We start from the raw sequence: 72089 nt of genomic DNA, 5'->3' as shown, positions 1-72089 counted from the left end.
CTCGCAACGCATGATAGCCTCCGGCTCCCCTGTTTTATTATGGACACTGTGTGCATTGCTGTACAGACAGTTTAACTTATTTTTAATAGGATTTCCTCTCACTTTATGTTTAACCATCTTTTTAGACTCCTGTTCTATAACTCTATTTATTCCCTTGCCATCAATGTCCTCCCTTACTTTATTCTTTCCTATGCTCTCTTTTCCTGTTTTGTTTCTATTTAGGCTGGTTACGTTTCTTGTAGATCCCTCTCCCCATCTTACTAGTTTAAAGCCTTTGCCCCCTCCCTATTTCCACTTTCCGCTAGGACACGGGTCCCATCCTGGTTCAGGTGGAGCCCGTCCCATCGGTACAGCTCCTTCCTGTCCCAGAACTGGTGCCAGTGTCCCATGAAAAGGAACCCCTCTTTCCCACACCAGCCCTTTAGCCACGTGTTAATTCTCCTGATCTGTCTGCTTCATTGCCAATTTGCATGTGGCTCGGGGCAATAATCCAGAGATTATTACCCTTGATATCCTGCTTTTTAATTTAGATCCTAACTCCTGATACTCTTTCAGCAGGACCTCCTCCCTGTTCCTACCTAAGTCATTTGTTCCAACATGGACCATGACAACTGGATTTACCCCTTCCCTTTCCAAGATCCTCTCCAGCCGCCGTGAGATATCCCTTACCCTGGCACTGGGTAGGCAACATACCCTTCGGGACTCTCGTTCTTGGCTGCGGAGGACGCTATCTATCCCCCTAATTATAGAGTCCCCTATCACTATCACATTTCTATTCTGCTCTTCCCCCCCCCCCCCCCTTGGACAGCCTTCTGAGCCACGGTGCCTTGGTCTGCATTGTGGCTGTCCTCCCTGCAGTCTTTCTCCTTGTCCTCACAGGTAGCAAGTACTTTGTACCTGTTGGACAGGACCAGTGTCTGCAGGACCTCCTTCTCAACCTCTCCTAAATCCCCGCACCCGGCTCCCTAACAATCACACCGTCCCTTTCCTGAACCTATGCTTTCCTCTGGGGTGTGACTGTATTCTGGATAAAACTGTCCAGAAATTCCTCCCCCTCCCTTATGTGTCGGAGTGTCTCCAACTCGCACTCCAGCTCAATGACTCTGAGCCGGAGAGATTCGAGACGGAGACATCTCGCAGACGTGTTCGCTTGGGACAGTCTCGCTGTCCACAACCTCCCACATTTGATCTACATCAACACTTCGAATTTTGTCACCAATTTCAACAAAATATCTCTTGGTTCCAGTATTCCTACATCCCACTTGTGTGAACTCGACTTGCCAGGGGGACTGAGAACACGAACACAGTCGTTTTGTCTGAAACTGCGCTCTTTCTGATTGCTGTCATAATAACGTTTCTGACTCAGCTGTTTCTGTTCAACTCTTGAGGCCAAATTCGGCTGGACAAGACTCAATCGTGTTCTCAATCTCCCCTTCATCAAGAGTTCTGCTGGGGTATGTCCAGTTGTAGTGTGCGGCGTAGTTCTGTACGTCAGCAAGAAACGTTGCTTCATGCTGAGTCCCGAACAACCCGGCAACACTTGCTTTTTGAGAACTTCTTTCACTATCCTGACTGACCTTTCGGCTGCTCCGTTTGAATCTGGTGATATGGTGGAACGAGAGTGTGTTTGATACCGTTCCATTTCATGAGCTCTTGGAATAGATCAGAATGGAACTGAGGGCCATTGTCAGAAACAAGCTCTTCAGGTGAGCCATGACATGCGCAGATATGGTATGTTCAGTTGTAAGATTTGAACCCATGTGTTTCACTTCAATCCACTGTGAGTGACTATCTACAAGTACCAGGAAACAATCATTGCTTTCTCACAGAAGTCTACATGTACTCTCTGAAAAGGTCTACTTGGCCATGACCAGGGTTGTAGTGGAGGTTTGGGTGGTTTGTTTCTGCAATTTTGGCAAACGCTGCATTTGCTGACAAGTGATTCAAGATCACTGTCCAATCCAGGCCAGTAAACAAAGCTTCTTGCAATTGATTTCATACTGGCGATCCCTGGATATTCAGTATGAAGTTAGACCAGAATTCTATCTCTCAAAGAAGTAGGTACCACCACTCTGTTTCCTCACTTGATACAACCTTGCTCATAAGACAATTCAGTTCGACGGTTATGGTTTCAACTTTGTGTCCAGACACTGATCAGTCCATCCATTCAAGGTGTTTTCATACACTCTTTTCAGTACTGAGTCCTTTTGAGTCTCATCTGCAATCTTAGTTGCATTCACGGGAAAGTCTTTGTCAACTGCACCTAGCGTGAAAATCTCACCTTCACTCCCAACACACGAGTCTTCATGTGGCAACCTGGACAAGGCGTCTGTGATTGCGTTTTGCTTTGAAGTGCGATATTCAACCGTGTAGTCATATTGTGACAACAACACAGCCCAACGTTGCATTCTTGATGTGGCCATTGCAGGGATGGCAGATTTGGGTCCTAATATTGCTAGGAGCGGTTTGTGATCGGTTATCAGGGTAAACTTTCTGCCGATCAGGAACTGTTGAAATTTCTTGATTGCAAACACTATGGCGAGTGCTTCCTTTTCAATTTGCACGTAGTTTCTTTCACTCTTTGTGAGGGTTCGTGATGCGAACGCAATTGATTTCTCTTGGCTGTCATCCATTACGTGGCTTATGACAGCTCCCACACCGTAACTGGGAGCATCACACGCTAACTTAAGCTCATGCTCTGTGTTGTAGTACACAAGTAGAGCATCACTAGAGAGACTTCTCTTACAAGCGTCGTAAGCTTCCTGTTGCACTTTAGTCCACTTCCACTAGACATCCTTCTTGAGGAGCTCGTGCAATGGAGCTAACATGTTCGCTAACTCAGGTAAGAAATGTGTGTAGTACTGGACCATTCCAAGGAAAGACCTTAACTCAGACATGTTCTGTAGCATTGATAACAGCATCAACCTTTTCCTTAACTGGTCACAAGCCATTTGCATCAACTTTCAGACCAAGGTACACAACCTCGAGCTGCACAAAAGCACATTTGCACCTTTTCAATTTGGCATTATGGGCATTCAGCCTTTCAAGCACTATATCTAACACTTCTAGATTTTTTCCCTTACTGCTTGTTGCGATCAGCACATCGTTTTGATTGCTTAAGCAATTTGGAACTCCTTGCAAAACCTTATCCCTCTTAGCCTGGAAGATTTTGGAGGAGGACTTTACACCATACGGCAGCTCGGTGTATGAGTACAGTCCCCAATTGTGTGTGTTGATAGTGAGATGCTGTTGACTCTCTTTGTCAACATTCAGCTGAGCGTAAGCGTGCGACTGTCAGGGTTGCTGTCACGGGGCCGTGTAGACACGGGGCCGTGCTGTCCGGGCGAGGCTGGTTCTGGACCCAAGTGCAGACAGACGAGGTGAGAAGCAGATATGCAGTCTTAAATAACAGTACTTTACTAGAATCACACAGGTAAACAGTTACAAAACATAAGAGCTCAAGACAAGCTACCACACAGGCAAACGGCTAGTCAAGATAGGAACTCAAGACAAGCTACCATGAGGCAACCGACTTGTCAAAACTGAGCTCAAGACAAGCTACCACAGGGCAACCGGCTTGTCAAAACTGAGCACCTTATCAAGACTGAGCAACTTGTCAGCACCTTGTCAAGACCGAGAACAAAGGGAAGAACAACAGAACTTAAATACAAGCAAAAACACAACACAGATAAACAGTTATAGACATAGGAGCTCAAGACAAGCAACCACTAAGGCAAATGGCTTATCAAGACTTTGCCCAAGACAAGCTACCCCTAGGCAACCAGCTTGTCAAGGCAAGCTACCACAGGGCAACCGGCTTGTCCAGACTGAGCTCAAGACAAGCTACCACTGGCAACTGGCTTGTCAAAACTGAGCACTTAGTCAAGACAGAGCACCTTGTCAAGACTGACTCCCTTGTCAGGACTGAGCCCAGAGGGAAGAAACCACAGAACTTAAATACAAGCAAAAACAGGTGAAACCAATAAATCAGATAAAAGGCAGTTAAATAATGAACACAGAAGAAACTAATAACAATTAACAAAGGGAAACCAACCAGTGAAGGTGCCATCTAGGGGTTACTGAAGGAACTGACCGGCACCCTCACAGCGACAGGTCAAGCTTAGAGAAAACCTTTGACCCCGAGAGTGCTGCATACAAATCTTGCGATGTCGGTAACGGGTACTGCTCATCGTCAACTGCTTGGTTGATAGTAACTTTGTAGTCACCGCACAAGCGGACAGTTTTGTCTGCTTTGGGCACTACCACAATCGGGGTAGCCCATTCACTTTTGTCAGTTTTTACTTGCACTCCGTTCTCTCTGAGCTTCGCTAGCTTTCCCTCCACCTGACTTTTCAACGCATAGGGGACCGGCCTTGCCTTACAATAGACAGGCTTCATATTGGACTTGATGCGGATATGCGCGTCATACCCAGTGATGCTCTCATAACTGTCTGAGAACATGTTTTCATACTTGTTCAGCATTGTGTCGAGTTGCCTCTTTGAAGTATCTACACTGAAGATATTTTTCCAGTCTAGTTTCAACTTTTTCAACCAGTCTTTGCCCATGAGGGTTGTCCTGTTGTTGTAGATCGCTACAATAATAGTCAGCTTTACTGACTGGCCATTGTGCTGAACTATACATTCCATTTGTCCACACGTCTCTAGGATTTCTCCGGAGTAGGTTTTTAACTCTACGGTACTTGATTAAACTTACTCTCATGTGTCCTACTCATGATAGAGCAGTCCGCCGCTGTGTCGATACACATATCAATATATTGCTTGTTGATCAAAAGTTTTGTACAGAAGTCTTTCTCACGACTGCTAGCATTGCCACTAATGGCATAGATACTGTAGATGCCTAGGTCTTCAACATCAAGTGTGTTCCCTTTTGTTGTTGCTGTTTTGCATTGCCACTAGAATGGTTCTTACTCCCTGCTTTCGATCAAGCTCTGCAAGCTGTTGAAATATGGCCTTGCTTTTGGCAGTGAAAACAGTTTGCATTTCTGTATTGGCAGGACTGTGGTGAGAGATTTCCATTGCAGCGATAACAATTCACTAAACTGCTCTCTTCTGTGGTGTTACTTGCTATGATTGCATTAGGATGAAGGTGAGTGTGAGATTTGGTTAGTCAGCTGGGGATGAGAGTATGTACATAGCGAGAGGGATGGGTGGACGTGCAATGTATGTTGGTGTGAGGAATGATGTGCAGGAGTAGGCTTGGGAAGGCAGAGTGATGGGGATGTGTTGACAGGCACAGCAGGATGAAGGATGTGGCATTACACTCACCTTTCCTGACCTCATGAGATCAGTGAGGCGTTTCCTGCACTGTATCCAGGTCCTCCTCACCACATCCCTGCTGCTGACCTCCTCAGCTATATCCAGCCAGCCTCTCTCTGTTTCTTGTGGAAGTCTCCTTTGCCTATCAGCAGGGAGAGGACCTCCCTGCATGCTCTGACTGCCTCCACAAGAGCATGCAGTGATGAATCTGAGAAGGGTTGGGTAATATAATAACGTGGATAGAGGATTGGTTAACGGACAGAAAACAGAGAGTAGGGATAAACGGATCTTTTTCAGGTTGGCAGGCTGTAACTAGTGGGGTGCCGCAAGGATCAGTGTTGGGGCCTCAGCTATTTACAATCTATATTAATGACCTAGATGAAGGGACCGAGTGTAATGTATCCAAGTTTGCTGATGATACAAAGCTAGGTGGGACAGTAAGCTGTGAGGAGAACACAGAGTCTGCAAAGGGATATAGACAGACTGAGTGAGTGGGCAGTAAGGTGGCAGATGGAGTATAATGTAGGGAAATGTGAGGTTATTCACTTTGGTAGGAAGAATAGTAAAACAGAATATTTTTTAAATAGTGAGAAACTTTTAAATGTTGGTGTTCAGAGAGATTTGGGTGTCCTCGTGCAAGAAACACAGAAAGCTAGCATGCAGGTACAGCAAGCAATAAGGAAGGCAAATGGCATGTTGGCCTTTATTGCAAGGGGGTTGGAGTATAAGAGTGAGGAAGTCTTGCTACAATTGTACAGGGCCTTGGTGAGACCACACCTGGAGTACTGTGCACAGTTTTGATCTCCTTATCGAAGGAAGGATATACTTGCCTTGGAGGCGGTGCAACAAAGGTTCGCTACATTGATTCCTCGGATGAGAGGGCTGTCCTATGAGGAGAGATTGTGTAGAATGGGCCGATACTCTCTGGAGTTTAGAAGAATGAGAGGTGATCTCATTGAAACATATAAGATTCTGAAGGTGATTGACAGGGTAGATGCTGAGAGATTGTTTCCCCTGGCTGGAGTGTCTAGAACTAGGGGGCACAGTCTCAGGATAAGGGGTCGGCCATTTAAGACTGAGATGAGGAGGAATTTCTTCACTCAGAGGGTTGTGAATCTTTGGATTCTCTACCCCAAAGGGCTGTGGAGGCTGAGTTGTTGAGTATATTCAAGGCTGAGATCGATAGATTTTTGGACTCTAGGGGGAATCAAGGGATATGGAGATTGGGCGGGAGAGTGGAGTGGAGGTTGATGATCAGCCATGATCTTATTGAATGGCGGAGCAGGCTCGAGGGGCCGAATGGCCGACTCCTGCTCCTAATTCTTATATTCTTATGTTCTTATGTTGTAAGCGTGGATCTGAAATTGTTGAACTCAATGTGGTCTCCTCTACATTGGGGAGACCAAACGCAGATTGGGTGACCGCTTTGCGGAACACCTCCGCTCAGTCCGTAAGGGGGACCCCGAGCTTCCGGTCGCCTGTCACTTTAATTCACCGCCCCATTCCCACTCAGACCTCACTGTACTCGGGTTCTTGCATTGTTCCACGGAAGCTCAAAGTAAACTCGAGGAACAGCACCTCATCTTCCGATTAGGCACTTTGCAGCCTTCCGGACTCAATATCGAGTTCAACAATTTCAGATCATAACCTCGGCCCCCATTACATTTTTGCTTATATTTTATCCACATCTTTGTTTTGGCCCTTTCTCCCCCCCACCCCGCCTCTTCTTTTTTCCTCTCCCACATGGCAGCTGTCTCCCGTGCTGCCCGCGCATTTCACACCTAATCTAGAGCTGTCTTTTGTCTCCACTAGTCCTATCACCATCTCGTCTGGTTTTGAATACCTCTTAATATCTCTTCTTCTTTTGTTCTCTCCCAGCCCTGCCTTTCGATCTATTTCATTTCCTTTCCAGTTTTGAAAAGGGTTTTGACCCGAAACGTTGACTCTATTTTCTCTCCACGGATGTTGCCTGGCCTGCTGAGTTTTTCCAGCATTTTCTGTTGTTATATAAAGACATTTGTTTGGTGTATCTAATACCACAAGGTCATGCTCTGTACCCTGAACAATTGGCAATACAAGAACATTAGGAACAGGAGGAGGCCTTTCAGCCCTCGAGCCATTCAGTTAGATCGCCTCAATTTTCCCACCTTTGCTCCACATCACTCAATACCCTTACCCAACAAAAATCTATCGATCTCGGTCTTCAAATCTCCAGTTGACCCCCAGCACTCACAGCCTTTTGGGGGAGAGAGTTCCAGATTTCCACTACCCTTTGTGTGAAAAAGTGCTTCCCGACATCACCCCTGAATGGCTGAGCTCTAATTTTAAAATGATGTCCGCTCGCTATTGATTTCCCCACCAGAGGAAATAGAGAATCTCTATTTACCCTATTCGAATCCTTTTAACATTTTAAACTCTTCGATTAGATCACCCTTCAATCTTCTAAACTCAGTGGAATACAAGCCAAGTTAATGCAACATAATTTAACCCTCTCAGCCCCGGTAATGTTCTGGTGAATCTGCGCTGCACCGCCTGCAAGGCCAGGATATCCTCCTGAGGTGTGGTGCCCAGAACTGACTGCAGTTACTCCAGCTGGGGGTCTGACCAAGGCCCTGTACAAGTGAAGTCATTGGTAGTTTATTTCAACACTGACTTCACAGCTTTACACAAACTAATTGAACCCTTTACAAGTAAACGCAATGCTAACTAGCTCCTTCTTAATTTGTGCACATCTTGCCTCTGTTTGAGTCAATCAGTGTGAGGTTTGAGTGAAGCGTTGCCACTGACAACTGTAGGTTTGCAGCAGCAAAGCTGCTAATCGTGTTTGTGATGCATTAGCGGAAAATCATATTTGCCTTTCAGAACTAGCTCTTTAATCGTTTCTTCCTGTTTATGATTTCAGCTCCTTTTCAAAGCCTGATTTTACTTTTAGGATTCACTACTTCTGTTTGTGGAGGATTTACAGCACAATTGGCTGTTCCTTCCTAGTGTTGGTCTCTTTCAGTGCAGTGCTGAGGGAGTGCCGCACTGTCGGAGGTGCCGTCTTTTGGGTGAGACGTTAAACCGAGGCCCCCGTCTGCTCCCCCAGGTGGATGTGAAAGATCCCGTGGCCACTATTTCGAAGAAGAGCAGGGGAGTTATCCCTGGTGTTCTGGCTAATATTTATCCCTCAATCAACATCACTAAAAAAACAGATTATTTAGCTCATTGCTGTTTGTGGGAGCTTGCTGTGCACAGATTGGCTGCTGCGTTTCCTACATTACAACAGTGACTTCAAAAAGCACTCAATTGGCTGCAAAGCCCTTTGGGATGTCCTGAGGCCATAAAAGGCGCTATATAAATGCAAATCTTTCTTTCTTGCAGACATGAGCTGTGCTCTGTCACTGAGACTTTTATATTCTCAGGCTTAATGCCTTCACTAGTGATGATATCATCAACAAATATAAGCAGAGTGACTCCACATACACCGCTCTCTTTATTAAGTTTCAGTTTGACTCGAGCAGTCTGATGTCATTTTCCTTTTCAGGCAAAGCTCAAACTATTAAAGTCATCCTTCAATGTCTCAACAGCATTGTTGTGGCCGATTTCCATCGCTCCACCATTGGCGGCCGTGCCTTCAGCTGCCTAGGCCCTAAGCTCTGGAATTCCCTCCCTAAACCTCTCTACCTCTCTACCCCTCTCTCTCTACTTTAAGATGTTCCTTAGGGATGGGCAATAAATGCTGGCCTTGCCAGCGATGCCCACACCCCAGGAACGAATAAAAAAAAACTACCACTTTGACCAAGCTTTTGGCCACTTGTCCTAATTTCTCTTTATGTGGTTCGGTGTCAAATTTTGATTGATAATCGCTCCTGTGAAGCGTCTTGGGATGTTTTACTATGTTAAAGGTGCTATATAAATACAAGTTGTTGTTGTGGAACTGTGGGGTGTTCCTGGACGGATGAGCCAACCTTCCCCACCTGAATCTATCCTGTGATAGGTTGGCTTCGAGAAAGAGCGAGAAAAATGAGTTGTTATTCATGGTGGGTGTAAAAGATCCCCTGGCACAATCGAAGAAGAGCAGGGGAGTTCTCCCCGGTGTCCTGGGGCCAATATTGATCCCTCAAACAACATCACTAAAACAGATTATCTGGCCATTATCACATTGCTGGTTGTGGGAGCTTGCTGTGCGCAAATTGGCTGCCGCGTTTCCTACATCCTCATGGGATTGGGGGTAATATACTAGCATGGATTGAGGATTGGTTAACGGACATAAAACAGAGTAGGGATTAACAGGTCATTTTCTGGTTGGCAGGCTGTAACTAGTGGGGTGCCGCAAGGATCAGTGTTGGGGCCTCAGCTATTTACAATCTATATTAATGACCTAGATGAAGGGACCAAGTGTAATGTATCCCAGTTTGCTGATGATACAAAGCTGGGTGGGACAGTAAGCTGTGAGGAGAATACAAAGAGTCTGCAAGGGGATATAGACCGGTTAAGTGAGTGGGCAAGAAGGTGGCAGATGGAGTATAATGTGGGGAAATGTGAGGTTATCCACTTTGGTAGGAGCAATAGAAAAACAGAATATTTTTTAAAAGGTGAGAGATTGGGAAATGTTGGTGTTCAGAGGGACTTGGGTGTTCTTGTACACGAATCACTGAAAGTTAACATGCAGGTACAGCAAGCAGTTAGGAAAGCAAATGGTATGTTGGCCTTTACTGAAAGGGGATTGGAGTATAAGAGTAAAGAAGTCTTACTGCAATTATATAGGTGATGTGCCTCAATGAATCCGAGACTCGACGTTAACGGAGCAAAGCAAGGCTTTTATTAACTCAGAAAGTAATACACATTGGAGAAGTGTCTCTCATCCCGAGATCTGCTGTACTGCTGTGAGACACGCTGGGGCTTGCTTAAGTAGGGGCCAGGTATGGGCGGAGCCCTACACACAATACAATACAGGTAAGGAAATGAAACTGAAACTAAACTAAACACAGGGAATACAGTGCCTGATGAATGGCATATTTCATCACAATAGGGCCCTGGTGAGACCACACCTGGAGTAGTGTGTACAGTTTTGGTCTCCTTACCTAAGGAAGGATATACTTGCCATAGAGGGAGTGCAACGAAGGTTCACCAGACTGGTTCCTGGGATGGGGGGATTGTCCTATGAGAGATTTTGTACAATGGGCCTATACTCTCTGGAGTTTAGAAGAATGTGAGGTGATCTCGTTGAAACGTATAAAATTCTTAGAGGGATTGACAGGGTAGATGCTGAGAGGTTGTTTCCCCCTGGCTGGAGAGTCTAGAACCAGGGGTCACAGTCTCAGGATAAGGGGTCGGCCATTTAAGACTGAGATGAGGAAGAATTTCTTCACTCAGAGGGTTGTGAATCTTTGGAATTCTCTACCCAAAGGGCTGTGAATGCTGAGTCTTTGAGTATGTTCAAGGCTGAGATCGATAGATTTTTGAACTCTAGGGGAATCAAGGGCTATGTGGCGATTGGGCGGGAATGTGGAGTTGAGGTAGAAGATCTTATTGAATGGAGGAGCAGGCTCGAGGGGCCCTATGGCCGACTCTTGCTCTTATTACAGCAGTGACTACACTTCAAAAAAAGCACTTCACTGACTGTGAAGCACTTTGGGATGTCCTGAGGTTGTGAAAGGTGCTATAGAAATGCAAGTTATTTTTTGGAGTCTGAATTCAATTGAACAGCTTGTCATGGTGTGATCTGAACCCATGATCTCTGGGCTGCTCATCCCATACCACAACCACCAGGTTATCGTAATTTACATTTAATTGGGACTGCAACAACGCAGCAATCACCGTCGTTTTTACACAGCTGCCTTTGTGGGTTGAATGCGTCTCACAGTGCACGGGCTCCCTGTAGATTTTTCCTAATTGAATTGCTTCTTTCTAGATCCACCCATGTGTTTGTCTCCACTTCAAGAGAGCATTCAGTTTAGACTGGTTAATGTACACTCCGTAAGACTGCAATGCTAAAGAGGTACAGTGCTCTCTCACTTCTATCCGGTGCGCTGCACATTTATTTATTCTTGTGTTGAAGTGCGCTGGTGACTGCATCTGTTTTATAATGCATGAAGTCAATGTAAATGATTTAAAAGCAGGAGCATAAACTGCAGTGTCTCTCAACAACTGTATTAGAGCCCTTCTCACGAATACCATTCATCATCGTTCCTTAAACAACAAATATCAGTGAAAGGAATAATATCTCAGACGTTTCCTTAAGTGCTGGGCAGGATTGAAAGGACAGTGAATTGGTGTTGAACCGGGTCGTGTTCCATCAGGGCCCACTCTGACAGGAATGTGACAGATATTCCTGTTAGAACTTAACAGTAGGGCAAGGCATGGGGCAGTTCTTAACCCACTATGACATGTGTTGTTGGCTGTGGCATGCATTGTTGGCTGTGGCATGCATTGCTGGTTGCAATGTGCATTGTCGGGTACAACATGCACTACTGTTTATGGCATGCATTGTTGGCGGTGGCATGCATTGTTAATTGTAGCATGCATTGTTAGGTATGACATGCATTGTTAGGATGCATTGTTGGCTGTTGCATGCATTGTTGGACGTGGCATGCATTGTTGGATGTGGCTTGCTTTGTTGAGTGGGAAAAGCATTGTTTGGCATGGCATGCATGCATTGTTGGGTGTGGCATGCATTGTTAGATGTGACATGCAATGTTGCATCTCACCCTATCAATATATCCTTCTAATCCTTTCTCCCTCATTTACATATCTAGCTTCCCCTTAAATGTATCTATACTATTTGCCTCAACCACTCCCTGTGGTAGCGAGTTCCACATTCTCACCACTCTCTGGGTAAAGAAGTTTCTCCCGAATTCTTTATTGGATTTATCAGTGACTCCTATATTTATGGCCCCTAGTCTTGGATTCCCCCACAAGTGGAAACATCTTCTCTGCTTCATAACCCCCTATCGAACCCCTTCATAATTTCAAAGACCTCGATCAGGTCACCCCTCAGCCTTCTCTTTTCTAGAGAAAAGAGCCCCGGTCTGTTCAGCCTTCCCTGATAGTTATGACCACTCTGCTCTGGTATCGTCCTTGTAAATCTTTTTGCAGTTTATCCAGTGCCTCTAACATCCTTTGTATAATATGGAGACCAGAACTGTGCACGGTGCTGTACGTGAGACACATGGACTGCAACAGCAGCAGAGCGCTGGCAGAGGCCACATTTGCTGTTACTGGTCCGTCCAGCTCCTGCACTAAAGCGGGCGATAAATCTTCAATATATCGAGCTCAACGTGTCCCTTAACTTCAGGCTTCATTACATCACTTGTAAATTGTGTGTCTACTTCATAATTGCATTTTCTTTTTGTAAATTGATTGATAACCAATGGGGAAATATAGAAATCTCAGAGCTATTGAACCTCATTGGCTGTTGACATAATGAATGACTAATTAGAGAAGAATAACGAGCCCTGTGTTGGAATGGTGTGGCACTTCTTCATGAACTCTTCATGAACTCCCAACTGGCGAGCCATGTAGACAGGAAGGCGCCAGGTTTGAATCCCTGGTCTGTGTCTGGTTTGCTGGTCTAAGATGGGATGATGGTCGAGGGGGATGTGCTGTGACCAGCCTCAGCACCCCTGAGTTAGGCAGTGAAACATGACCTTGGGATCCTGCTCTCGATCGCAACCCACTGAGTCCTACGTTAGGGTACGCTTGGCTCAGCACCTCCACTGCAGCAACTCGCCAAGGCTTCTTCAGCAGCATCTCCCAAACCCGCTCCCTCCCACCGGTGCACCGTGGCTGCAGTGTGTACCATCTACAGGATGCACTGCAGCAACTCGCCAAGGCTTCTTCAGCAGCACCTCCCAAACCCGCGACCTCTTCCACCTAGAAGGACAAGGGCAGCAGGCACATGGGAACACCACCACCTCCAAGTTCCCCTCCAAGTCGCACACCATCCCGACTCAGACATATATCAGCCATTACTTCATCACTGCTGGGTCAAGATCTTGGAACTCTCTCCCTAACAGCACTGTGGGAGCACCTTCACCACACGGACTGCAGTGGGTCAAGAAGAATTTGCTGCTTGGGTTTTCACGAGAAGTAAAGACACTTGGGTAAGGTACTGGAAGGTCCCTGGTGCCCCTGGAAACATACCCCAGTGAGAGTCAGCGCCTTCCAGAGAGGAGGAGCAATTCATATTTTTAATTTGTAAAATCTCATCTCTGTTTTATGAATTCTTTGTAGGATGAGTGGGAACTACTTACAGAACGTGAGTAAATGGATAATACTGCTCACCGTATGCCTGATAACTATCTGGGGAAGAGTCAGTCTGGCCTCAACCCATCACCGAAGCCACTCAGGTACGTTCAAATTTATCATATGTGGATTTTTAAATATATAATTCCAAATGTTCTAGACACGAATTAACTAGAAATCAGAAGGCTTCACTTGTACAGGGCCTTGGTCAGGCCCCCACCTGGAGTGACTGTGTTCCGTTCTGGGCCCCGCACCTCAGGAAGGATATATTGGCCTTGGAGGGGGAGCAGCGCAGATTCACCAGAGTGATACCGGGGCTAAAAGGATTAAATTATGAGGACAGGTTGTGACATAAGAAAACTACGAGGCACTTGGTCTGAGTATTAAGCAAGGCTTTAATCAACTGTTTTTCAACATGGAGATCCAGTTGTGTCCTTCACTAGTTCCTGTTAAAGAATGTCCTGAGCAAGCTGGGCCCGTGCCCGAGTATTTATACTCTCCCTGGACAGCGCCACCAGCAGGCTGCCCAGTGTTATTATATAAGTCATTTTCACATGAATGACACGATTCATGTCAGGTTGCACAGACTAGGCTTGTATTCCCTTAAGTTTAGATGATTTAAGGGGCGATCTAATTGTGGTGTTTAAGATGTTAAAAGGATTTGAGAGGGTAGCGAGAGAGAAACTAATTCCTCCGGTGGGGAGTCCAGAACAAGGGGGCAGAACCTTAAAATCAGAGCCAGGTGTGAAATCAGGAAGTACCTTTTCACACACAGGGTAGTGGAAATCTGGAACTCTCCCCCCCGCGCCCCCCACCCCCCCACCCCCCCCAAAAGGCTGTGGCTGCTGGGGGTCAATTGGAGCTTTCAAGAATGGGATTGATAGACTTTTTTGGGTAAGGGTATCCGGGATATGGAGCTTAGGCAGGAAAATGGGGTTGGGGTACAGATCAGCCATGGTCTAAGTGAAGGGCGGAACAGGCTGGAGGGGCTGAATGGCCTCCCCCTGTTCCGAAGTTCCTGCGACATCATTCCCTGTCTGAGAGTAGTGGGGTGTGATGTCCAGGAGCCAGGCAGAGCAGTTAGTGCCACGTTGGTTAATGCTTCCTGAACCAAGCTTTTCTCTTGAAAAGAGAAGGCTGAGGGGGTGACCTAATAAAGGTCTTTAAAATCATGAAAGGTTTTGATAGAGTGGACACAGAGGGCTGGAAATTGTGCACCTTAGTGCCTCCCATTATTCTCCCCCAGAGTGTTTCCACTTGTGGGGAAGAGCAAAACTAGAGGCCATCAATATAAGAGAGTCACTAATAAATCCAACAGGGAATTCAGGAGAAACTTCTTTACCCAGAGAGTGGTGAGAATGTGGAACTCGCTACCACAGGGAGTGGTTGAGGCGAATAGTATAGATACATTTAAGGGGAAGCTGGATAAACACATGAGGGAGAAGGGAATAGAGGTTACGCTGATAGATTTAGATGAGGAAAGACGGGAGGAGGCTCGAGTGGAGCATAAATGCCGGCATGGACTGGTTGGGCCGAATGGCCTGTTTCTGTGCTGTATATTCTACATAATTCTATGTAAGGGTCTGGTTTGGATCAGGATTGAAGGTTGTAGGCGGAGGTGATACAGTTTCTGTGTAACATCCTAGTTCCTGTGGAAAACAGAGGTGGGTGATGGAGGTGTGAGTGTCGGTGCATCTGCGGGCCGGTGAAATCCGCGACGTGGCATGATTCAGTATCGGAGACGAAATGTACCCCGCAGGAACCACCGCTGGATTTTTCGGGGCCAGTGGCAGATGTGTTTGTACCACTAATGGTGCGTTTGGGGCATGCCATAGTCTCATAGAATCATAGAATGGTCTGTCGAGCCAGTGCCAACTCTCAGCCAGTCCCACTCCTCCGCCCTTTCCCCGTAGACCTGCAAATTTTTTTCCTTCAGGTACTTATCCAACTCCCTTTTGAAAGATAAGATTGAGTCTGCCTCCACCACCCTTTCAGGCAGCACATTCCAGATCCTAACCACTCGCTGCGTAAAAAAGTTTTTTCTTACGTCGCCTTTGGTTCTTCTGCCAATCACCTTAAATCTGTGTCCTCTGGTTCTCGACCCTTCCGCCAATGGGAACAGTTTCCCTCTACCTACTCTGTCCAGACCCGTCATGATTTTGAACATCTCTATCAAATCTCCTCTGCTCCAAAGAGAACAACCCCAGCTTCTCCAGTCTATTAACGTAACTGAAGTCCCTCATTCCTGGAATCATTCTTGTAAATTTTTTCTGCGCCTTCTCTAAGGCCTTCACATCCGTCCTAAAGTGTGGTGCCCAGAATTGTACAAAATACTCCAGATGAGGCCAAACTAGTGTTTTATACAGGTTCATCATAATTTTCACACTTTTGTAATCTATACCTCTATTTATGAAGCCCAGGATCCCGTAAGCCTTTTTAACTGCTTTCTCAACCTGCCCTGACACCTTTAACGATTTGTGCACACATACCCCCAGGTCTCTCTGTTCGTGCACCCCCTTCTGGATTGTACCCTTTAGTTTATATGCCCTCTCCTCATTCTTTCTACCAAAATGTATTACTTCGCACTTTTCTGTGTTAAATTTCATCTGCCACGTGTCCGCCCATTTCACCAGCCTGTTTAGGTCTTCCTGAAGTCTATCACTCTCCTCCTCACTGTTCACTATACTTCCAAGTTTTGTCATCTGCTAATTTTGAAATTGTGCCCTGTACACCCACATCAAGTCATTAATATATATCAAGAAAAGCAGTGGTCCTGATACCGACCCCTGGGGAACACCACTGTGTACCTTCCTCCAGTCCGAAAAACAACCGTTCACCACTACTCTCTGTTTCCTGTCACTTAGCCAATTCCGTATCCATGCTGCCACTGTCCCTTTTATTCCATGGGCTTCAACTTTGCTGGCAAGCCTATTATGTGGCACTTTATCAAATGCCTTTTGGAAATCCATGTACACCACGTCAACCGCATTGCCCTCATCAACCCTCTGTTACCTCATCAAAAAACTCGATCAAGTTAGTTAAACAGGATTTGCCTTTAACAAATCCGTGCTGGCTTTCCTTAATTAATCCACACTTGTCCAAGTGACTGTTAATTTTGTCCCTGGTTACTGTTTCTAAAAGCTCTCCCACTACCGAGGTCAAACGACTGGCCTGTAGTTGATGGGTTTATCTTTACACCCTTTTTTGAACAATGCTGTAACATTTGCAATTCTCCAATCCTCTGACACCACCCCCCGTATCTATGGAGGATTGGAAGATTATGGCCAGTACCTCCGCGATTTCCGCCCTCAATTCCCTCAGCATCCTAGGGTGCATCCCATCCGCTCCTGGTGATTTATCTACTTTAAGTACATCCAGCCTTTCTAATACCTCCTCTTTATCAATTTTTATCCAATCCAGTGTCTCCACTACCTCCTCCTTTACTATGTCTATGGCAGCATCCTCTTCCTTGGTGAAGGCAGATGCCAAGTACTCATGTAGTACCTCAGCCATGCCCTCTGCCTCCATGCATAGGTCTCCCTTTTTGGTCCCTAATCGGTCCCACCCCTCCTCTTACTACCCGTTTACTATTTATATGCCTATAGAAGACTTTTGGATTACCTTTTATGTTGGCTGCCATTCTATTCTCAGACCCTCTCTTTGCCTCTCTTATTTTCTTTTTCACTTCTCCTCTCACCTTTCTATATTTAGCCTGATTCTCAGACGTATTTGGAACCTGACATCTGTCATACGCACTCTTTTTCTGCTTCATCATATTCTCTGTCTGTTTCGTCATCCAGGGAGCCCTGACTTTAGTTGCCCTGCCTTTCCCCCTAGTGGGAATGTACCTCAACTGTACCTGAACTATTTCTTCTTTAAAGGCAGCCCATTGTTCCATTACAGTTTTGCCTGCCAATCTTTGATTCCAGTTTACCCAGGCCAGATCTGTTCTCATCCCACTGAAATTGGTCTTCCCCCATTAAACATTTTGGGCTAAAAATTGAGTAGCGCCTCGACTTCGCTGGGGTACGACTTTTAGCACCCCGGAAAAATTAGCTTCCCCACGCCGGAACTTGAGTGGTTGCGCCCCAAGAGGGAAGCAGGGCGCTACTGGAAGCACCCCGAATCCCTCTTGGGGTGCTGCGAGTCAATATTGTGGCGCTACGCGCCGCGGTACTGCAGGAATTCCTCCCCTTCTTAAAGGGGAGGGGCCTTGCGCAGTGTGACCCGGGGGATCGGGAGTGCTGGCAAAAGAGCCCGGCACTCAAGAGAAGTGCCGAGCTCTTGGAGCGCAGCCGGCACTCCGTGGGGTGGGGGGGGGGTTCAGGAAGCTGGAGACGGGAGCGCGGGCAGGTGCTGGCAGGTGGCCAGCAACAAAAATGGCCGCCCCGCACCTCGTCTTTAAATTGCGCCTCCCCGGCTGCAGGTAGGCCCCCCATGACCCCGTCGGTCATAGCGTCCGGCGGTAAGTCAGGGGGCGCTCCCGAAGATCGTGGCCGGGGCTCGAGCAGGGCGCTGCGCACGGCGATGATGTCATCGCTGGCTGCGCAGTGTCGCGGGGCGCTACCAGTTAGCACCGCCGCTAATCTCATGCTGAATTTCGCGGGAGGTGTGGGCGGCGCCGCGCCCGGGCGCTAGTTGCATTGCACCCTCTTAGGGCGCTAACGGGAGGTGCAAAGGAACCCAATTTTTCCCTCTTTTACTTTAGATTGCTCCCTGTCCTTTTCCATAACTAATCTAAACATTATATTATGATCACTGTTCCCTAAATGTTAACCCACTGACCCTTTCTCCACTTGACCTACCTCATTCCCCAGAACCAGATCCAGCAATGCCTCCTCCCTTGTCAGGCCGGAAACATACTGATCAAGAAAGTTCTCCTGAACACACTTCAGAAATTCTTCCCCCTCTCTGCCCTTTACGCTATTATGATCCCAGTCTATATTAGGATAGTTGAAGTCCCCCATTATCACTACTCTATAGTTCTTGCACCTCTCTGTAATTTCCCTGCAAATTTGCTCCTCCATATCTTTTCCACTAGTTGGTGGTCTTTAGAATACACTGAGTAATATAATGGCACCTCTATTATTTCTTAACTCTAGCCATATAGATTCTGTCCTTGACCCCTCCAGGGCATCCTCTCTCTCCAGCACTGTAACATTCTCCTTGGCCAATACTGCCACACCACCTCCTATCTTCCCTTGCCTATCTTTCCTGAACACCTTATAACCAGGAATATTTAGTACCCGATCCTGCCCTTTTTTGAGCCAGGTCTCGGTTATTGCCACAACATCATATTCCCATGTGGCTATTTGTGCCTGTAGCTCACTTACCTTGTTTACTACGCTTTGTGCGTCTTAATGTTGGATAGTACAGGTAGCCCAGTCAAGAGTGGCTGTAGCTAGGTATCCCATGCAGCCCTCTTTGTAAGGGGGGGGTCACTGAACAAAAATATATATTTGTTCTTTGGTATGCCATGTCTCAATCCTGGCCTGAACCCCTTTGTCTGCCATGGCTCAGTGGGCAGCATCCTCGCCTCTGAGTCAGAAGGTTGCGGGTTCAAGTCCCACTCCAAAGACTTGAGCACAAAAATCTAGGTTGACACTCCAGTGCAGTGCTAAGGGAGCCTTCCTCTTCTTAGGCAGTTCCTCGGAACCGAGGATGACTTGCTTCCACATTAAAAATGAGTTCTCAGGTGACTGATGAGTCCAATGCGAGACCTACAGTCTCTGTCACAGGTGGGGCAGACGGTGGTTGAAGGGGCGGGTGGGTGGGGAGCGCTGTATTGTTGGATGTGCGTCTCTCGGATGAGACGTTAAACCGAGGCCCCATCTGCTCTCTCAGGTGGATGTAAAAGATCCCATGGCACTATTTTGAAGAAGAGCAGGGGAATTATCCCTGAGGCCAATATTTATCCCTCAACCAACATCACTAAAACCGATTATCTGCTCATTATCACATTGCTGTTTGTGGGAGCTTGCTGTGCGCAAATTGGCTGCCGCGTTTCCTACATTACAACAATGACTACACTTCAAAAAGTACTTCATTGGCTGTAAAGTGCTTTGGGATGTCATGAAGTCATACATAAGAACATAAGACGTAGGAGCAGGAGTCGGCCATTCGACCCCTCGAGCCTGCTCCGCCATTCAATGAGATCATGGCTGATCTGATCTTGGCCTCAACTCCACTTCCCTGCCCGCTCCCCATAACCCTCGACTCCCTTATCGTTCAAAAATCTGTCTATCTCAGCCTTAAATATATTCAATGACTCCGCCTCCACAGCTCTCTGGGGAAGAGAATTCCTAAGATTCACGACCCTCTGAGAGAAGAAATTCCTCCTCATCTCCGTTTTAAATGGGTGACCCCTTATCCTGAGACTGTACCCCCTAGTTCTAGATTCCCCCACGAGGGGAAGCACCCTCTCAGTAAGGCGCTGGAGAAACGCAAGTCTTTCATTTTTTTTTAATGAGTCAACAACTCCATTATCGTTGGATCACGCAACTACCAGAAGGGTTGAAGGTGAACTAGATGTTTCGTCTTGTGATTCCGATGTTCCCACAATAAGGATAAGGGAACAACAACAACTTGCGTAATCAGGCAAACAAGTGAAAGGTCCCCTGGCACGATAGAATAACTGCAGCAGTACTGGCCAACATTCCTTTCTCCAGTAACACCACCAGAGAAACAGCTTGACTGGACATCCCTCTCATTGTTGTGTGTGGGATGCTGCCCTCGCAGAAAGGAGGGCGGACAGGAAGAGGGGGTAAAAATACATACAACAACAACTTGTATTTATACAATGCCTTTAACGTAGTAAAACGTCCCAAGGTGCTGCACAGAAGTGTAATCAAAACAAAAATTTCACACCGAGCCACATAAGGAGATATTAGGGCAGGTGACCAAAAGCTTGGTCAAAGAGGTTGGTTTTAAGGAGCCTCTTAACAGAGGAGAGAGAGGTGGCGAGGTTTAGGGAATGAATTCCAGAGCTTGGGGCCCAGGCAGCTGAAGGCACGGCCACCAATGGCAGAGCGATTAAAATCGGGGATGTGCAAGAGGCCAGAATTGGAGGAGCGCAGAGATCTCGGGGGGTTGTGGGGCTGGAGGAGATTACAGAGATAGGGAGGGGCGAGGCCATGGAGGGATTTGAAAACAAGGATGAGAATTTTAAAATCGAGGTGTTGCCGGCCAGGGAGCCAATGTAGGTCAGCAAGCACAGGGGACGACGAGTGAACAGGACTTGGTGCGAATTAGGACACGGGGCGCCGAGTTTTGGATGAGTTCACGTTCACTTAGTGTTATGTTCATTAATAACTAGACATTCTTATTATGAACAGCTAGCTTCTAGCTAGTCATTTATTCAGTACACGTTCTCTAGGTACAGCATCTGTAGAGATTCAGCATGTGTACTTCTGTGTGCAGGCAGCCATCTTGACTACTGCCTTGTGGGTAGTCTAGTGCATCGTGGGTAGTGTAGTCTTAAACACATACAACTAAATATACAGCTCTATACAGCTCTATGGCTCCATCTAGTGTACCACTCTAGAATGACATGTTATTGATCATTACACTTAGGGTAGAAGGTGAGAGGCCGGCCAGGAGTGTGCCCTAAAAGCTTCTGTCCATCCAACAGGAAAGATGGGGAATGGACAAGATCTTAAGAAGCACTTGGGAAATCTTATGTTGCCATAGCGATGCCTTTATCTCCGTGCAATTCAAATCGCTGACAGAAACAAGAGCAGACTGTGAAGTGAAGATGCTTGTTTGGTAATCACCCTTTTGAAAACACTCGCCACAGATCAGCACTTCTCACAGTGCCGCCGGTAATCCAATTAGAGCCGCTATTTATTGCAGTAATCTGACGCATTACACGCTTTCCAGCCTGGCGAAATCTCACTAGTGGTCGCCTGTTGTCTCCAGCCACATTGGCCAATCCTGAACGGCCAAGCTCCGACCTACAGCAGTCAGTCAATATGTTTGGACAGCGGCAACTTTTTAATTAGGGAATCCCTGCTGAATAGAAATTACGAGATAGAAACAGGCCATTCGGCCCAACCAGTCCACGCTGGTGTTCATGCTCCACACGAAGAGTGGACCTAATCCCATGTTCCAATATCCCTTTATCTCACTTTTCTTTAACCACTGATCTAACCTATTTTTAATTGTTGATATGGTCCCTTATTCAATTGCTAGCTTCAGGGGTGCAGTCCACAGTCTCACAACCCTCTTTGTAAAAATGTTTCTCCTGCTCTCTGACTGAACTCTCTCACATTTATTCTTAAACCCGTGACCTCTACCACCTAGAAGGACAAGGGCAGCAGGCGCAGGGGAACACCACCACCTCCAAGTTCCCCTCCAAGTCACACAACACCCTGACTTGGAAATATATCGCCGTTCCTTCATTGCCGTCAAAATCCTGGAACTCCCTCCCTAACAGCACTGTGGGAGCACCTTCACTACACGGGCTGCAGCGGTCCAAGAAGGCGGCTCACCACCACCTTCTCAAGGGGCAACTCGGGATGGGCAATAAATGCCGGCCTTGTCAGCGACGCCCACATCCCCATGAACGAATAAAAATATAATCTGTGTCCCTTCATTCTAGGTCCTCTTCTCTATCCACTCTGCCTTGTCCCTTCGTAATTCTAAACACCTCTCTTAAATCACCCCCTTAATCTCCTTTTTTTCTAACTAATCCAGAGTTATCCCCGATGTCCTGGGCCAATATTTATCCCTCAATCAACATAACAAAAACAGAAGATCTGGTCATTATCACATTGCTGTTTGTGGGAGCTTGCTGTGCGCAAATTAGCTGCCGTGTTTCCTACAACAGTGACTACACTTCAAAAAAAGTACTTCATTGGCTGTAAAGCACTTTGGGATGTCCGGTGGTTGTGAAAGGCGCTATAGAAATGCAAGTCTTTGTTTCTTTAAATCAGGCGCAAGCCGACAGTGCAGGACCGCAGTGGAGGCTGATAAATAGTCAAAGAGGTGAGGTTCATCGGGAAGCAGTGATTGGGTGATGCCAAGTTTTGGTTTTTAAAAGGAGGAAGGGAACATGGAGAGAGATAAGGTCCTGGAATACTCGCCAATACCTTGAGAGGTTACTGAAGAAACACAGCGTTGATGTCCTGGTGCTTCAAGAAACGCACATCGAACACATCCACCAGTTCGACACAAGAGGACGGATCACAGGTTCTGACCAAGTCGCTTACAATAACCATCCCAAATATGGCCTGGTGTGCTGTGTTAAACAAGCCACCGAAGGCTGCATCGAACTCGAGCGTACCAGGACTGCCGGAGTTTTCACTGCAGCAATACACGTGGGAGAGCGAACAATCTCCAACGTCTACAAACCACCACTCGTACAGTGGCCTGACCCACCGCTCCCTCCTCATCAACATCCATCCATCCATCTCGGAGACTTTAATGGCCACCACACAATGTGGGGCTCTGCAGACGCCAACTATAATGGAGAAGCAGTTGTACAGCGGGCTTCACTAGAGAATAAATTCCTCCTTTTTGATGCCAAAGGTCGAGGTGCATTTCATTCGTCAAGCTGGCAGAGAGAATATAACCCAGACCTGTGTTTCCTCTCTAAAGATAGCAAAGGAAACCCAATCATCACCTCCAGAACCGTTCCTGATGACTTCCCCAACAGTCAACACAGGCCCTCAATCATCAACCTTGGCATCGAAATTCCTGTCAGTGCATCAACACCGGAACCACGATGGAACTTCAAAAAAGCAGACTGGGAAACATCCAAAGGTGGAGGAGCCTTGTGGAGAAGACCAACTTCACTCACTCCAGCAGGAAAGCATGGCTTTCGAGTCCGCATGTCAAATCTGTTGATGTCCAGCTGAATTCTACTATAGAATTATCACTTTTATCGACACCAACACCTTGGCTGCCCGTGCTTGCAAACATCGCACCACCACACCTACGTCGTGAATATGCAGTCTCCAGAGAATACAACCACTACACCAACAAAGACACGCCGATCCAAGCCGACTTGAACAACCTACCACCAACCCGTCTCAAATCTAGGCGGCCATTTTAGACCGTCGCCGAAGCCCTTCAGCGATCTCCCCTCAGCCTTGATGACCGATGGCGAAATGCTTGGAAGAACTGCGACATACGGAATGGATTCCTTATAGAGGACCCCACAGTACAACTTGAAGGATCAAACCTTCCTCGCAAACAGTGGACAGCCATCAGCCGCCTCAGAACCGGTCATGTTAGATGCTGCCACCTTCTCCATAGATGGAAGATTAAAGCATCCCCATCATGTGACTGTGGAGCTCCTGATCAGACCCTGGAGCACATCATTGAGCACAACCCTCAGAGGAAATTAGCAGGCAGCCTACAAGACATCCACGCTGTTACACCGGAAGCTTTGGCCTGGATATCTGACTTAGATTTGATTTGATTTGCTTTGCTACTACCGTACGAAAGAAAGAAGGTGGTCCTGGACAAGGGTGTGTTAGAGTAGAAATCGTAGGCCATTCGGCCCATCGTGCCTGTGCCGGCTCTTTGAACGAGCTCTCCAATTAGTCCCACTCCCCCCTCGCTCTTTCCCCAGAGCCCTGCAAATTTTTCCCCTTCAAGTATTTATCCAATTCCCTTTTGAAAGTTACTATTGAATCTGCTTCCACTGCCCTTTCAGGCAGCGCGTTCCAGATCGCAACAACTCTCTTCCTTGGTTTTTTTTTGCAAATTTTCTTCAATCTGTGTCGTCTGCTTACCAACCCTCCTGCCAGTGAAAACCGTTCCTGTTTATCTACTTTATCAAAACCGCTCATAATTTTGAACGCCTCTATTAAATCTCCCCTTAACCTTCTCTTCTCAAAGGAGAACAATCCTAACACCAGGCGATGGAACGATTTAAGCACAGTGGGGTTGAAGGGAGGGGGAAGGATAGGATGGAATAGGAGGAACGAGGGGGGAAGATTTCAGCCTTTCCTTTAGTGAGCAATAGTTGGCTGTATAGACACACAAAGGTAGTGACTTGCCTTGTGGTGACGCTCTGTGCACTGTGGAACAATCCTGGACTGAGGGTTGCCTCCTCTAATGATCTGGAGCTGGAGGTGGCCATCATAGATGGGTAGACGTTGCGTCAGTTGTATCAGTCCATCAACAACAACAACTTACATTTATATAGCGCCTTTAACATAGTAAAAAGTCCCAAGGCGCTTCACAGGAGCGTTAGCAACCAAAATTTGACTGAGTCACAGAAGGAGACATTAGGACAGGGAAAGAGGGAACTTTTAAGAACCATCTTAAAGGAGAAGAGAGAGAGGCGGAGAGGTTTAGGGAGGAAATTCCACAGATTAGGGCCCAGGCGGCTGAAGGCACGGCCGCCAGTGGCGGAGCGATGAAAATCGGGGATGTGCAAGTGGCCAGAATTGGAGGAGTGCAGCGATCTCGGAGGGTTGTAGGGCTGGAGGAGGTCACAGAGATAGGGAGGGGGGGTGGGGGCGAGGCCATGGAGGGTTTTGAACATGAGGATGAGAATTTTAAAGTTGAGACATTTTTGGACTGGGAACCAATGTAGGTCAGCGAGTTGGGGTGGGTGATGGGTGAACATCAGAAGATGCCAGGGTATTACATGCCCACTGATGTGAATCCAGCTTCAATGTCCGTATTATTCCCCAAATAGCATCTTCCTGATTGAACGCTTCAGAATCAGGTCATGAACTGAGAAAAAACTTGAAAGGAAATATAAAATGAGCTTCCCACCCCGGGGAACTGGGCCTTGTTATTGGCTTTGACTGGAGTTCTAAGCTTCATGCTCAAGAGGCAGGTGCGGTGGTTAGCAATGGTTTGCCGATCAAATCTTCAGCTCACTCCTCACGGTAGCAGTAGCCGCTCACACAAATAGGTCAACAGGATGCACCTGTAAGAAATGGGCATACTCGTCCAGCGAATAATTAACGAGAGGCAGTGAAACCCATCAGTAAGAAAAAAAAAGAAAGACTTGCATTTCTGTAGTGCCTTTCACGACCACCAGACTTCTCAAAGGACTTTACAGCCAATGAAGTACTTTTTGGAGTGTAGTCACTGTAGGAAACGCAGCAGCCAATTTGCACACAGCAAGCTCCCACAAACAGCAATGTGATAATGACCAGATAATCTGTTTTTAGTGATGTTGGTTGAGGGATAAATATTGGCCAGGACACCGGGGAGAACTCCCCTGTTCTTCTTTGAAATAGTGCCATGGGATCTTTTATATCCACCCGAGAGGGCAGATGGGGCCTCGGTTTAACGTCTCATCCAGAAGACGGCACCTCTGGCAGTGCGTCACTCCCTCAGCGCTGCGCTGGGAGCGTCGGCCTGGATTATGGGCTCAAGCCCCTGGAGTGGGGGCTTCAACCCACGACCTTCTGACTCAGCCACAGCTGGCACTCATTAATTCAGTAACGTGCCTGTCTCCGGCCCAGGTCCGACCCCATTGGTCAGGATTCCCCGGTCGTCAGTTAAGCCAGTGTTTCACTGGCATTGGCAGGTATTAGCAAGATTGCTTTACTGTGAAACACACCTTGAAAGGACCCCGTCAGCAAGACCCTTAATTGAATTCATTACTGAGAACCATCTAATTCCGTTCAAGAATATTTTCGATTGAAATAAATTACCGGTCAATACCCTTGTCACTTGTGAGTGTGACCTGGGGTTAGAGGCGTCTGTAGTGATCCGCCGATCATTTATTGAAATAAATTGTTTTTTAATTGTTTATCAAAAAAAGACGGCAGCAGAAAATATTGATGTACAGCGTTAGTGCGCCGCAACATAGGTCCCTGAAGGTGGCGGAACATATTGAGAGAGTGGTTAGCAAAGCATGTGGGATCTTGGGCTTCATAAATAGAGGTATTGAGTACAAAAGTAGAGAAGTTATGCTGAACCTTTATAAAGCGCTGGTTAGGCCACAACTGGAGTATTGCGTCCAGTTCTGGTCACCACACTTTAGGAAGGATGTGAAGGCCCTTGAGAGGGTGCAGAGGAGATTCACCAGAATGGTTCCGGGGGTGAGGGATCTTAACTACAAGGACAGGTTGGAGAAGCTGGATTTGTTTTCATTGGAGCAAAGGAGGTTGAAGGGTGATTTGATAGAGGTGTACAAGATTATGACGGGTTTGGATAGGCTAGACGGGGAAAGGCTGTTCCCACTAGTTGATGGTACAAGGACTAGGGGACACAGATTTAAGATTTTGGGCAAGAGATACAGGGGGGATGTGAGGAAAAACTTTTTTACGCAGCGAGTGGTGAGGACCTGGAACTCGCTGCCGACGGAAGTGGTGGAAACGGAGACACTCAATGTTTTCAAGGGGAGACTGGATAGGCACTTGAGGGAAATAAACTTGCAGGGCTACAGGGATAGAGCGGGGGAATGGGACTGACTGGATTGCTCTACAGAGAGCCGGCACGGACTCGATGGGCCGAATGGCCTCCTTCTGTGCCATTATGACTCTATGGGGGAAAAATTCGGTTGCTTTGTGCCTCCCGTTAGTGGGCGCTAACGGGATGCAAAGCAACTAGCGCCCCGGGTGTGGCGCCGCCAACGCCTCTTGCGAAATTCAGCGGGAGGTTAGCGGCGGCGTTAACCGTTAGTGCCCCGCGGCGCTGTGCCGTGATCTTCGGTAGTGCCCCCTGACTTACCGCCGGACGCTATGTCCGACAGGGTCAGGGGGGGCCTACCTGTGGCCGGGGTGGCGCTAATTAAAGTCGAGGTGCCGGGCAGCCATTTTTGTTGCTGGCCGCCTGCCAGCACCTGCCCCCGTTGCCGTCCCCCGCCTCCTGTGCAGCCCCCCTGCGGAGTGCCGGCTGCGCTCCGTGAGCCCGGCACTTCTCTTGAGTGCTGGGCTCTTTTGCCGGCACTCTGATCCCTGGTGGCCCAGCTGGGCCCCGGGTCGTGCTGCGCAAGGCCTCTCCTCTTTAAGAAGGGGAGGAAGGCCACGATATCCCCTCATAGAGCCCCAAGAGGGAGGCAGGGCGCTTCCAGTAGCACCCCGCTTCCCTCTTGCGGCACTACTGAAGAATTTCGGCCGCGGGGGCGCTAATTTTTTCGGGTTGCTAAAAGTAGCGCCCCGGTGAAGTTAGCGCCCCAAAGGGGGTGCAGCTCAATTTCCCCCCTATGACTCTATGACAAGTTTGTGAAATAATGAAGCTTCCATTCGGAAGTATGTTGGTTCTGTTTATTGATCTGTATTTGTTTCGGTAATGCTTTTTAAATTTGTTCTTTGCAGTATTTATCCCCAGTTACCCTCAGGGCTTCTTCAGTTAACCACAAAGTGGGGAACTAGAGTTAAGTGTAGGCCAGACTGGGTAGGGGTGGCAGATTCCCTTCCCTGAAGGACATTTGTGAACCAGTTGGGTTTTTATGGTAATACGGCATCTTTTGTGGTTATTTTTCTCCTGGTGTCAGCCCACAAATTACCAGGGCCTATAAATTCGGTGACGCCCCGCCAGCACGTTTGCGCCGGAAATTTAGCGCCCGCCGCCGAGCCAGTTGTGCCCGCCCCAAATTCACTTTCAGCGCCCTAAAGCGGAAGCGGGCGCTGGTACAGGGTGTGCCCGCCCCGCTTGGGGCGCTGAAAGTGAATTTCAGCGCTGCTGGTCCCGCTGCGCCACCCGATGCGGAGTGGCAGGCTGCTGTACTGCAGGCCTCCCCCTTCTCTTAAGGGGGAGGTGCCTGCAACGGCTGGAGCCCCGTTGAAAGTGCCGGCAAAAGAGCCCGGCACAACGGCGAAGTGCCGGGCTCCACGGAAACCAGCCGGCAATGCCGCGGGGGGGGGGTGGAGGAGGCCGGGGAAGGAGGTGCGGGCAGGCGGCCGCCGAAAAAGCGGCCGGCCGCACCTCCGCTTTAAATAGCGCCTCTAAGGCTGCAGCACGGCCAGGTTTTCAAAACGTTGTTAGCAGCCGCCAGGGAAGAGGCGGCCGCTACTGAAGATGGGGATCGGCGTGGTTTTGGGTGGTACCGGGGCGCTGCGCACACCGATGACGTCATCGGTGCCGGCGCAGCGCTACCGGCTTACGCCGATTTAAAGGCCCACCTAATTTCAGCGGCGACGCAACTTCCGGCGCAGCCCACTCTTGCGCCCCTAAATGGGCGCAAACCCAAGGGAATTTCTAGGCCCAGGTTTATTAAATTCAACTTTACAGCTTTCCCTGGCGGGATTTGAACTCTATGGCCTAGAAATTGGCCTGAGGCGCCCAAGCGGCGCAAAGTTCACCTGGGCACTGGAATTTGCGGCGCGATCGCTGCATTAGCGATCGCCGCAAATTCAGTTGAAGTGCCCCTAGAGGGAGACGGGGCGCGGCTCGAGGCGCTCCGCGTCCCTCTTAGGGCGCTGAAAGTGAATTTCGTAGCGTTATGTGCCGCAGCGCCACACGCTGCGGCACGGCACGCTGCGGTACTGCAGGCCTTCCTCCCACTGTTAAGGGGGAGGGGCCTGCAACAGCACGAGCCCCGATCGCGAGTGCCGGCAAAAGAGCCCGGCACCAAGGAGAAGTGCCGGGCTCTCGGGAAACAGCCGGCAATGCCGCGGGGGGGGGCGGAACCAGGAGGCCGGGGACGGAGGTGCTGACAGGCGGCCGCCCCGCACCTCCACCTTGACTTGCGCCTCTGCCGGCGCAGCAAGGCCCCGTGAACCGGGCACGGGTAGCGAACGGCGCTACAGTGGCGTTCGCTACCAAATATCGCGATCGGGGCACGAATGGGGCGCTGCGCACACCGATGACGTCATCGGTGGCGGTGCAGCGCAAAAGGCTAACGCCACCATTAGCGCCCCTGCTGAATATCGCGGGAGGCGCAGCCAGTGGCGCTACAGCCACTGACTGCCTCTTTAGGCGCTAACAGGTGGCGCTACTCACCCAATTTCTCCCCCATGGCCTCTTGGGTTGTGACTAGAATACCATACCCACTAGGATACCTCACCCACCTAGAGCAGCCTCTCCCCAGCCACTGTCTCAGGCTGAAAATGACGGTTCGCAACCTCGCCGTCCTATTCCGCCCTGAGCTGAGCTTCCGACCCCATATCCTTTCCATCACCAAGACCGCCTACTTCCACCTCCTTATTTTAGCCCGGGCCTGCCCCCTGCCCCTGTCCCAGCTCACCTGTGTGCTGAAACCCTCGTTTGTTACCTCCAGGCTCGACGATTCCAACGCACTCCTGGCCGGCCTCGCACCTTCCACCCTCCGCAAACCTGATCTCATCCAAAACTCTGCCACCCTTGTCCCAACTCGCACCAAGTCCCGTTCACCCTTCACCCCTGCCCCCCTACCGTGCTCGTTGACCAACATTGGCACCTGGTCCGGCAATGCCTCGATTTTAAGATTCTCATCCTTGTTTTCAAATCCCTCCATGGCCTCGCTCCCTCCCTATCTCTGTAACCTCCACCAGCCCCACAACCCTCCGAGATCTCTGCGCTCCTCCAATTCTGGCCTCTTGAGCATCTCAGATTTTAATCGCTCCACCATTGGCGGCCGTGCCTTCAGGCCCTAAGCTCTGGAATTCCCTCCCTAAACCTCTCCGCCTCCCTCTCCTCCTTTTTGCTCCTTAAAACCGACCTCTTTGACCCAGCTTTTGGTCTTCTGTCCTAATATCTCCTTATGTGGCTCAGTGTCAAATTTTGTTTGATAATCGCTCCTGTGAAGCGCTTTGCGACATTTTATTATGTATATAAATACAAGCTGTTGTTGCCTTGACAACTGGGGTTAAATAATGCATGCTCAAAGGGTCAGAGTTCAGCATCCCAAGTACCATCCCCATCGCTTATGAAGCCTCCTTGCTTCTGTGTATATAAAAGAAAAACTAAACTCTTGCATTTCTATAGCGCCTTTCACGATGTCTAAAAGCACTTTACAGCCAATGAAGTACTTTTTGAAGTGCAGTCACTGTTGTAATGTGGGAAACGCGGCAGCCAATTTGCGCACAGCAAGCTCCCACAAAGAGCAATGTGATAATGACCAGATAATCTGTTTTAGTGATGTTGGTTGAGGGATAAATATTGGCCCCAGGACACCGGGGAGAACTCCCCCTGCTCTTCTTCAAAATAGTGCCGTGGGATCTTTTACGTCCACCTGAGAGGGCAGATGGGGCCTCGGTTTAACATCTCATCCAAAAGATGGCACCTCCGACAGTGCAGCACACCCTCAGCACTGCACTGGGAGCGTCAGCCTAGATTTTTATGTTCAAGTCTCTGGAGTGGGACTTAAACCCACAACCTTCTGACTCAAAGGCGAGAGAGAGTGCTGACCACTGAGCCACGGCTGAAAATTAGTTGTGTCGGGGGGGCAGGGGGAGGATGAAGGGGGTTGTGGGGGAGGGGAGGGGATCCTTTGAGGCCCAAGGCCCACCTGCAGTGCCTGCTTTGCTGGTGTTCCTTGAGGTGTTTGCAGTGTGGCAGTGGTGATAGACCTGCAGCAACCCCCTTAATGGAGTGGAACACATTGGCCGGAATTTTCCAGGGTGGTAGCGGGCACGATCGGAAGCGGGTCAGGTGGGAAAGTTGTTATTTTTGGGGGTGAGTCAGGAACCCGCTATCATCCCACTCCCCTGTGCCTTCCCCCCCCCCCCCAGGCGCATCTGTCAGCATGGACCCGACCCGACCGGCAGAGGTGGACGACCCAATTTAAATTATTAGTAGCTAGTTGTCAGACCCTTAAGAGTGGTTTTAACCTTACCTTTTAAATTTAACTGCATGGCCACGGGAACCACGCCTGTCAACCTGAGGTAGGAGGTCAGTGGCCATTGTTCCAGCTGTTTAGTTGACAACATCAAATGTACAGTAAAAGCTCCCACCTAACAGATGATCACTTTCTCCAGGCAGAAGCTGTTGCTCACTGCATTCCCAGCACAGATTCTGTAGGCTGCAAGTCTTTCCAGCAAAGTCTCTATCCAGTGTCACCTCTTTGGAAGAACCTCTCTCATCATTGACAAATCGCTTCTGTCATATCTACTTCACCTACCATCTATTTCCATCATCATGGGTGCCGTTTATACTCTCTCACTTTGGTCCTCAGAATCTGACCATGATCAGCCCCAACACCAGCAGCACCACGCACACCAGCAGCACCAACCTTCTCCGCAATTATCTGATGCTGCACAGGACACAGGGCATCAGCACCCGAGCACATTGCTGCCCGGGAGGCCAGCGATGGCCTCACCATGGCCAGATTTACTTCACTTGACGCTGTGCACCCTGGCTGCCACATGATGCGCCAGGTTGGCACCACCCCACACCAGCACCATAAACATCCCTACAATGCCCAAGCCATTCCTTTCACACTCATTACCATTGCGGGGGGGTACTGTTATGTCTCACCATTCACTGCAACTCACTAAGACACTTCCAAAGATGCACACACATCTGTCCAAGACCGGAAGGTGTTGAAAATAAAGATTTTAATGTTTGACAGCACATTAATGTAAACTTTACATAAACATTGGATAAAACACCCAAGTGGCTACCCTTGAAGACAACCTCCCTGCGTGCTGTGACTCCCTCCATAAGCATGTGGAGGGAGTCATTGGAGAACCTGGGTGCAGCCCTCTGCCTCTGTGCAGTGATTGTTAGTGTTTGCAGCACTCCAATGCTGCAGTGCACTGATAGCACTATGTTACATTGACATTCAAATCCAATGTGACCGTGGCCCCTTTAAAGACTCCGGCTGAAAACACGTCATCGATGACGTCACCAGACCCGCACCATTTAATCGGCCGGGTAACGCGCAGGGCGGGTTTAATCGGCCCTATTAGGGGAAAATAATTTTCAGCAGCGGGATGGAACCAGCAGTGGGTTCGCGACCCACCATGGACACTGGCCACACCGGACCCACCCAGGCAGGCAAAATTCCGGCCAATGTCCGTCTGTTTATCTATCTGTCTCTCCGTTTATCAGTCTATCTCTCTGTGCCTTTCTTTGTTTATCTCTTTCTCTCTCCTGTCTCTCTGTTAGTCTCTTTCTTATCTCTCTCTCTCTCTGTGTCTCTGTCTCTCTCTCTATCTGTCTGTGTATGTGTTTCTCTCTATGTCTCTATCTCTGTCTCTGTCTTACACTGTCTGTCTATTTATCTGTCTCTTTCTCTGTCTGTCTCTCCGAGTCTCTGTCTGTATGTGTGTCTCTCTCTCTCGCTGTTTCTCTTTCTCTGTCTGCCTGTCTTTCTGTGTCTGTGTGTATGTGTCTCTCTATGTATCTGTCTCCATCTCTGTCTCTCTCTAAGTCTCTGTGTGTGTGTCTCGCTCACTCTCTTGCGACATTTCATTGGCATTTCCACTCACTCTTATTGCAGTGGTACCACCTGATTGGTTGGTTGGCACCAGCCGTGAGTCAATGCCTTCATTTTCTTTTTCAAAAAGGAATAAGAGAAATTGCCCCCAACCAAAATTAGCCCAAAGGAAAGTCACACCCAGCAAATCCCCACCACCTCACGACAAGTTACGGGAGCACTGTGTACAAGCGCTGCCGCACTAACTGCTCTGGTGCTGGTTGGCGTGAATATGTGACACACTCGGAGTCTGTTGATGAATACCCAGCACAGAGACGCATTAAATGAAAATAAAAATTACTAATCAGGGTTAAAGCAACAAACAATTTAAGCTTCATCTTCCTAATCACTATTGCAATGATGATTTTTATTGTGATGAAAAGATTGAGATTGCATCACCTTCATTTAGAAAACGAGTAATGAAATAGTGCAGGTCTGTGGGGAGTCGTTCCAGATTTATCATAGTCCCATCAGTCACCAAACTTGAAAGAATGCATCATTTTTACGATGAGTGGAGAATAGTCAATAAACACAGTCTGGAAGCAACTCAGAAAAAATGTCTGCAGTTAGCTCGTGTTTGACTCACACGGTCCGAATTGTGGGCAAGAAGGTCTCGCCCAGTGCAGTACTGAGGGAGTGTTGCACTGTCGGAGGGACAGTACTGAGGGAGCACCGCACTGTCGGAGGGGCAGTACTGAGAGCGTGCTGCGCTGTCGGAGGGGCAGTACTGAGGGAGCGCTGCACTGTCGGAGGGGCAGTACTGAGGGAGCACCGCACTGTCGGAGGGACAGTACTGAGGGAGTGCCGCACTGTTGGAGGGGCAGTACTGAGGGAGCGCTGCAGTGTCGGAGGGGCAGTACTGAGGGAGCGCTGCACTGTCGGAGGGGCAGTACTGAGGGAGCGCCGCAGTGTCGGAGGGACAGTACTGAGGGAGCACCGCACTGTCGGAGGGGCAGTACTAAGGGAGTGTCGGAGGGACAGTACTGAGGGAGTGCCGCAGTGTCGGAGGGGCAGTACTGAGGGAGCGCCGCAGTGTTGGAGGGGCAGTACTGAGGGAGCACCGCACTGTCGGAGGGACAGTACTGAGGGAGCGCTGCACTGTTGGAGGGGCAGTACTGAGGGAGCACCGCACTGTCGGAGGGACAGTACTGAGGGAGCGCTGCACTGTCAGAGGGGCAGTACTGAGGGAGCACCGCAGTGTCGGAGGGGCAGTACTGAGGGAGCGCTGCACTGTCGGAGGGACAGTACTGAGGGAGACCTGCACTGTCGGAGGGGCAGTACTGAGGGAGCGCTGCACTGTCGGAGGGGCAGTACTGAGGGAGCGCTGCACTGTCGGAGCGGCAGTACTGAGGGAGCACTACACTGTCGGAGGGGCAGTACTGAGGGAGCACGGCACTGTCGGGGGGCAGTACTGAGGGAGCGCAGCACTGTCGCAGGGGCACTACTGAGGGAGTGCTGCACTGTCGGAGGGGCAGTACTGAGGGAGCGCTTTTCTGTTGGAGGGGCAGTACTGAGGGAGCGCTGCACTGTCGGAGGGGCAGTACTGAGGGAGCGCAGCACTGTCGCAGGGGCAGTACTGAGAGAATGCTGCGCTGTCGGAGGGGGAGTACTGAGGGAGTGCTGCACTGTCGGAGGGGCAGTACCGAGGGAGCGCCGCACTGTCGGAGGGGCAGTACTGAGGGAGTGCTGCACTGTCGGAGGGGCAGTACTGAGGGAGCGCTGCACTGTCGGAGGGGCAGTACTGAGGGAGCGCTTCACTGTCGGAGGGGCAGTACTGAGGGAGCGCAGCACTGTTGGAGGGGCAGTACTGAGCGGAGCTGCACTGTCGGAGGGGCAGTACTGAGGGAGCGCTGCACTGTCGGAGGGGCAGTACTGAGGGAGCGCTTTTCTGTTGGAGGGGCAGTACTGAGGGAGCGCAGCACTGTTGGAGGGGCAGTACTGAGGGAGCGCTGCACTGTCGGAGGGGCAGTACTGAGGGAGCGCAGCACTGTCGCAGGGGCAGTACTGAGAGAATGCTGCGCTGTCGGAGAGGCAGTACTGAGGGAGTGCTGCACTGTCGGAGGGGCAGTACCGAGGGAGCGCCGCACTGTCGGAGGGGCAGTACTGAGGGAGTGCTGCACTGTCGGAGGGGCAGTACTGAGGGAGCGCTGCACTGTCGGAGGGGCAGTACTGAGGGAGCGCAGCACTGTTGGAGGGGCAGTACTGAGGGAGCACTGCACTGTCGGAGGGGCAGTACTGAGAGAATGCTGCGCTGTCGGAGAGGCAGTACTGAGGGAGTGCTGCACTGTCGGAGGGGCAGTACCGAGGGAGCGCCGCACTGTCGGAGGGGCAGTACTGAGGGAGTGCTGCACTGTCGGAGGGGCAGTACTGAGGGAGCGCTTCACTGTCGGAGGGGCAGTACTGAGGGAGCGCAGCACTGTTGGAGGGGCAGTACTGAGGGGAGCTGCACTGTCGGAGGGGCAGTACTGAGGGAGCGCTGCGCTGTCGGAGGGGCAGTGCTGAGGGAGCGCTGCACTGTCGGAGGTGCCTTCTTTCGGATGAGATGTTAAACCGAGGCCCCATCTGCCCTCTCACGTGGACGTAAAAGATCCCAGGGCACTATTCAAAGAAGAGCAGGGGAGTTCTCCCTAGAGTCCTGGGCCAATATTTATAACTGAATCAGCATCACTAACAGCAGATTATCTGGCCATTATCACAGTGCTTTGTGGGATCTTTCTGTGCCCAACTTGGCTGCTGTATTTCCTGCATTACAACAGTGACTACACTGCAAATGTTTGCCATTGACCAGAAGACGATTTGGGGTGTCCTAACAATGAGAAAGGTGCTATATAAATGCAATTTCTTTCTTTTAACATCAAAGAGTTGGAGAGGGTCAGAAAAAGGGGCATAAACGTGCAAGAAGCAGATTGGGCGGAATTGGGACAGAATTTACAGCCAGGATTCAGGAAGATAGTCGGTCTGTTTCAGAGCCCAGCCACCTGTGGAAAATCCAACCGATCCATTGGGTGCAGGAATGTTAACCAGTCCATCACTGGTCAACTATAAAGAGGTAAATGTATCTTCCAAAGAAAAGAAGACTTACATTTCTACAGCGCCTATCACGACCTCAGGATGTCCCAAAGCGCTTTACAACCAATGAAGTACTTTTTTTTTGAAGTGTAGTCACTGTTGTGATGTAGGAAAGGCAGCAGCCAATTTGTGCACAGCAAGCTCCCACAAGCAGCAATGAGATAAATGACCAGATCATCTGGTTTCTAGTGATGTTGGATAATATATTGTTCAGGACATCGGGGAGAACTCCCCTGCTGTTCTTGAAATAGTTCCTGTGGGATCTTTTACATCTACCTTAGAGAGCATGCGGGGTCTCGGTTTAACGTCTCATCTTAAAGGCGGCTCCTTCGACAGTGCGGCGCTCCCTCAGTACTGCCCCTCCAACAGTGCGGTGCTCCCTCAGTACTGCCCCAGTCAACAGTGCAGCACTCCCTCAGTATTGCCCCTCTGACAGTGCGGTGCTCCCTCAGTACTGCCCCAGTCGACAGTGCAGCGCTCCCTCAGTACTGCCCCTCCGACAGTGCGGCGCTCCCTCAGTACTGTCCCTCCAAGAGTGCAGTGCTCCCTCAGTACTGCCCCTCTGACAGTGCAGCGCTCCCTCAGTACTGTCCCTCTGACAGTGCAGCGCTCCCTCAGTACTGCCCCTCCGACATTGCTGCGCTCCCTCAGTACTGCCCCTCCGACAGTGCGGCGCTCCCTCAGTACTGCCCCTCCGACAGTGCAGCGCTCCCTCAGTACTGCCCCTCCGACAGTGCAGCGCTCCTTCAGTACTGCTCCCCCGACATTGCAGTGCTCCCTCAGTACTGCCCCTCCGACATTGCAGCGCTCCCTCAGTACTGCCCCTCCGACATTGCAGCGCTCCCTCAGCACTGCCCCTCCGACATTGCAGCACTCCCTCAGTACTGCACTAGAGTGTCATCCTAGATTATGTGCTGAAGTCTCTGAAGTGGGGACTTGAACCCACGTCCCTCTGCCCCGGAGGCGAGAGTGCGCCACCCACTGAGCCACGGCTAAGATGATAGATTCTAATTGGGCGGGATCCCAGAACTCAGTCAGGCGTGCGGCATTCTGAGGTGTACAGTGCGCACGATTCAGATACGGGGGAAAGTGCCGAAGGGGGTTTGCTCCTCACCCCTCTTTGTGTTTTCCATTTCGCAGTGGTTCATGTTAAAGCCGGAACGTGCGAGGTGATCGCCGCCCATCGATGCTGCAACAAGAACAAGATCGAGGAACGCTCCCAGACCGTGAAATGCTCCTGCTTCCCTGGCCAAGTCGCTGGGACAACACGGGCGGCCCCCTCCTGCGTTGACGGTAGGACTTTCCTCCTCAATCAAAAGAATTGCACGTGAGGCTTCTTCAGTCATGGGCAGATACAGAATTATACAGACTTTTACAGCGCAGAAACAGGCCATTCAACGGGACTGGCCTGTGCCGGTGTATATGCTCCACATGAGCTTCCTCCTGTCCTCTTCATCTCACCATATGATAGAATCATCGAATCTTACAGCAGAGAAGGAGGCCATATTTCTTTTATTCGATTTATGGGATGTGGGCGTCGCTGGCAAGGCCAGCATTTATTGCCCATCCCCAATTTCCCCTCGAGAAGGTGGTGGTGAGCCGCCGCCTTGAACCGCTGCAGTCCTTGTGGTGAAGGTGCCCCCACAGTGCTGTTAGGGAGGGAGTTCCAGGATTTTGACCCAGCGACGATGAAGGAACGGCGATATATTTCCAAGTCAGGTTGGTGTGTGACTTGGAGGGGAACTTGGAGGTGGTGGTGTTCCCATGCGCCTGCTGCCCTTGTCCTTCTAGGTGGAAGAGGTCGTGGGTTTGGGAGGTGCTGCCGAAGAAGCCTTGGCGAGTTGCTGCAGTGCATTTTGTAGATGGTACACACTGCAGCCATGGTGCGCCAGTCTTCATCTCACCATACCATAGAATCATCGAATCATACAGCACAGAAGGAGGCCATTCGGCCCAACATGCCTGTGCAGCCTCTTTGAAAGAGCTCTCCAATTAGTCCCACTCGCCCTTGCTCTTTCCCCATTGCCCTTGAAGTACAGGTAGACTACCCTTTATCCGGACTTCCGAAAACCGAAACCCTCTAAAAACCGAAGGTTTTTTCGTTCAGCGTAAGTCGTGCGTACGACTTACGCTGAACGAAAAAACCTTCGGTTTTTAGAGGGTTCCGGTTGCGGAAGTTCGGATAAAGGGTAAGTCGTGCGCACGACCCCCCGCCGACCCCCCCGCGGACCCCGCCGGCCCCGACAACCGCCGACCCCGCCAGCCCCGACAACCGCCGACCCCGCCAGCCCCGACAACCGCCGACCCCCCCGCGGACCCCGCCGGCCCCGACAACCGCCGACCCCGCCAGCCCCGACAACCGCCGACCCCGCCAATCCCGACAACTGCCGATCCCGCCAGCCCCAACAACCGCCGACCCCCCCGCGGACCCCGCCGGCCCCGACAACCGCCGACCCCGCCAGCCCCGACAACCGCCGACCCCCCCGCGGACCCCGCCGGCCCCGACAACCGCCGACCCCGCCAGCCCCGACAACCGCCGACCCCCCCGCGTACCCCGCCGGCCCCGACTGACTTACGCTGAGCGTCAGTGTAAGTCGTGCGCACGACCCCCCGCCGACCCCCCCGCGGACCCCCGCCGACCCACCTTCCGAAATCCGAAATTCTCCTTTATCCGAAACTCGGCTGGTCCCGAGGTTTTCGGATAAAGGATAGTCTACCTGTATTTACAATTCCCTTTTGAAAGTTATTATTGAATCTGCTTCCACCGCCCTTTCAGGCAGCGCATTCCAGATTACAACAACTCACAGCGTAAAAACATTTTCCTCACCTCCCCTCTGGTTCTTTTGCCAATGATCTTCAATCTGTGTCCTCTGGTTACCGACCCTCCTGCCACTGGAAACACTTTCTCCTTATTTATTCTATCAAAACATCCTCATGATTTTGAACACCTTTATTAAATCTCTCCTTAACCTTCTCTGCTCTAAGGGGAATAATCCCAACCTCTCCAGTCTCTCCACCTAACTGAAGTTCCTCATCCCTGGCATCATTCTATTCCCTTCTCCCTCATGTGTTTATCCAGCTTCCCCTTAAATGTATCTGTGCTATTCGCCTCGACCACTCCCTGTGGTAGCGAGTTCCACATTCTCACCACTCTCTGGGTAAAGAGGTTTTTCCTGAATTCCCCATTGGATTTATTAGTGACTCTCTTATATGTATGGCCTCTAGTTCAGGACTCCCCCACAAGTGGAAACATCTACTCTATTGAGCACTTTCATAATTTTAAAGGCCTCTATCAGGTCACCCCTCAGCCTTCACTTTTCCAGAGCTGAAGACAGAACATTATTTACTGTGACTTGTTGCCACCTTATCTACATTTGGTTGGGAGGAAGGGGAGGGAGAGGGGGGCATTGTGTAGCGGGGCTAAGGGTGCACCTTATATATTTCCTGCATGGGTATCAGCAAGAGTTATAGCTGTCTGCAGGTGAAGGTCCAGGTGAAGGCCCAGGTGAAGGCCCAGGTGCAGGTCCAGGTGAAGGCCCAGGTGCAGGCCCAGGTGAAGCCCAGGTGAAGGCACAGGTGAAGGCCCAGGTGAAGGCCCAGGTGCAGGCCCAGGTGAAGGCCCAGGTGAAGGCCAGGTGAAGGCCCAGGTGCAGGCCCAGGTGAAGGCCAGGTGAGGCCCAGGTGCAGGCCCAGGTGAAGGCCCAGGGGAAGGCCCAGGTGAAGGCCCAGGTGCAGGCCCAGGTGAAGGCCCAGGTGCAGGCCCAGGTGAAGGCCAGGTGAGGCCCAGGTGCAGGCCCAGGCGAAGGCCCAGGGGAAGGCCCAGGTGAAGGCCCAGGTGAAGGCCAGGTGAAGGCCCAGGTGAAGGCCCTGGTTCAGGCCCAGGTGCAGGCCCAGGTGCAGGCCCAGGTGAAGGCCAGGTGAAAGCCCAGGTGAAGGCCCAGGTGAAGGCCCAGGTGAATGCCCAGGTGAAGCCCAGGTGAAGGCCCAGGTGAAGGCCCAGGTGAAGGCCCAGGTGAAGGCTAATGCTCCTTGTTGAACCTTGAACCTGACGTGCCCTGGTGAGCATCGCTGCACACCCCACAGAGGAGGAAGGGGCAGGCTGACACTGAAAGGAAATGTAGCGGTTATGTTAGTGGACGAGTAATCCAGAGAACGTGAGTTCAAATCCCACTACGGCAGTATGAGATTTTGAATTCGGTTTAAAAATCTGGTACCAGTAAACGTGACCGTGAAGCTATCGGATTGTCGTAAAAACCCAACTGGTTGACACGTGCCCTTTAGGGAAGGAAACAACAACTTGTATTTATATAGCGCCTTTAACATAGTAAAATGTCCCAAGGCGCTTCACAGGAGCGATTATCAAACAAAATTTGACACTGAGCCACATAAGGAGAGATTAGGGCAGGTGACCAAAAGTTTGGTCAAAGAGGTTGTGATGAAATATGCCATTCATCACCCATCTGTATTCTCTGTGTGATTGTGCCTGTGACTGTGGTTTAGTTTCAGTTTCATTTCCCTTACCTCAGTTCCGTTTCCTCACCTTGTATTGTATTGTGTGTAGGGCTCCGCCCATACCTGGCCCCTATGTAAGCAGGCTCAGCGTACCTCACATCCAGTACTGCAGACCTCTGGATGGAAGACACCTCTCCACTGTGTGTTACCTTCTAAGTTAATAAAAGCCTTGTTTTGTTCCGCTAACATTGAGTCTCGGATTTATTGAGACACATCAATTTTATTAACTTACTTTTCAACACAATGGATCAACTCTTGAAACCCGAACGTTTGGATTTGGACCAGCATGCTTCGGACGCATCAGCACGCTTCGGACACTGGTTTATGTGTATGGAATTCTTCCTGGACAATTCTGCAGCCGTCACAGGCGCTACGGACGCTGAAAGTATGAAACTCGGAATCCTGCGGAATTGGGTAAGCCACAGGGTTTACCCCCTCATCCAAGACGCCGACACGTACCCGGCCGCCTGCGACATCTTAAAGGCGCATTACCAGCAGCCTACGAATGAGGTGTATGCTAGGCATCTGCTCGCTACTCGCGCACAGCGACCTGGGGAATCGCTGGATGAGTTCCTAGTCACCCTGAAAATGCTTGGCAAAGACTGCAAGTGCCAAGATGTAAAAGCCGCAGTGTACACTGACGAGCTTGTTCGTGATGCCTTCATCACAGGCCTCAGCTCCACTTACATCCGGCAGAGACTGCTGGAAAAAACGGGATTGGACCTGAAACAGGCTGTGGACACAGCGCGATCCCTGGATGTGGCCCAGAGAAACTCGGACGCCTACTCTTCAGCCCGCGCCGCCCACGCCGCCACGTGTGCACCAAGGGCGCCGCCATCTTGGAAGGCATCTTCCCCACCCGGCAGCCCGACACCGTAGGGGCCCCGCTCTCCCCCCAGAAGCCCTACGACAGCCGCGACGCGTCGGGGACCCAACTGCTACTTCTGCGGGCAGTCGAAGCACACCAGAAACCTGTGCCCGGCGAAAGGCACCACCTGCTTTAAGTGCGGTAAGAAGGGGCACTTCGGGAAGGTGTGCAGAGGGAACCCCGCCGGAAAACCCGCCACCGCCGCGTGTGCGCCGTGGGAGCGGCCATCTTGGACGCCATCTTGCCCGACCTCGTGGGGTCCGCCATCTTGTGAGCAGACAGCGTGGACGCCATCTTGTCTCGATCAGGGCCCTACAGTGGCATCGGTCACAGTGGACCAGACCAGGCCGCACCCGCTATCCAAATCAATGGTGGACATCGAGGTAAACGGGTGCGGGGTTAAATGTTTAATTGACAGTGGAAGCACGGAGAGTTTTATCCACCCTGAACTAGCACAACAACTCTCCCTAAAGGTGGTCCCTACTCGGGGTACCATCTCTATGGCTGATAAAACCCAGACATCGACCATTATGGGTTACTGCACGGTACAATTGTCCGTTAACGGAACGGTATACGATAATTTTAAAGTACTAATCATGAAGAATCTATGTGCGAGCGTGATCTTGGGCCTGGATTTCCAGTGCCACCACCAAAGCATCACGCTCAATTACGGTGGGTCCCAGCCGCCCCTCACAGTGTGCGGTCTGGCTACCCTGAAGGTAAAGCCGCCTTCGCTATTCGCGAACCTTACCCCTAACTGCCGGCCAATAGCGACCAAAAGCAGGAGGTACAGCTGGGAGGACAGGCGGTTTATCGCGACCGAGGTAGACAGGCTCCTGAAGGAGCGCATTATTGAACGCAGCAACAGCCCGTGGCGCGCCCAAGTGGTGGTGGTAAGGGGTAGCGAGAAGAAACGGATGGTGATCGACTATAGCCAAACGATCAACAGGTACACCCAACTAGACGCCTACCCGCTACCCCGCATATCAGAAATGGTGAACCAAATCGCCCAATACCGGGTGTTCTCCACCATCGACCTCAAGTCAGCGTACCACCAGCTCCCTATCAGACCAGAGGACCGCCCGTACACCGCCTTCGAGGCGAACGGACGCCTCTACCAATTCCTCAGAGTCCCCTTTGGGGTGACGAATGGGGTCTCGGTCTTCCAGAGGGAGATGGACCGCATGGTCGATGACCACCACTTGCAGGCAACCTTCCCCTACCTCGACAACGTCACCATCTGCGGTCACAACCAGCAGGATCACGACTCGAACCTCGAGAGGTTCCTGAAAACCGCACAAAAACTCAACCTCACTTACAACGAGGACAAGTGCGTTTACAACACCACGCGCCTCTGCATACTAGGCAGCGTGGTGGAGAATGGGGAAATCGGACCAGACCCCGACCGATTGAGCCCCCTACGGGAGCAGCCCCTGCCCAACACTCCCAAAGCCCTGAAAAGGTGCCTGGGGTTATTTTCTTATTATTCCCAATGGGTCCCCAACTACTCCGACAAAGCCTGCCCCCTCTTGAAAGCATCCTCTTTTCCGCTCTCTGCTGAGGCCCACGCCGCCTTCAAAAGCATTAAGCGGGATATTGAGCGGGCCACGCTACAGGCAGTGGACGAGAACACTCCCTTTCAAGTGGAAAGTGATGCGTCTGACTTTGCCTTGGCGGCCACCCTCAACCAGGCGGGGCGGCCCGTAGCTTTCTTCTCGAGGAACCTCCAAGGGCCCGAGATCAGACACTCCTCCGTGGAAAGGGAGACCCAAGCCATCGTGGAGGCAGTGCGCCACTGGCTCCACTACCTAGCCGGCAAACGCTTCACCCTACTTACCAACCAGCGGTCGGTAGCGTTTATGTTTAATAATAAACAGAGGGGGAAGATTAAAAATGATAAGATTCTTAGGTGGCAGATCGAGCTCTCCACCTTCGATTATGACATCATTTACTGGCCAGGGGCCCTTAACGAATCCCCCGACGCCCTCTCACGAGGGATGTGTGCCAGCGCCACCGGGGATCGGCTACAGACCCTCCACAACGACCTCTGCCACCCAGGGGTCACGCGGCTGTTCCACTTCATAAAGTCCCATAACTTACCCTACTCGATTGAGGAAGTTCGGTCTCTGACCAGGAACTGCTGCACTTGCGCTGAGTGCAAGCCTCGGTTCTACCGCCCAGATAGAGCCCACTTAATCAAAGCTACACGGCCCTTTGAGCGGCTCAGCTTAGACTTCAAGGGCCCCCTCCCGTCCGTCGACCGCAATGTTTACTTCCTGAACATTGTGGACGAATACTCCCGTTTCCCATTCGCCTTCCCCTGCCCAGACATGACCAGCGCCACGGTCATTAAATGCCTCAACAGCCTGTTCTGCCTGTTCGGTATGCCGAGCTACATCCATATGGATGGGGGGCGTCCTTCATGAGTGAAGAGCTACGCCAGTACATGCTGTCCAGGGGGATCGCCACGAGCCGTACCACCAGCTACAACCCCCGGGGTAACGGTCAAGTGGAGCGAGAGAACGGGAAAGTATGGAAAGCAGTCACTCTAGCTCTAAGGACCAAGGGCCTCCCTATCTCCCGCTGGCAGGAAGTCCTCTCAGATGTGCTCCATTCGATACGGTCGCTATTGTGTACTGCCACTAATGCCACGCCTCATGAACGAATGTTTGTCTTTCCCCGGAAATCCACCTCAGGCATATCCATGCCGTCATGGCTCTCCACCCCAGGTCCGGTATTCGTGCGAAGGCATGTGAGGGGCCACAAGACGGACCCCCTCGTGGAGTCAGTGCACCTACTCCACGCCAACCCCCAATACGCGTATGTCCGGCACGCCGACGGAAGGGAGGACACCGTGTCCATAAAAGACGTCGCCCCAGCCAGTAATGACAACAACCACGACAACAGCAGCAACAACGATCACAGCAACTCTTACCCACCCACTACTCTTTCATCACCCCCGGAAGAACATCGACCAACGGTACCCCCACCAACTACCCCTTCAACAACCCTGGCGGCGCCCCCGGCAGAGACCCATGAGGCTACCGGGGACACCCAGCCGACACCCGCGGCACCACAACAGCCACGTCGGTCACAGAGGACTATCAAACCCCCGAACAGACTAAATCTATAGAAGGGGTGAATGTGATGAAATATGCCATTCATCACTCATCTGTATTCTCTGTGTGATTGTGCCTGTGACTGTGGTTTAGTTTCAGTTTCATTTCCCTTACCTCAGTTCCGTTTCCTCACCTTGTATTGTATTGTGTGTAGGGCTCCGCCCATACCTGGCCCCTATGTAAGCAGGCTCAGCGTGCCTCACATCCAGTACTGCAGACCTCTGGATGGAAGACACCTCTCCACTGTGTGTTACCTTCTAAGTTAATAAAAGCCTTGTTTTGTTCCGCTAACATTGAGTCTCGGATTTATTGAGGCACATCAGAGGTCGCTTTTAAGGAGCGTCTTAAAGGAGGAGAGAGAGGCGGAGAGGTTTAGGGAGGGAATTCCAGGACTTAGCGCCTAAGCAGCTGGAGGCACGGCTGCCTATGGTGGAACGATAATAACCGGGGATGTTCACTAGGGCAGAATTGGAGGAGCGCAGAGATCTCGGGGGGGTTGTGGGGCTGGAGGAGGTTACATAGATAGGGAGGGGCGAGGCCATGGAGGCATTTGAAAAGAAGGATGAGAATTTTAAAATTGAGGCGTTGCTGGACCGGGAGCCAATGTAGGTCAGCGAGCACAGGGGTGATGGATGAACGGGACTTGGAGTGAGTTAGGACACGGGCAGCAGAGCTTTGGATGACCTCAAGTTTACGGAGGGTAGAACGTGGGAGGCCGGCCAGGAGTGTGTTGGAATAGTCGAGTCTAGAGGTAACAAAGTTCTAGAGAAACCTGCCATTCTTACCCGATCTGGGCCTATATGTGACTCCAGTCCCACATCAATGTGATCGACAATTAACTGCCCTTTGAAGTGGCTTAGCCAGTACAAAGCCACCAACAACAGTTTAAGAAGAAGGCCCACCACCACCTTCTCAGGGCAACTAGGGGATGGGCAATAAATGCCGGCCTTGCCAGCGACGCCCACATCCCATGAATGAATAAACAAAAACCTTGTGCATCAATTAGGGAATCAGGGCTTGGGGTCTCCCTCCTCATTCTCCCCTTTCTTTGCTCTGCACAGGAGAAGGGGATAGGATAACAGTGGGGTCAAGAGGATAAGCTAGGGCAGGGCAGGGGACAAGATAATGGTAGGCCGGGGAGTAAGAACTAGGTGGGTCAGGCGGCCAGGGTTTGAGTTTTGGTGTCTGTTTTGCTGCTGCTAAAATTACATTGAAAACATGAATAACCAACAATTAATAATTAATAACAAATAATTGCTAACAGTTAACAACCAGTAATTAACCATAACTAGTGAAGAGCCACAGCTCACGAGACACAGAAATAAATGGAAAGTGAGCAGTTAGATTTAAACCATTTTGACTCTCAACAAATTACTTGACGATATTTCATTCGTACAAATTCCAATTTCATCCATTTCCGAAAGCACTCACCTGTTTTAGGAACATTAGGAACAGGAGTCGGCCATTCAGCCCCTCGAGCCTGCTCTGCCTTTTAATTAGATCATGGCTGATCTGTGCCTCGACTCTACCTTAGCTCCATATCCCTCGATACCCTTACTTAACAAGGGTTCCAGGTTTCCACCACCCTTTGTGTGAAGAAGTGCTTCCTGACGTCACCCCTGAACGGCCTGGCTCTAATTTTAAGGTTATGCCCCCCTTGTTCTGGACTCCCCCCACCAGAGGAAATAGTTTCTCTATATCCCATTAAATCCTTTTATAATTTTAAACACCTCCATCAGATCACCCCTTCAATCTTCTAAACTCAAGGGAATACAAGCCAATTTTACGCAGGCTGTCCTCATAATCTAAGCCTCTAAGCTTTTCCTTCCTATAGATTAAATAGCGGATTCTACCATGAGTGCGTGAAGCGTTTGCACAATAACATCACTCACGGTGCTTTTGAGGCTTTGCTGTCTATGTTAGATTTCCAGGGACCCCGCTCAAAAACCGAACCGCTGAACTGCGTACCGTTCTGGTCTCCACATTACAGGAAAGATGTGATTGCACTCAGAGAGGGTACAGAGGAGATTTACGAGGATGTTGCCTGGGCTGGGGAATTTTAGCTATGAGGAAAGATTGGATAGGCTGGGGTTGTTTCCTTTGGAACAGAGGAGGCTGAGGGGAGACTTGATTGAGGTGTATAAAGTTATGAGGGGCCTAGATAGAGTGGGTAGGAAGGACCTATTTCCCTTAGCAGAGGTCAATAACCAGGGGGGCATAGATTTAAAGTAATTGATAGAAGGATTAGAGGGGAGTTGAGGAGAGCATTTTTCACCCAGAGGATGGTGGGGGTCTGGAACTCACTGCCTGAAAGAGTGATAGAGGCAGAAACCCTCATCACATTTAAAAAGTACTTGGATGTGAACTTGAAGTGCCGTAACCTACAGGGCTATGGACCAAGAGCTGGAAAGTGGGATTAGGCCGGATAGCTCTTTTTCGGCCGGCGCGGACACAATGGCGCAAATGGCCTCCTTCTGTGCTGTAAATTTCTCTGATTCTTTGATTCAATACTGGATGAGTGCAGGCCCAAGCATCAGAACGTAAAATATGTGGGGTTACGGGGATAGGGTGGGATATGTGTCGGTGCAGGCTCGATGGGCCGAAATGGCCTCTATCTGCACTGTGGGGTTTCTGTGATTTCTGTGAAAATCCTGAAGGTAATGATTGAAAAAGAGACTTTAATAAGCAATGGGCGATGAGGGTGCCTTTTGCTGGGAACCAGTCAGTGGATTAACATTGATCAGTGGATGGTAACTTTGTCGCAGTTGTTAATCTTACAGAAAGTAGTTGTCACAAGACCAGTGACCCTTGATCCTGCCAGTGACCTGTTGCCACCCCTGCGAACTCTGCTGTGTAAATATAAAATCCGCTGATCCCTGCGGTAACTGTATCTGAGTGCTCGTCAATGTGAAGCGACTCAGCTTCCCAATCATGGTGTACGCGATGTTATCTGAACTCCTCATTCGAAGCACTGTCTATAATTCACTGAGATCACCGGCGATACCCTGCTGAATGGCACTGGGCCGGCACAGAAGCTTCTGGTAACCCAGCGCGGATTATTTCTTGGTGAAGCTGCAGTAATAAAGGAAAATAAAGACTTGCATTTATATAGCGCCTTTCACGACCACCAGACATCTCAAAGCGCTTCACAGCCAATGAAGTACTATTTGAAGTGGAGTCACTGTTGTAATGTAGGAAATGCGGCAGCCAATTTTCGCACAGCAAGCTCCCACAAACAGCAACGTGATAATGACCAGATAATCTGTTTTTGTTATGTTGGTTGAGGGATAAATATTGGCCAGGACACCGGGGAGAACTCCCCATCTCCTCTTTTTTGAAATAATGGGAACTTTTACATCCACCTGAGAGAGCAGACAGGGCCTCGGTTTAATGTCTCATCCGAAAGACGGCTCCTCCGACAGTGCAGCACTCCCTCGGTACTGCACTGGGAGTGTCAGCCTGGATTTATGTGCTCGGGTCTCTGGAGTGGGACTTGAACCCATGACCTTCTGACTCCGAGGCGAGAGAGCGACCCACTGAGCCACAGCTGACACTGACATCACACTCGTTAATTCTCTTGTGCGGATATCTCCATGTATCAAATGATGCTGCCACAGAGTATTCCAGGAAAAGCTGAAGCCCTTTACGTTAGCAATATCCCAGGGTTAGGGCTTGGGTTAGGGTTCGGATCGAGTTCAGGGATTTTGGTCATGCTTAAGGTTAGGGTTGGAGTCAGGGTTCGGTTAGCCTCAGAATCAGATTAGTGTCAGACTTGGGGTCAAAGTCAGGTTTAAGTTAAGATTGTGGTTAGTATTGGGAGTAAAAGGAGGGTCAGGTTTGGGGTCAAAATCAAGCTTATAGTCCGGATTATGGTCAGGGGTATGGTTAGCATTAGGGTTAAGATTAGGGTCAGGGTGGGACTGTACCAGTGCCTTGCACAGCCTCATTGTCAGCTCCTGGGATTCATGCTCTATCACTTTGCCTATACATCCAAGATCCCGTTAATTTTCATTATTCCACCAATCACTGTGCTGTCGGTTTTAGTGAGCGCTCCACCAATACCCTCCGCTCTCTGTCTTGTATTGCGTCCTGTACTATTTAGTTTATGTTCTCTGTTTATTTCCTCTCCCCAATTTCATTGCCATACACTTCTCCATATTAATCGGCATTTGCCACTCACTAGCCCGCCCAACCACCCAACCTATCCACCTCCCTTTGCATTCGGTTTGCCTTTTGTTTGAACCTCTCCCCAATTTGTCATCTTCTGCAAACTTAAATATCTTTGTGCTTGTCCTCAGCTCCAAACCATTTTTATACACTGTACACAGCGATGGGCCTAGTGCGGATCCCTGTGTGAGTTGTTCGTGACTCCTTGGGCTGGATTTTACCAACCTCGGCGGGTCCGTGGCGGGCGACATCAATGGCAGGTCCTGGCATCGCTGCCGGCTCTATCCCGCTGTCGGAAAATGGTTTCCCCCTGATTGGGCTTGTTAAGCCCACCCAGCGAATTGAAGGAAGCGGGTCTGATGACGTCATTTGATGATGCGTCATCAGCTGGTTTCCTTAAAGGGGCCATGGCCAACTTTAATTTGACAGTTGTGTTTTCAGTGTTCTACAGCATTGAGGGGCTACAAACACTGACAAGCACTGCACAAAGGTGCAGGGCTACACACAGCCTCTCACATGAGTCACAGCATGCAGGGAGGTTCTCTTCCCTTCCAATGGGCAGAAGAGACCTCCCCAGGAGATCAACACAGCTTGGTTGCACATTGCAGAGGAGGGCATAAGCAGGGATGTGGTCAGGAGGACCAGGCTGCAGTGGCGCCAACCTTTCAATGATCTCAGTAGATCATGAAACGTTACTGCAAAGCCACACTCAACCTCATCCTGCTGTGCCTCTCATCACATCCCCATCACTCTGCCTTCCCTACCCTACTCCTGCACATCCTTACTCACACCAACTTACCTTGCACCTCCACCCATCCCTCTCTATCTACATTATCACTTCCCCATCTCACGAGCCACCCCTCACACTCACCCTCATCCTACTGCAATCATACCAACTAACAACACACAAGGGTAGGCACTTGAGTGTTTTAGCCAATGTTCATGTGAAGTTTCTGTTAATATGCTGTCAAACATTGAAATCTTTATTTTCAACACTTTGCGTTCTTGGACAGATTTGTGTGCACCTTTGGAAGTGGCTTAGTGAGTTGCAGTGAATGGTGAGACATAACGGTACTCCCTGCAATGGTGACGAGTGTGAAAGGAATGGCTTGGGCATTGTAGGGATGCTTTATAGTGTTGGTGTGGGGTGGTGCCAACTTGGTGCATCATGTGGCAGTCATATGGGTGTACAGCATCAAGTGAAGTAATTCTGGCCATGGTGAGGCCATCCCTGGCCTCCCGAGCAGCAAGGTGCTCGGGTGCTGATGCCCTGTGTCCTGTGCAGCATCAGGTGATTGCGGAGAAGGTTGGTGTTGTTGGTATTGCTGGTGTGCCTGATGATGCTGGTATTGGGGCTGATCGTGGGACCAAGCTGAGATAGTTTCAAGGGCACCGATGCTGAAGTAATAGCTGGCAGGTGAACTTGAGATGACAGAGGTGATCTGTCAGCGGTGAGAGAGGTTGTTCCAATGAGGTGACACTGGATAGAGAGTTTACTCCAAACACTTGCAACCTGCATTAAGCTCAATCTGTCTTCCAAATGCAGTAAGCAACAGCATCTGAGCTTGGAAAGTGAACAGATGTGAAATGGGAGCTTTTATAGCACATTTTCAGCTGTCAAGTAATGAGATGATTCCATGGTCATACAACTCCCGACCTGCTTACCTGACGTGATCCCCGAGCAGCGTGGACCCCGTGGGCGACCGGGTAAAATGTAAAGGTGAGCTCAAAATACTTTTTAATGGGCTGTTAACAAGGTCGTAATGACCTGAAGTGCCTCCCCCGCCGCGGCGTGTCGGGTCTGTTCAGCGCTGACAGACCCAACATCTGGGAAAGGTACGTGGCGGCGGGTTGACAGCGGGGTCCCAACCCGTTGTAAAAAAAAGTTTTCCCCACTCGACCCGCCACCGAACACGCCCGCTGACCACCCGGAAAAATTCCCTCCCTGGTCCTGTCAATGCAGCTCCATTCACCCTTTACTTTCTCTGGTTCATAGAATCAGAGAATGATAAAGCACAGAAGGAGGCCATTCGGCCCATCGTGCCTGTGCCGGCTCTTTGAAAGATTCTCTCCAATTAGTCCCACTCCCCCTGTTCTTTCCCCAGAGCCCTGCAAATTTTTCTCCTTCAAGTATTTATCCAATACCCTTTTGAAAGTTACTATTGAATCTGCTTCCACCGCCCTTTCAGGCAGCCCATTCCAGATCACCACAACTCGCTGCGTAAAAACATTCTCCTCATCTCCCTCTGGTTCTTTTGCCAATTATCGTCAATCTGTGTCCTCTGGTTACCGACCCTCCTGCCAGTGGAAACAGTTTCTCCCTCTCTACTCTTATTAAAACCCCTTCATGATTTTAAACACCTCTATCAAATCTCCTCTTAACCTTCTCTGCTCCAAGGAGAACAACCCCAGCTTCTCCAGTCTCTCTACATAACTGAGGTCCCTCATCCCTGGTACCATTCTAGTAAACCTTCTCTGCACCCTCTCCAAAGCCTCTTAAAAAGCCAGTTTTTAAGAGCTTTCTTCCTACTCCATGCCTTCCTACATTTTTATTTATTAATTCTCAGGATGTGGCAGGGCTGGCATTTATTGCCCATCTCAAGTTACTCTTGCGAAGACGGTGGCCTTCTTCTTGAACTGCCAGCATATTGATAATACTGAGTGGCTCGCTGGGCCACTACATAGAGCATTTAAGAGTCAACTATGTTGGTGTGGGACTGGAGTCACATATAGGCCCAGACCGGGTCTTTCCTCTGTTTCTTTCTCAATCCTTAAATCTCATTGGTTAGGGAGATAGAGGGGGAAAAATTCAGTATCGCCCTGTTTGGGGCGCCATTATTGGCCGTGCACAAAGTTTAGCGCCTGGCGCTAATTATTGCCTCCGACGGCAAACTTGGCTTTTATCGCCCCTGGAGGTGATTGGAGCGCTAAATCAGGCGCTTCACACCTGTCTTAAGGCGCAAAGGCCGAGGAGCGAGGCGCTACCTCAGAGCGCTGGCGAAGCAAGGAAGGGCAAATCAAAATAAACCTGCAAAGTGCTGCTCAGTACTCAAAACTCCTTCACACAGCGTTGAATCTCTCCAGAAGTCTCTCTCTCTCTCTCTCAGAATGCGTGGTACAAAAATGTCACCAATAAAAAAAGGCAGGAAGCGGTCACCTTTAAATAGCGCTCCCCCAGTCCCTTCCTGACTGCAAAACGCTCCCCTCAACCTGTCGTTGCTAGCGGCAGGCGGTAAGGCAGGGGGCGCCACTCAATATCCGGCCCGGGGCGCTAACGGGGCGTTGCGCACTCGACTGATGTCACGATCTGCCGGCGCAGGAGATCGTGGCGGTAGTGCTTAGCGCCGCCGCAAAATGTCTAGTTAATTCAACGAGCGGCGCAAATATCGTCGCGCCCAGGTGCTAGTTGCTTTGTGCCCCATTAGCGCCCTCTTAAGGCGCTAACGGGAGGCGCAAACAACTGAATTTTTCCCCCAGACTGTTGGTCCCGTCGCTCACCGAGGTCCCAGTTGCCCCGTGGCCCTCGCCCTGCCGTTATCAGCTCACACTCCCAGCAACTTGCAGGGCAAAAATCTTTCGAGCTGAAGAGACAAAGTGGGGGGGTGATTTTACCAGCCCTGGGGAGGCGGGACTGCCGGGAAAATGGCAGAATCTGGGGGCGGGTAACCATCCCGCCCCCAACCTGACTCCGTGCCATCTTCCCAGGAGGCGGGTAGGGGATTACAGCCACTTAACTGCCTGTTAACAGGTAGTTAAGAGGATTATCCCATTTTTCCGGCAGAGATGCAGGCTTCCCGACGTCGGGAAATCCCGCCAGGGTCAGTGAGGCGAGCAGTGGGTCTGCGGGGGCGAGAGGGGTCCAAAAGTGCGCTGTGGAGGTGAGTGATGGGTGCAAGTGTGGAGAGGTAAGTATGTGAGTGAAAAGTGATAGAAAAAGTTTCCTTATCTTTGTTTCTTCCTGCAGGTTTCAAGCGTTGGAGATCCGGAGGCTCCGGCATCTCCACGGCAGAGATGACAGAATGGCTGCTGCATTCTCAGATGTAACAGCCATCTGCTTTCTGCTCAGGATATAGGTTTGGTGAGCCTGGAGTACAAGAACTCACCAAACAACAGAGATTGTCAGTGTTTGCAGGTATGACGTATGAGGAGAGATTGGGTCGATTGGGCTTATATTCGCTGGAGTTTAGAAGAATGAGAGGGGATCTCATTGAAACTTATAAAATTCTAACAGGACTAGACAGACTAGATGCAGGAAGGATGTTCCCGATGGCGGGGGAGTCCAGAGCCAGGGGTCACAGTCGAAGGATAAGGGGTAGGCCATTTAGGACTGAGATGAGGAGGAATTTCTTCACCCAGAGAGTGGTGAACCTGTGGAATTCTCTACCACAGAAGGCAGTTGAGGCCAATTCATTAAATATATTCAAGAAGGAGTTAGATATATTTCTTAAGGCTAAAGGGATCAAGGGATATGGGGAGAAGGCAGGGACAGGGTACTGAATTTGGATGATCAGCCATGATCGCATTGAATGGCGGAGCAGGCTCGAGGGGCCGAATGGCTTACTCCTGCTCCTATCTTCTATGTTTCTATGTTTCTATGTTGACAGCTTCTCAAAGCTGTCAAACGATGACAATTCATCTGTCAAAAATATTCTGGTTCTCTGTAATCGGCTTCCCCTTAATTGGCCTGCTGAGCCCGCTGGGCGGGGTTAACAAGGTCAATCAAAGGAAAATAACATGGGTTGGCCTCAAGTCGATGGAGGCGAGACTAAAACCCAACAAACAGCATTCCCACCTCCGATGCGCCCCCATTGGCAAAATCACCCCCAAAGTCTAATTAACAGGGCACGCGAGATGCCTCGCTCCAACAAAGTCTGGCCAATTTTTATGTTCCTTCTAAACTGTCCTTGGGGCACTATTCCTGTTTCTAATGATTCCTTAAAGATAGTGGCATAGGGCATGACTGATTTCACTAACCATTTTTTGAGTAACCTTGTATGAAGTTAAAAAAAATGATTTCTGGGATGAGGGGGATTGTCCAATGAGGACAGATTGAGTAGACTAGGCCTATATTCTCTAGAGTTTAGAAGAATGAGAGGTGATCTCATTGAAACATACAAAATTCTTACAGGGCTTGACAGGGTAGATGCAGGGAAGATGTTTCCCCCTGACTAGGGAGTCTAGAACCAGGGGTCACAGTCTCAGAATAAGGGGTCGGCCATTTAGGACTGAGATGAGGAGAAATTTCTTCACTCAGAGGGTGTTGAATCTTTGGAATTCTCTACCCCAGAGGGCTGTGGAGGCTCAGTCGTTGAGTATATTCAAGGCTGAGATCGATAGATTTTTGGACTCTAAGGGAATCAAGGGATATGGGGATCGGCCGGGAAAGTGGAGTTGAGGTCGAAGATCAGCCATGGTCTTATTGACTTTCGGAGCAGGTTTTAAACACCTCGATCAGATCATCCCTCAACCGTCTAAACTCAAGGGAATACAAGCCAGGTTTATGCAACCTGTCCTCATAATTGGAGCCCCTGGTATTATTCTGGTGAATCTGCACTGCCCCCCCTCCAAGGCCAATATAGAGGTGCGGGGCCCAGAACTGAACACAGTGCTACAGAGGGGGTCCGACCCAGGCTCTGTACAACTGAGGCTTCACCTCCTCCCCTTTGTGTTCCAACCCCTTGAGATAAAGGACAAAGCTCCATTAGGCATTTTGATTATTCTTTGCACCTGTCCACATTCTGTTAGCGATTTGATTGTGCGATTTGTACGGATCTGACTGGGCTGCGCTATGCGTTCTCCCAGCTGTCCATTTCACTTTGTAACCCGAGTGCGCCCTTAATAATTTATCCTGCTCGTGCGGTATTTGCCTCTTCGTGTGAGCGAGGCAGAGGGTCTGAAACCTGGGCATGGGCTCTAACCCTCGGCTAAGGGAACATCCTTGGGGCCCGAAGGAGAGATCGCACTCGGGGCCCCTCTGCACTATTCTTTGTCCTCAGATCTACGAGTGACTGGTTTTGTTCCAAAATTCACCTTCTTTTCACGTTTTCGAGTCGCCCATCGGAAAATTAGCTCTCCATTCTGTCAGCCATGGCTCCGTGGGTGCGAGTCAAAGGGCTGTAGGTTCAAGTCCCACTCCAAAAGACTTGAGCACATAATCTAGGCCGACATTCCCAGTGCCAGTACTGAGGGGGCACTGCACTGTCGGCAATGCCGTCTTCCGAATGAGACCAAGGATTGGTCTTCCCTCTCAGGTGGACATAGAAGATTCAATGCTGCTATTTGAAGAAGAGTAGGGGGAGTGCCCTGGCCAACATTTATCTCAGGACCAACACCATCAAAAACAGATTAACATGTCATTTATCTCATTGCTGTTTGTGGGATCTTACTGTGCACAAATTGGCTGCCGCATTTGCCTACAAGACCACACTTCAAAAGTACTTCATTGGCTGTGAAGCGTTTTGGGACATCGTGAGGATGTGAAAGGTGTTGTAGAAATGCAAGCTCTCCCTTTCTCTTTCTATCGCTGTATGCCTGTAAACAGTTTGCATCTGCTGGTTTGACGTGGCTGCGGAATGACATCTCTCGGGGGGGTGAAGGTGGGCGAGAAGTGTTCTTCAGCTCCTGTCTCACCGTGGTGCTTTCTCTTGCTTGCAGCATCCATTGTTGTTCAGAAGTGGTGGTGCCACATGGAGCCATGTTTGAAGGGCGAGGAGTGTAAGGTTCTGCCGGACCTGAGTGGGTGGAGCTGTAGCACCGGAAACAAAGTCAAAACCACCAAGGTTAGTCCGAGCTTCTCACCAGCCCTCGGGCGACCCCCAGCCCAATGTGCAAGTAGCCATCAGACCCACATGTTCTCCTTGCATTGTATAAATTCTCATCCTTGTGTTCAGATCCCTCCATGGTCTCGCCCTCTCCCTATCGCTGTAATCTCCCCCAGCCCTACCACCCTCCGAGATCTCTGCGTTCCTCCAATTCAGGCCTTGGTGTGGTTTTAAATTGATTTATTAATTGTACAACATTTTAGTATCACTTTTACGCCAGAGTGTCTCTGCAACACTCCTTACACCTTCCTTCCTCCGTCCCCAGACTTTCTAAAGGCAACTTCTCATTGGGATCTCATTGAAACTTATAAAATTCTAACAGGACTAGACAGACTAGATGCAGGAAGGATGTTTCTGATGGCCGGGGAGTCCAGAACCAGGGGTCACAGTCTAAGGATAAGGGGTAAGCCATTTAGGACTGAGATGAGGAGGAATTTCTTCACCCAGAGAGTGGTGAACCTGTGGAATTCTCTACCACAGAAGGCAGTAGAGGCCAATTCATTAAATATATTCAAGAAGGAGTTAGATATATTTCTTAAGGCTAAAGGGATCAAGGGATATGGGGAGAAGGCAGGGACAGGGTACTGAATTTGGATGATCAGCCATGATCTCATTGAATGGCGGAGCAGGCTCGAGGGGCCGAATGGCCTACTCCTGCTCCTATCTTCTATGTTTCCATGTTTATGTTTCTTACCATACGAAGGCTTGGAGTTTCCAGACGTCATTGGTAAAATGGACAGGACTTCTTTCCATCCATGTCATCCCAATGGCACCTGATTACATTTTCCATTGGGGGGTGGCGGGGGGGTGGCCCTCATTGAGTAAGCAGGGAGAGATTACAGCAAGAATCCCGCTCCTGATTGGATCGTCTGCTGCTGGGAGGGAGGGAAATCGGGATAGGCTGTAGCAGTTAAAGGGCTGCTGCAGGTGTAAAGTCTGCTGCCCCTGTGTCCAAACTCGCACCCAGTCCCGTTCACCCATCACCCCCTGTGCTCACTGCCCCATGTCCTAACTCGCAGCGAGTCCCGTTCACCCATCACCCCCTGTGCTCACTGCCCCGTGTCCTAACTCACACCCAGTCCCGTTCACCCATCACCCCCCTGTGCTCACTGCCCCGTGTCCTAACTCACACCGAGTCCCGTTCACCCATCACCCCCTGTGCTCACTGCCCCGTGTCCTAACTCACACCCAGTCCCGTTCACCCATCACCCCCTGTGCTCACTGCCCCGTGTCCTAACTCACACCCAGTCCCGTTCACCCCTCACCCCCTGTGCTCACTGCCCCGTGTCCTAACTCACACCCAGTCCCGTTCACCCATCACCCCGAGCTCACTGCCCCGTGTCCTAACTCACACCCAGTCCCGTTCACCCATCACCCAATGTGCTCACTGCCCCGTGTCCTAACTCACACCCAGTCCCGTTCACCCATCACCCCCTGTGCTCACTGCCCCATGTCCTAACTCACACCCAGTCCCGTTCACCCATCACCCCCTGTGCTCACTGCCCCGTGTCCTAACTCACACCCAGTCCCGTTCACCCATCACCCCGAGCTCACTGCCCCGTGTCCTAACTCACACCCAGTCCCGTTCACCCATCACCCCCTGTGCTCACTGCCCTGTGTCCTAACTCACACCCAGTCCCGTTCACCCATCACCCACTGTGCTCACTGCCCCGTGTCCTAACTCTCACCCAGTCCCGTTCACCCATCAGCCCCTGTGCTCACTGCCCCATGTCCTAACTCACACCCAGTCCCGTTCACCCATCACCCCCTATGCTCACTGCCCCGTGTCCTAACTCACACCCAGTCCCGTTCACCCATCACCCCTCTGTGCTCACTGCTCCCGTGTCCTAACTCACACCCACTCCCGTTCACCCATCACCCCTGTGCTCACTGTCCCGTGTCCTAACTCGCACCCAGTCCCGTTCACCCATCACCCCTGTGCTCACTGCCCCGTGTCCTAACTCGCACCCAGTCCCATTCACCCATCAACCCCTGTGCTCACTGCCCCGTGTCCTAACTCACACCCAGTCCCGTTCACCCATCACCCCCCTGTGCTCACTGCCCCGTGTCCTAACTCACACCGAGTCCCGTTCACCCATCTCCCCCTGTGCTCACTGCCCCGTGTCCTAACTCACACCCAGTCCCGTTCACCCATCACCCCCTGTGCTCACTGCCCCGTGTCCTAACTCGCACCCAGTCCCGTTCACCCATCACCCCCTGTGCTCACTGCCCCGTGCCCTAACTCACACCCAGTCCCGTTCACCCATCACCCCCTGTGCTCACTGCCCCGTGTCCAAACTCACACCCAGTCCCGTTCACCCATCGCCCCCTGTACTCACTGCCCCGTGTCCTAACTCGCACCACGTCCCGTTCACCCATCTCCCCCTGTGCTCACTGCCCCGTGTCCTAACTCACACCCAGTCCCGTTCACCCATCACCCCGAGCTCACTGCCCCGTGTCCTAACTCACACCCAGTCCCGTTCACCCATCACCCACTGTGCTCACTGCCCCGTGTCCTAACTCACACCCAGTCCCGTTCACCCATCTCCCCTCTGCTCACTGCCCCGTGTCCTAACTCACACCCAGTCCCGTTCACCCATCACCCCCGAGCTCACTGCCCCGTGTCCTAACTCACACCCAGTCCCGTTCACCCATCACCCCCTGTGCTCACTGCCCGGTGTCCTAACTCACACCCAGTCCCGTTCACCCATCACCCCCTGTGCTCACTGCCCCATGTCCTAACTCACACCCAGTCCCGTTCACCCATCACCCCCTGTGCTCACTGCCCCGTGTCCTAACTCACACCCAGTCCCGTTCACCCATCACCCCCCTGTGCTCACTGCTCCCGTGTCCTAACTCACACCCACTCCCGTTCACCCATCACCCCTGTGCTCACTGCCCCGTGTCCTAACTCGCACCCAGTCCCGTTCACCCATCACCCCTGTGCTCACTGCCCCGTGTCCTAACTCACACCCAGTCCCGTTCACCCATCACCCCCTGTGCTCACTGCTCCCGTGTCCTAACTCACACCCAGTCCCGTTCACCCATCACCGTCTGTGCTCACTGCCCCGTGTCCTAACTCACACCCAGTCCCGTTCACCCATCACCCCCTGTGCTCACTGCCCTGTGTCCTAACTCACACCCAGTCCCGTTCACCCATCTCCCCTGTGCTCACTGCCCCGTGTCCTAACTCACACCCAGTCCCGTTCACCCATCTCCCCCTGTGCTCACTGCCCCGTGTCCTAACTCACACCCAGTCCCGTTCACCCATCTCCCCCGTGCTCACTGCCCTGTGTCCTAACTCACACCCAGTCCCGTTCACCCATCACCCCCTGTGCTCACTGCCCCGTGTCCTAACTCACACCCAGTCCCGTTCATCCATCACCCCCTGTGCTCACTACCCCGTGTCCTAACTCACACCCAGTCACGTTCACCCATCACCCCCTGTGCTCACTGCCCCGTGTCCTAACTCACACCCAGTCCCGTTCACCCATCACCCCCTGTGCTCATTGCCCCATGTCCTAACTCGCACCAAGTCCCGTTCACCCATCACCCCCTGTGCTCGCTGCCCGTTTCCTAACTCGCACCAAGTCCCGTTCACCCATCACCCCCTGTGCTCGCTGCCCCGTTTCCTAACTCGCACCCAGTCCCGTTCACCCATCACCCCTTGTGCTCGGTGCCCCGTGTCCTAACTCGCACCGAGTCCCGTTCACCCATCACCCCCTGTGCTCACTGCCCCGTGTCCTAACTCACACCCAGTCCCGTTCATCCATCACCCCCTGTGCTCACTACCCCGTGTCCTAACTCACACCCAGTCACGTTCACCCATCACCCCCTGTGCTCACTGCCCCGTGTCCTAAGTCACACCCAGTCCCGTTCACCCATCACCCCCTGTGCTCATTGCCCCGTGTCCTAACTCGCACCAAGTCCCGTTCACCCATCACCCCCTGTGCTCGCTGCCCGTTTCCTAACTCGCACCAAGTCCCGTTCACCCATCACCCCCTGTGCTCGCTGCCCCGTTTCCTAACTCGCACCCAGTCCCGTTCACCCATCACCCCTTGTGCTCGGTGCCCCGTGTCCTAACTCGCACCAAATCCCGTTCACCCATCACCCCCTGTGCTCACTGCCCCGTGTCCTAACTCGCACCCAGTCCCGTTCACCCATCACCCCTGTGCTCACTGCCCCGTGTCCTAACTCGCACCCAGTCCCGTTCACCCATCACCCCTGTGCTCACTGCCCCGTGTCCTAACTCACACCCAGTCCCGCTCACCCATCACCCCCTGTGCTCACTGCCCCGTGTCCTAACTCACACCCAGTCCCGTTCACCCATCACCCCTGTGCTCACTGCCCCGTGTCCTAACTCGCACCCAGTCCCGTTCACCCATCACCCCTGTGCTCACTGCCCCGTGTCCTAACTCACACCCAGTCCCGTTCACCCATCACTCCCTGTGCTCACTGCCCCGTGTCCTAACTCACACCCAGTCCCGTTCACCCATCACCCCCTGTGCTCACTGCTCCCGTGTCCTAACTCACACCCAGTCCCGTTCACCCATCACCCCCTGTGCTCACTGCCCCGTGTCCTAACTCACACCCATTCCCGTTCACCCATCACCCCCTGTGCTCACTGCCCCGTGTCCTAACTCACACCCAGTCCCGTTCACCCATCACCCCCTGTGCTCACTGCCCTGTGTCCTAACTCACACCCAGTCCCGTTCACCCATCTCCCCTGTGCTCACTGCCCCGTGTCCTAACTCACACCCAGTCCCGTTCACCCATGACCCCCTGTGCTCACTGCTCCTGTGTCCTAGCTCACACCCAGTCCCGTTCACCCATCTCCCCTGTGCTCACTGCCCCGTGTCCTAACTCACACCCAGTCCCGTTCATCCATCACCCCCTGTGCTCACTGCTCCTGTGTCCTAGCTCACACCCAGTCCCGTTCACCCATCTCCCCTGTGCTCACTGCCCCGTGTCCTAACTCGCACCCAGTCCCGTTCACCCATCACCCCCTGTGCTCACTACCCCGTGCCCTAACTCACACCCAGTCACGTTCACCCATCACCCCCTGTGCTCACTGCCCCGTGTCCTAACTCACACCCAGTCCCGTTCACCCATCACCCCCTGTGCTCATTGCCCCGTGTCCTAACTCGCACCAAGTCCCATTCACCCATCACCCCCTGTGCTCGCTGCCCGTTTCCTAACTCGCACCAAGTCCCGTTCACCCATCACCCCCTGTGCTCGCTGCCCCGTTTCCTAACTCGCACCCAGTCCCGTTCACCCATCACCCCTTGTGCTCGCTGCCCCGTGTCCTAACTCGCACCAAGTCCCGTTCACCCATCACCCCTTGTGCTCGCTGCCCCGTGTCCTAACTCACACCCAGTCCTGTTCACCTATCGCCCCCTGTGCTCACTGCCCCGTGTCCTAACTCGCACCCAGTGCCGTTCGCCCATCACCCAATTCCAATTCCAATTCCAATTAAAATGCTTTATTGGCATGAAAGTTTACAGAGAACCATATTGCCAAAGCTTACATAGCAAAAAGGTACAGTTTTCCAACATTCTGTAGGTGTCAATCGATTTGACATTTGTTGGGTACATACAATATTACTTTTAAACAATATTAATTTTAAACAGTCTTTGTACTTCATTTGGTACGTTCAATATTAATTTTAAACAGTCTTAATTTTAAACAGTCCTCAGGTTGTGACATGTTGTTACATATTTGGCCCCAAGGTATGGTCTGTCTCCTTCTCCTAGGACCCCCTGTGCTCGCTGACCTACATTGGCTCCCAGTTAAGCAACACCTCGATTTCAAATTTCTCATCCTTGTTTTCAAATCCCCTCCATGGCCTTGTCCCTCCCTATCTCTGTAACCTCCTCCAGCCCCACAACCCTGTGAGATCTCCGCGCTCCTCCAATTCTGGCCTCTTGCACATCCCCCATTTTAATCGCTCCACCATTGGTGGCCATGCCTTCAGCTGCCAAGGAACTAAGCTCTGGAATTCCCTCCCTAAATCTCTCCGACTCTCTCTCCTCCTTTAAGACCCTCCTTAAAACTTACCTCTTTGACCAAGCTTTTGGTCACCTGTCCTAATATCTCCTGATGTGGCTCGGTGTCAAATTTTGTTTGATAATCGCTCCTGTGAAGCACTTTGGGACATTTCACTACGTTAAAGGCGCCATATAAATACAAGTTGTTGTTGTTGTTGGGAGGGATTGAAGGAAATTTGTTGCATTGCACGGCTTTAAACCAGGAGAAATAGATCGGTGTAGGTCCCGGCCGTAGCAAAGGATGGGCTGAAGGACAATCTGAAAGTCAAGCTTTTCAATCTTCCAGCTCTTCGATGTAACAAGATAGCGCGCAGAGCGGCTGCTAATGGCATTTAATCAGATCGCAGATAGTTTGTCATTTCCATCCCATTGCCAAAGTTTTTTTAATGCAGACTTGCCGATCGTCCGCCATGTATGCTGACATAAACTCATCTTAGAGCACAGAAGGAGGCCATTCGGCCCACCGTGCCTGTACCAGCTCTTTGAAAGAGCTCTCCAATTAGTCCCACTCCCCCCCCCGCTCTTTCCCCAGAGCCCTGCAAATTTTCCCCTTCCAGTATTTATCCAATTCCCTTTTGAAAGTTACTATTGAATCTGCTTCCTGCCCAATCAACATCCCTCAATCAACATCACGAAAACAGATCATTTGGCCGTTATCATATTGCTGTTTGTGGGAGCTTGCTGTGCGGAAATTGGCTTTTTTTTATTCATTCATGGGATGTGGGTGTTGCTGGCAAGGCCGGCATTTATTGCCCATCGCTTGTTGCCCTTGAGAAGGTGCCAGCACCTTCTTGAACCGCTGCAGTCCATGTGATGAAGGTGCTCCCAACAGTGCTGTCCTGGGGCCAATATTAATCCCTCAATCAACATCACTAAAACAGATCAGCTGGTCATTATCACATTGCTGTTTGTGGGATCTTGCTGTGCGCAAATTGGGTGCTGCGTTTCCTACATTACAACACAGTGACTACACTTCAAAAAGTACTTCATTGGCTGTGAAGCGCTTTGGGACGTCCCGAGGTGGTGAAAGGCGCTGGAGAAACACAAGTCTGTCTTTCTTTCCACCACCCTGTCAAGCAGTGCATTCCAGATCAGAACAACTCGCTGTGTAAATATTTTTTCCCTCAAGTCACCTCTGGTTCTTTTGGCAATTACCTTAAATCTGTGTCCTCTGGTTACTGACCGAAGAGCGATTCGAAACCCCCCGTCCACCTTCCGGTTGAAATGAGTAGAGTGACCATCCTTTTCAGTCAGCTTGTGTTCCGTGGAGGTAGCTGCCATTCACCCCTCACTAAGAAAGATCCACCATTTCTACAGCGTCTTTCACGACCTCAGGACGTCCCAAAGTGCTTTACAGCCAATGAAGTTTAATCACTGTTGTAATGTGGAAAACGCAGCAGCCAAATCACACACAGCAAGCTCCCACAAACAGCAATGAGATAATATTAATCCCAGAAATTCGGGTCGGGGGCTTCCCGCGGGTGCAAGCCTCCGACCTGCACTTACCTACCGCGCCTGCCGTTGAGCTGTGGGCCCCGTGGGATTCCGATCCTGGGCCTCCTCCAGCTGCCGGCGCGCAGTACTTGCGTATCCCAGGGGCGCAGTTAGTTCGAAGCGTCCCCTGGGATCACGTGGGCCATGGGCAGCCAATGGTAGCAGGGAATCTCTATTCATAGATTTGACAGGAAAATCTATGAATAGAGATCGGCCCCAAAACCTAACTAAAACTTCAAATAATTTTTTTTTTTAATCACATTTTTAAAATAACTATAAGTTACATAAAATAACTATTTTAAACAATAATTTAAATTTTTGAAAAAATTAATTACAGTTTTTAACGGGGCTAAAAATAAACTTACCTTTCTTTAAAGTATTTAAAAATAATAAACCTGTGGAAAAAATGTTTTAATTTTACTTAATTCACAACTTACCTTGTTAAAAGCAGGCCTTGCGACTGCTTTTTAAAAGCATAGCTCCTGGAGACTTACCCTCCCAGAGAAACCTGCAAAAAAAAACGGAAGTTCCAGGCGTACGCGCTGCCTCTCCGGCGCACGCGTTCGACCTGTGAACCCCTTCCTTCAAGGGAATGGAAGTTCCGGTTTCCCGCGCATGCGCAGTGCATGCACGAAACCGGCACTTTCGTTGGCCCTACGCGTGAGTACCCAACGTGTACTCACCCGTGGGGACCTGAATTTCTATAGACCAGATCATCTGTCGGTAGAGGGATAACCTTTGATTCGAGGGAATCTAGGAGAACGCCTCTGCTGTTCTTCAAAATAGTGCCGTGGGATCTTTTACGTCCACCTGAACTGGTAGCCTGGGCCTCGGTTTAACGCCTCATTTGAGACCTCTGACAATGCCGTGCTCCGTCAGCACTGCACTGAAGGGTCAGCCTGGATTATGTGCTCAAATTCTGGAGTGGGGCTTGAACCCATCACTTTCGAAAGGGAGAACGGTTAGAGGAAACTATTGGTAAATTCAACAGCGAGCTGAACAGTTATTTGGTCATGAACGGGGTTGACGGATGTGAGAGATAAGAGTTTTATCAAATCTTGCAGCCTCTTTTTTATCATGAACAGTCTGGGGCTCTAAAGAGACGGCTGAGGGGTGACCTGATGGAGGTCTTTAAAATTATGAAGGGGTTCGATAGGGTAGACGTAGAGAAGATGATTCCACTTGTGGGGGAGACCAGAACTAGGGACCATAACTATAAGATAAATCCAATAAGGAATTCAGGAGAAACTTCTTTACCCAGAGAGTGGTGAGAATGTGGAACTCGCTACCACAGGGACTGGTTGAGGCGAATAGTATCGATGCATTTAAGGGGAAGCGAGATAAACACAGGAGGGAGAAAGAAATAGAAGGATAAGCTGAACCAGGGGTCACAGTCTAAGGATAAGGGTTAAACCATTTAGGACTGAGATGAGGAGGAATTTCTTCACCCAGAGAGTGGTGAACCTGTGGAATTCTCTACCACAGAAGGCAGTTGAGGCCAATTCATTAAATATATTCAAGAAGGAGTTAGATATATTTCTTAAGGCTAAAGGGATCAAGGGATATGGGGAGAAGGCAGGGACATCAGCGATGATCTCATTAAATGGCGGAACAGGCTCGAGGGGCCAAATGGCCTACTCCTGCTCCTATTTTCTGTGTTTCTATGTTTCTATGTTTCTATAGGGTGCAATGAAGAGGGGTGGGAGGAAGCTCGTGTGGAGCATAAACACCGGCATAGAATGGCTTGTTTCTGTGCTGTGCAGTCTATGTAATTCTATGTAATATTGATGTGTGATCCTTGTTACTGAGATACTCTGTAGAAATGTTTGAACTGGGGGATAGGGCCGGGGCTGTTAGCCATTTAGAAACATAGAAACATAGAAGATAGGAGCAGGAGTAGGCCATTCGGCCCTTCGAGCCTGCTCCGCCATTCAATGAGATCATGGCTGATCATCCAAATTCAGTACCCTGTCCCTGCCCTCTCCCCATATCCCTTGATCCCTTTAGCCTTAAGAAATATATCCAACTCTTTTTTGAATATATTTAATGAACTGGCCTCCACCGCCCTCTGTGGCAGAGAATTCCACAGGTTCACCACTCTCTGGGTGAAGAAATTCCTCCTCATTTCAGTCCTAAATGGCTTACCCCTTATCCTTAGACTATGACCCCTGGTTCTGGACTCCCCGGCCATCATAAACATCCTTCCTGCATCTAGTTTGTCCAGGCCTGACAGAATTTTATAGGTTTCGATGCGATCCCCTCTCAATCTTCTAAACTCCAGTGAGTATAAGCCCAATCGACACAATCTCTCCTCATACGTCATTCCTGCCATCCCAGGTATCAGCCTGGTGAATCTTCACTGCACCCCTTCCATGGCAAGAACGTCCTTCCTCAGGTAAGGCGACCAAAACTGCACACAATACTCAAGGTGCGGTCTCACCAAGGCCCTGTACAACTGTAGCAAGACATCCTTGTTCCTGTACTCGAACCCTCTTGCTACGAAGGCCAACATACCATTTGCCTTCTTAACCGCCTGCTGCACCTGCATGCTTACCTTCAGCGACTGGTGCACAAGAACACCCAGGTCTCTTTGCACTTCCCCTTCTCCCAATCTATTGCCATTCAAATAATAATCTGCCTTCCTGTTTTTGCCACCAAAGTGGATAACCTCACATTTATCCACATTATAGTGCATTTGCCATGTTTCTGCCCAATCACCCAACCTGTCCAAATCGTACTGGAGTTTCACGACATCCTCCTCACAGCTTACCCTCCCACCCAGCTTTGTGTCGTCTGCAAATTTTGAGATATTACATCCAATTCCCTCGACCAGATCATTAATATATATTGTGAACAGCTGGGGTCCTAGAACCGATCCTTGCGGTACCCCACTAGTCACTGCCTGCCACTCGGAAAACGACCCGTTTATTCCAACTCTTTGCTTTCTGTCCGCCAACCAGTTCTCTATCCAAGTCAATACCTTGCCCCCAATCCCATGTGCCTTAATTTTGCACGCTAATCTCTTATGTGGGACCTTATTGAAAGCCTTCTGAAAGTCCAAATACACCACATCCACTGGTTCTCCCTTATCTATTTTACCAGTTACATCCTCAAAAATTTCCAGTAGATTAGTCAAGCATGATTTACCTTTTGTAAATCCATGTTGACTTTGTCCGATCCTGTCACTGCTTACCAAGTGCTCTGCTATTACATCTTTTATAATAGATTCTAGCATTTTCCCCACTACCGATGTCAGGCTTACCGGTCTATAATTCCCTGCTTTTTCTTGACCACCTTTTTTGAATAGTGGGGTAACATTAGCTACCCTCCAATCCATGGGTACTGTTCCAGAGTCTATCGAGTTCTGGAAGATGACCAGCAATGCATCTACTATTTCTAGGGCCACTTCCTTAAGTACCCTGGGATGTAGATCATCAGGCCCTGGGGATTTATCGGCCTTCAGTCCCATCAATTTTCCTAACACCATTTCCCTACAAATACTGATTTCTTTCAGTTCCACCCTTTCATCAGGCCCTATGTTCCCCGGCATCTCTGGGAGGTTATTTGTGTCCTCCTTTGTGAAGACAGAACCAAAGTATGAATTTAGTTGGTCTGCCATTTCTTTGTTTCCCATTATAAATTCCCCTGATTCTGACTGTAAGGGACCTACGCTTGACTTCACCAATCTTTTTCTCTTCACATATCTATAAAAGCTTTTACAGTCAGTTTTTATGTTCCCTGATAGCTTACTCTCATATTCTATTTTCCCTTTCTTAATTAATCCCTTTGTCCTCCTTTGTTGAATCCTAAACTGCTCCCAATCCTCAGGATTATTGCTTTTTCTGGCCAATTTATATGTCGTCTCCTTGGATCTTATGCTATTCCTAATTTCCCTTGTTAGCCACGGTTGAGTCACCTTTTTTGTTTTATTTTTATGTCAAACTGGGATGAACAAATTCTGTAGCTCATCCATTCGGTCTTTGAATGTTTGCCATTGCCTATCCACCGTCAACCCTTTGAGTGCCATTCCCCAATCAATCCTACCCAACTCGCTCCTCAGACCATCGTAGTTTCCTTTATTTAAATTGAGGACCCTAGTCTCTGAGTCAACTACTTCATTCTTCATCTTAATGAAGAATTCGATCATATTATGATCGCTCAGACCCAAGGGGCCTCGTACAACAAGATTGCTAATTAATCCTTTCTCGTTACATAATACCCAGTCTAAGATGGCCTGATCTCTGGTTGGTTCCTCGACATATTGGCCCAGGAAACCATCCCGTAAACACTCCAGGAATTCCTCCTCCACAGTATTGTTACTAATTTGGTTGGCCCAATCTATATGGGTCCTCTTGATGCAGGCTTCAAACCAGACAGATGAATCGCGATGGTAATGTTACCAGGTCAGCTATAGGCTTGTGGTCCAGTGGGTGAGAGCTGGAGTCCAAGGCACATCAGAGTGCTTCACAGTGATGAGCTGCTGTATCCCATTGATTTATCTATTCACTCTTGTTGTATTCCAGGTCACTCAATAGTCCTTTGGGAATACGGGAGGCAGTGTTTTATTTTTTAAACCTGAAAAGGGTTCCATCTTTCAACAGATTGGACTGGTTAACCTGACTTATAGTTTGTTCCCAAGCAGCTGCTTTTGTCCGAATGGGAATCGCTTCGGCTCCCAAAGGAACGTCAGATATAATGAGGGCACCCGGGACACTCCACAGGAGGAAAGGACGCACCGGAGGGATTCTCGTGGTGGTTGAACGCTGGAAAGCTGGACAGGACCAAGGCTGCGACGTAGCCCTCTTAGAGACACGCGCCAGGGGGATGGACATTGAACGTACTGAAAATACAGCTTCCTTCCAGCACATTGAAGCCTGAATCAAGAGGGAGCCCCCCCCCACACCCACCCACCCCCCACCACCCCCTTTGTCGTAAAGGAACAACGTTCCCCTGTCTCATCGCCCAGCCCAGACACTCCTACAACGCATCTCAGTACGAACAAGAATTGTGGTCTTCAGGAAGTCCACACCGATATGACATTGAGCAACCTTCGAAAGGGAAAGAGAGAACAAAGCTGTTCTGAACCATTCCCAACGAAAGCTTCGGTTTTTGCCACTTTCCATCCAATTCCAGTCAACGAAACACGGTCCTTCGGTTTTAAGTGGTCGGGGCCGCCATCTCTCTGGGGCAGCCATGGTGGAGTGTGCAGAAGGGCCGCAACATCTCCGAAATCCACAGGATGGGCCAGCAGTGACAGCAAGTGCTAATGCTTGAAAGCCATGATGTGGTGTGGGTGTTCAGTAGACAGCCAGCATCATTGAACGAGTGTTAAGGCAACTTGAGAATTGCCCGCTGCTGCACCTGACGGGGTCCAATCCACCTTCTCGTTCAGCAGGCTTGCTCACCAGCAGTAGGACTGGTCTTTTACTGTAGCACGGTTCCTGGGATCACTGCTCTTTCTGGATCTGGCGCCCTGTCTCCCTCCTCCAATTGCTCCATTAATTACTGACACTACAGCAATGCCTCGTCCCTATTTTTATAACAGGCCTCCTGATTGGCTCCTTGTAGACGAGTAGTGAAGATTAATCAGATCTTGTGACCTTCTGTAATCCCCAGTTAGATTGTATTATAACTGTACAATTCAGAGTTAATACATGTTCATGTCTGATAAAGATAGTGCTTTGTCTTTTGAATTTATTGCTGTTAATTTTTGTAAATCACCTACACAGAGACTGAATACTCCATGTCTGAACCCATCCAGTCAGGTTTCCTCCCCTGCAACAGCACTGAAACCGCTCTTATCAAAGTCACAAATCATCTCATATGTGACTGTGACCGTGGTAAACTTTCCCTCCTCATCCTTCTCGACCTGTCTGCAGCCTTTGACATGGTTGACCACACCATCTTCCGCCAATGCCTCCGGCGCTCCGTCGTCCAGCTGGGTGGGACTGCACTCGCCTGGTTCATAGAATCATAGAAACATAGAAGATAGGAGCAGGAGTTGGCCATTCGGCCCCTCGAGCCTGCTCCACCATTTGATGAGATCATGGCTGATCATCCAAATTCAGTACCCTGTCCCTGCCTTCTCCCCATATCCCTTGATCCCTTTAGCCTTAAGAAATATATCCAACTCCTTCTTGAATATATTTAATGAATTGGTCTCAACTGCCTTCTGTGGTAGAGAATTCCACAGGTTCACCACTCTTTGGGTGAAGTAATTCCTCCTCATCTCAGTAATAAATGGCTTACCCCTTATCCTTAGACTGTGACCCCTGGTTCTGGACTCCCCGACCATCGGGAACATCCTTCCTGCATCTAGTCTGTCTAGTCCTGTTAGAATTTTATAAGTTTTAATGAGGTCCCCTCTCATTCTTCTAAACTCCAGCGAGTATAAGCCTAATCGACCCAATCTCCATTCCTATCTCTCCAGTCGTAGCCAGAGAATCACCTGCAACGGCTTCTCTTCCCACTCCCTAACTGTTACCTCTGGAGTCCCCCAAGGATCTATCCTTGGCTCCCTCCTATTTCTCACCTACACGCTGCCCCTCGGCGACATCACCTGAAAACACAAAGTCAGGCTGCACATGTACGCTGATGACACCCAGCTTTACCTATGTTAAAGGTGCTATATAAATGCAAGTTGTTGTTGTTATACAGTGGGGAGCCAGGGAAACACCAAGTTTAAAATCATGACTACATCGCCTGAGAGTTTGAAACCAATAGATGAAAGATAATTGGTCAGCGCGCTCGATATTTCCTTGTTCCCGCTGGCGGAGGATAAGGTACCTCAGTAGTGGCACAGAACTGGGTAATTTCGGCTTCACTGTCGAGGGTGATGAGTGACGAGCATTGGTGCCCGTGGAAACAGCACCGCAGGACAGGAGCGGAGAGAGCTGGACAAATACCTGGCTTTTAAACAAATAATTCCCAGCGGTTAATGTGAAACTGGGGCCTCCTCTGGCAGGAAGATGTAATTACAGCATGACTCGTTTGCATAGGAAGTTCCTATTGTAAATGTTGACATGGGGATTTATAGAAAGAAAGACTTGCATTTCTATAGCGCCATTCATGGCCACCGGACGTCTCAAGGCACTTTACAATCAATGAAGTACTTTTTGAAGTGTGGTCACTGTTGTAATGTGGGATACGAGGCAGACAATTTACGCACAGCAAGGTCCCACAAACAGCAATGTGATAATGACCAGATAATCTGTTTTTATTATATTGGTTGAGGGATAAATATTGTCCAGGACACCGGGGATAACTCCCCTGCTCTTGTTCGAAATACTGCCATGGGATCTTTTACATCCACCTGAGAGAGCAGACGGGGCCTCGGTTTAACATCTCATCTGAAAGACGACACCTCCGACAGTGCAGCACTCCCTCAGCACTGCACTGGGAGTGTCAGCCTAGCTTTGTGTGCTCAAGCCTCTGGAGTGGGACTATGAACTCACAACCACTGAGCCACAGCTGACACTATGAGGAAACTTGACATGGAGTACATGGAGATGTAAAGATTTTAAAACTTTACATATATGTAGATGCTGTCGCTGTGTGCAGTGACATCGTATGTTATAATATTTCCCTGATTGATGGATAAATACTTGAAAACGAAAGATTTTCAGGGCTCTGGGAAAAGAACAGGGGGAGTGCGACTAATTGGAGAGCTCGACCCAAAGAGCCGGCACAGGCCCGATGGGCCGAATGGCTGCCCTCTGTACTGCAGGATTCTAGGATTCTACGAACCAAATGTAATAGTAAAATAAAGCACTCGTCATTCTCCTAGCAGTACCCAACTGTGGAAAGCTTCGCAAACAAGTTTATGAAGTTGTGGCACACGGCAACCGGGGAATTAAGACTTCCCCCAAACTTTTATAATAATCTACATGAAGACACAACAACTCGCATTTCTATAGCGCCTTTAATGTAGCAAAACGTCACAAAGGTGCTTTGCAGATAAAAATGGACGTTGAGACAAAGAAGGAGATATTGGGGGGAGTGACTGAAAGCGTGGTCAAAGAGGTGGGTTATAAGGAGGGCCTTTAAGGAGGAGAGAGAGGTGGCGAGCAGAGAGGTTCGGGGAGAGAATTCCACAGCTTTGGGAGGAAACAGAGCTCCCGAAGAATGCGGTCTCCAAGTCCCATGTTTCCTTTGTTGCGATACAGCTGTTCGCCACTGTTAACAAGCCTTTAACGCCCCGATAATCCGTGGTATAAATATTTGTTATTTCGGTGAGTTATTTTAATGTTTCTCCCTTAACATTGTGGAGCTACGCACCATGACAAGGTCAAAAGGCTTTCGTGACATGTCCCAAAGTCACACAGCAGGAGGCGCTCCAGATCAGGAAGTCACAATTGGGGGAATGATGGGTTGTACCATTCGGTGGAGGATTAACCCCGTCACTGCCCTGACAACACAGTTATTGCTTGACCGAAATGTGTTGGCCTAAATATTCGGTTGCTTTGCGCCTCCCATTAGCGCCCTAAGAGGGCGCTAGCGGGGCGCAAAGCAACTAGCACCTGGGCGCGGCACTGCCAACGCCTCCCGCGAAATTCAGCAGCGGCGGTAACCATTAGTGACCCGCAGCGCTGCGCCACCGGCGATGACCTCATTACCATTCGCAGCACCCCACTCGCGCCCCGGCTGCAATCTTCGGTAGCGCTCCCAGACTTATCGCCGGACGCTATGTCCGACGGGGTCGGGGGGGGCTACCTGCGGCCGGGGCGGCGCAAATTAATGGGGAGGTGCTGGGCGGCCATTTTTGTTGCTGGCCGTCTGCCAGCACCTGCCCCCCCTCTGCCATTCCTGGCCTCCTCTGAAGCCCCCCCCACCCCACGGAGTGCCGGCTGTGCCGGGCTCTTTTGCCGGCACTCCGATCCCTGGTGGCCCGGTTCGTGCTGCGCCAGGCCCCTCCGCTTTAAGAAGGGGAGGAAGGCCTGCAGTACCGTGGTGCTGCGGCACGTAGCGCCGCGATATTCCCTCGCAGCGCCCCAAGTGGGAGGCAGGGCGCTTCCAGTAGCACCCCGCTTCCCTCTTGGGGCGCTACCGATGAATTTCGGCCGCGGGGGCGCTAATTTTTTTGGGGCACTAAAAGTAGCGCCCCGGCGTATTTAGCACCCCAAAGGGGGCGCAGCTCAATTCTTTCCCCATTGACCTTAAAGCATTAAACAATGGCCCAGATTTTGCAGGAGTGGGGCATCTCGTGGCATGCATCGTTAGTTAGACTTT

The 72089-nt window shown here is 50.3% G+C and overlaps 1 protein-coding gene across 1 annotated transcript; it reads left to right on the top strand.

Moving 5' to 3' along the window:
* The first annotated feature begins 13333 nt into the window (after window positions 1-13333).
* On the top strand, window positions 13334-68554 carry tafa3b (TAFA chemokine like family member 3b). Its single transcript, XM_086011739.1, has 4 exons — window positions 13334-13610; window positions 36974-37126; window positions 55154-55278; window positions 67504-68554. Exons 1-4 carry the CDS (start codon window positions 13496-13498, stop codon window positions 67555-67557), a joined length of 447 nt encoding a protein of 148 aa, XP_085867865.1. The 5' UTR covers window positions 13334-13495; the 3' UTR covers window positions 67558-68554.
* The last annotated feature ends 3535 nt before the right edge of the window (window positions 68555-72089 follow it).

Source organism: Somniosus microcephalus, chromosome 18 (assembly GCF_052327205.1).
Source record: "Somniosus microcephalus isolate GS21.2 chromosome 18, FLI_Smic_1.0, whole genome shotgun sequence".
NCBI classification, from domain to species: Eukaryota; Metazoa; Chordata; class Chondrichthyes; order Squaliformes; family Somniosidae; genus Somniosus; species Somniosus microcephalus.
Note: the sequence above shows the minus strand (reverse complement) of the source record. Positions and strands in the feature narration are given on the sequence as shown.

Coding starts and splice junctions, on each gene's coding strand:
- tafa3b (XM_086011739.1), top strand. CDS start 13,496: ATGAGTGGGAACTACTTACAGAACGTGAGTAAATGGATAATACTGCTC. Junction 37,127..55,153: donor GGCCCCCTCCTGCGTTGACG/GTAGGACTTTCC, acceptor TCTTGCTTGCAG/CATCCATTGTTGTTCAGAAG. Junction 55,279..67,503: donor ACAAAGTCAAAACCACCAAG/GTTAGTCCGAGC, acceptor GTTCCCAAGCAG/CTGCTTTTGTCCGAATGGGA.